The sequence below is a fragment of the Sphaeramia orbicularis genome, chromosome 12 (genome assembly GCF_902148855.1).
Source record: "Sphaeramia orbicularis chromosome 12, fSphaOr1.1, whole genome shotgun sequence".
Taxonomy (NCBI): domain Eukaryota; kingdom Metazoa; phylum Chordata; class Actinopteri; order Kurtiformes; family Apogonidae; genus Sphaeramia; species Sphaeramia orbicularis.
This window is the reverse complement of record NC_043968.1, coordinates 25348937-25407326: the sequence shown is the minus strand read 5'-3', so window position 1 is coordinate 25407326 and position 58390 is coordinate 25348937. Positions and strand designations below refer to the sequence as shown.

The following is a 58390-nucleotide window of genomic DNA, read 5'->3' as shown; positions in this document are numbered from 1 at the left end:
AGGGATATAATACACAGATATTGGAGATATATTGGATTGTATGTTTGCTGCTACTTGATGATAGCAGAGGATAGCAGATGAGAAATTTAGCTAATATTCACCAAGGTCTGAGGCCAGAGATAGACCGATAGAACTGGTGTTGACTCTGAGGATGCCCTTCACTAAGATATTTTAATTCAGTGTAAAAGAGGACAACCTTGTTGACAAAATCAGATGTCGCTTTCATTAGTTGGGAAACTTGGGAAATTTATGAACTCTGACAATATGAACTGGTACCTGCTACATAAAAAGGCATGAAACCACCAACACCACCCAGACAGACTAAATATTCCAAACACAGGTGCAATTGGTTGTCACTAGGGATGTAACTATTATCGGTATAACGACACACTGCGGTAAAATTGCAGATGGTTAGTATTACCGTTTAAATTCTAATTATCATGATAACCGTGTTTGATTACCGCACTTTTAGGGGAAAAAATGCCTATGTAAAGCTATGCTTTTATGTTAAATATTTGAGTATAGTTTTAATTCATTACAATTTTGATTGTATATACCTAATATTTGGAACCAATACTCACTTTTAAAGTCTTTGAAAAGGTTCATTAAGCATCTGTGTGTTATTTATGCAATAAAGTATATACATTTTTAAAATTAGATTTTACTCATATTTTTTTTTTGTGTCCTGGAATTTTATGTTGATATCGTAGGTTAAAGTGAAAAAAATAATAGGTAGATTATAGATGAAGTTGTGCTGAAAAAAAAAAGATACCAAACATGGGTATAGTAAACATTTCTGTATATAGTATATAAAGGCAAAATCAAAAGGACTGAAAAACGACCAAAATAGGCTCAGACCACTAAGGGTTAATATTTGAATGTTTCTGACAACAGAAAGTAGATTGTGCCGATTATTTTATTTGTTTGTTTGTTTTTCAAAATACAACTTGGTTAAATTATTTCAGTGTGTGTATAAGTACTTTTTGAACATTTTGAGCAAAATTTCAACAGTACCGCAATAATAATGATATCCGTGATAATTTTGGTCACAATAACCGTGATATGAAATTTTCATATCATTACATCCCTAGTTGTCACATTCATTCATTCATTTTCCAAAAAGCTTAATCCTTGAGTGGGTCATGGTGATACTGGAGCCTATCCCAGCTACCACTGTGCGAAGGCAGGGTACACCATGAATATGCCACCAGTTCATGGCAGAATTGATGTATAGAGATGAACAACTACTCACCTGAACAGTCACACCGACAGGCGATTTAAACTGACCAGTTAACCTACAGTATTAAGTGCATGTATTTGGGCAGTGGGAGGAAGCTGGAGAACCCAGAGAGAACCCTCGCTGACATGGGGAGAACATGCAAACTACACACAGAAAGGTACTTCTGCACTTTGAACTTACAGAACTAAAGCACTGATGTGATATGTTGCTAATGGCTATATATTGTCTTTTGTAAAACTCAAAACATGCTGGAGAAATTGTGATTTCAATGCCTCAATGAACCAGATACCAAGACACAAAGTGTACAACAAAATGTTTGTTTAGCAAATATGTTCCCAACCCACAAACCCTGACATCAGAAGGACTCCCTTTTTGATATTTACATTTATTATTAAAGTTGTAATATAAAAATATCCCTTCTGCATTAAAATATCTAAAAATGACTAGGCCTGCATTAAATACAGTATTTTGTCGCCTAGTGCCCTTACATTATATCAAATATTTCCTTGTGTGTTCGAATTCAGAGAAATCCAGTTTCATTCCACGTCATGGCCCCTGTCCCATGGTCACCTGTTATATGAGTCTTATTCATTTTTCTAATGACAAAATGAATGTAACATGAAAAACACTTGAACACAAATACCTCATCTGTAAACACATTTTCTGCACAAGTCACATCACATTTTCATTGGCAAGCATAGTGAAAACATCTCATTTGATCATTCACTCCTTTACCATATTGTCCACTACTCTGGTGCATTGCTCCTTTTACATTACTTTTATAGTTTTATATTTTAGCACTGCCTCAGAAGTTGCCTCCACAGTTAGCCCCAAATACCTCATGATTGCCCCATTTAACCAAGCAACTACTTACATTTAACACTGGCTTGTTATAGCACCAGACTGATGGTCACATTTCCCTTTTAATACATTTAACTGAACTGTGGGTAGGGGGTAGAGGATACAACCAGCATGTGTCATATCCAGCCACCACAGTCTTTAATCCTTTTGGAATGTAATGGACCCTCTGAGCCTCGGTGATGCTCAGCCGTTCTCCTTGACAATCACAGCTGTTCAGGTGGACACCTCAGTCAGGATCCTATGGTGTTCATGGGTACCAGTTCATCTGATGTGTGCAGTGGAATCTTTCTTGTCCTCCTATAAGAAAATGTTCAGTGATGAAAACATATGCTGGAATTAATGCAAAAAAAAGGAGCTTTTGAGTGCTAGAAACTGTTAACGTTTTACGCGTTGGCGTGTAATTAATGTCTAAAAATTCCAATTTGATCCTGTTAACAAGATTTTTCCAAGCTTACCGTCTGTAAAAGAAGCTGCCAATACCGATCAAAAGAATGATAATCACTCCAGCTACAACTGCGCTCATTACTGCCAATAACAGAGGAGACAAAGAGTCGACATCAAACTAGCATCCCTATGTGGTCCTGTTCAAATAATAACCAAACTGTGTCTGACACTTGGTGCATCTTCCGACTGCCGCCTACATCATTATATACGATAATAAACATTCCAGATGAAAGGTTGTATGTTAGTATGACCTGTAATTTCCATGCAGTTTAATACAGTAATAGTACTTACCATTGGTCACGACAGCACTGGTGCTGTGACTATGAGCTGCGGTGCTGTTATCTGTGTTTGACAGTATGGAGGGTTTGGTCGTTTGGTCCGCCCCTCTAGTCTCTGTCACATGTTGATTATTCGTTATTTAGTTTTGCAGTGGCATACTTTGGATTTCCAAATAGAGATCTATTAATGTTATATCATTACTAAAGCTTGAACATGCAAGATAACAATTTTATCACACCACCATAAGCTAACAAGAACAGACTTGAACCAGCCCGAAACATGTCATGACAACCAAGCATAATACAGTATGTAGACTGGATGATAAATAAAAATTCCTTACCCTGTGTGGGATCTGACAGGACCTGAAAACCAGGTGAAGTTTGTTCTACGCGGCCTGTTTCTGCAGCAAGTGAGGCTGAGATGGTGGCGCTCTGGGTCCTCTGTACTGTAGGAGGAGCTGCTGCATTTAAGAGAAGCCCACAGTTTTACTTGCCAACTATTTTTACAGCAAACACTACCTCTGTTATTAGACTGTCACTATCACTACTATCACTATCACTACTATCACTATCACTTTTGTTCTGTAAAACTAATGCAGCCCAAGCAGGAGCAGAACAGGTCAGCACAAAGCCACATTATCACCTGCTCAACTGCACGTTCAGATAAGATAATGTCCGCAAAAACAGAAATTTGGTTCACATATCTGCAAGATAAGACCAAGATATAACCAAAAACATAAAGACACATACAGAAGCACAATATAGAAGCCAGAAGGACAAAGTATATTGACATTGTATTTAATTAATGTTGGAAAAGAATCTTCTGCTAAAATGTAAAATATATCCAGATAAACTCACTTGTCTCTGTGCTGTTTGGTGGTTGTGTGGAGGTTCTCACCGGTTCAACTGAAACACAGAAAATTTCAATTTGTTTTTCATCTGCAACTTGACATTTCAAATGAGTCAGAGGTAGAAATATTGCATTATAAGAAAAATGTATGTCCATTATATGGAAAAGGGCACAAAAGAGTTTTTATATTTGTTCCTCCTGAAAACATCTTGGCCAATCACATGGCAGCAATTCACTGCTTTCATGTAGACATAGTTAAGATGATCTGCTGAAGCTCACGCCGAGCATCAGAATGAGGAGATAAGGTTATGTAAGTGACTTGAAATGTGCTGTGGTTGCTAGCACCAGACAGGCTTGTCTGAGTTTTTCATAAACTTTGCTGATCTACAGGGATTTTCACACACAACCAGGTGTAGGATTTGAATGAGAATGAAAGAGAATGGTCAGACAGAGAGAAAATATCCAGTTAGTGGCAGTTCTGTCAAGTTCACTGACAAGATGAAAAACCTTGTTGATATTGGAATCCAGCTCACCCCACATCCAAATCCCATATTTCTTCTCTGGTCCAGCCCCTCTCATTCCACTATGGACCAAAAATCCCCGAGCCTCCACTGCCCATGGATCATCACGTCTGTGAGTCTGACTGATGTGTGTCGGGTCCAGACTACAGTACTGATACAAATAATCCCCCCCCCCCAGGAAAAGTCAGAGCCCTATGGAAATAAGGTTGCCTTTTCAATCCCGATGATGACAGATAACAGAAAAATGCTGTTAAGTAACCGAAGGAGAAATGTGGGTCTATCAAAACACAGAAAACGGTTTTCAAATGAGGTAAACATACTGTGTAAGCCACAGCCTGCCCCCATACATGATACTTTTAAAACTCTTAAATTAGCTTTATTAAATGTTAGGTCTTTAGCAGGGAAAACATTTTTAGTCAATGTTTTTATTACTAAGCACAGCCTTGATTTTATGTTTTTAACTGAAACCTGGTTGGACCAAAAATAACAGTGCAACTATTCTTCTTGAGTCAACCCCTCCCAAATTCAGTTTTATCAGTGAGGCTAGGATAAACAGAAGAGGGGAAGTTGCAGTCTTATTCAAGGAATTATATCAGTGTAAGCAGCTATGTCTTGGAATTTTCCCTTCTTTGGAATGTGTGGCTGTACAGCTTAAGGCATCATCCAGGGTCATGCTTTTAAATATTTATCGCCCCCCCCAAATACTGTGCAGACTTTTATGATGATTTTAGTGAACTGCTGTCTATGATCTGAGTTGATTTTGACTGTATAATTATTGTTGGTGATTTTAACATCCAGGTTGACAACTTTCAGAACAAAGGGACTAAAGACCTGAGTAACACTCTGGACAATTTTGGGCTGACTCAGCATGTAACTGAGGCTACATACATTAAGGGGCACACACTGGACTTATTGATCTTGAAGGGTCTGGGCATCTCCAAGATTAGTGTGTGTGATGTGGTCTTGTCTGATCATTGCTGTGTTTTCTTTGCAAGTACAATTTCAGTTTACACAAACATCTCAAAGGTGGTGATCAGAAAACGTTGTATAACTGATAACACCAATAAGGTCTTTAACCAGGTCTTCTCTAATACCCGCCCTGTCAGGGGGTTCAGTCAATGAGCTTATCACTAGCTTCAGTGCTAAGATACTTAATATTATGGATTCCATTGCTCCCACTAAGGTGAAGGTTATCTCTGGAAGGAAAAAGGCTCCATGAAGAAATTCCACACTGGTAAAAATGAAAAAAAAAAAAAGAGTGTCGGAAAGCCGAGCGAAGATGGAGAAAAACAAATCTACAGGTTCATTATGACATCTATAAAAAGAAACTTCACTCTTACAATTTACAACGAAGGAATGCAAGGAAGTCGTATTTTTCTGACATTATCACCAAAAACAGTCATAGTGCTCGGGCATTATTTGCTACAGTCGACAGGCTAACAAACCATCCTGTGTCAGTAGCACCTGAACTTTATTCCACCAAGGCCTGCCATGACTTGCCAAATTCTTTACAGACAAAATCCAAAAATATTAGACAAGTAGTTGGTTCATCAGCAGCAGGTTCAGGATATATACTGTGTCCACTGAAAACCAGTTCAAACACCACAACGCAGTTTTATCCCATTCATAGTAAAGTTCTGGAGGACATCTCACGTCAACTGAACTCCTCCTCCTTCTGTTTGGACATCCTGCCCACAGATTTTCTTAAAAAGGTCTCAAAGACTTTGGAGTCAGATCTGTTGCAGATTGTGAACTCGTCTTTAGTGTCAGGTGTTTTCCCAGAGTTACTGAAAACAGCTGTAATTAAACCTCTGCTAAAAAAAGAGACAATCTAGACAAGACACAAATGAACTACAGACCCATCTCCAGTCTCCCATTTTTAAGTAAGATGATTGAAAAAGCTGTTTTTTATCAGCTAAATGACTTTTTAACACAACTGCTATGGTGTCTTCCAGTCAGGTTTTAGACAGCAACACAGCACTGAGACTGCTCTGACCAAAGTGATGAATGACATCTGTTTGAACACAGACAATGGAAACATGTCAGTGCTAGTTTTACTGGACCTCGGTGCTGCGTTTGATACAGTCAACCACATTATATTACTGAAACGACTGGAGAACTGGGTGGGTCTGACTGGCCCTGTACTAAACTGGTTCAAGACATATTTAGAGAACAGGAAGTACTTTGTGTCATTAGGTAACTTTACATCTGAGCAGACAAGAATTACATGTGGTGTTCCCCAAGGCTCCATTATGGTGCAGGTTATAAAGAACAACAATATTAGTTACCATAGCTATTCAGATGACACACAGATCTATATCACAATGTCACTTGGAGACCAAGGCCCTGTACAGGCTCTCGGTAAATGCATTAAGGAGATTGATGAGTGTGCCACAACTTTCATCAGATGAACAAAAACAGAACTGCAGGTAATTGTCTTTGGAGCCAAAGAGAAATGACTGCAGGTCACCACAGAGCTTCAGTCTATAGACCTAAAAACCACCAACCAGGCTAGAAATGTGGGTGTAGTGATGGACTCAGACCTAAATTTTGAAAAACACATCAAAGTAGTCACAAAATCAGCCTACTATCACCTTAAGAACATCTCAAGGATAAAAGATCTGATGTCTCAGCAGGACCTGGAAAAACTAGTCCATGCATTCATCTTCAGTCAACTTGATTATTGTAACAGTGTCTTTACAGGTCTACCTAAAAAATCCATTAGACAACTGCAGCTCATTCAGAACTCTGCTGCTAGAGTCCTTACTAAGACCAGAAAAGTGGACCACATCAGTCCAACTCTGAGGTCCTTCCACTGGCTGCCTGTCCGTCAGAGGATAGACTTTAAAGTTCTGTTGCTGGTCTATAAAGCTCTGAATGGTTTAGGACCAAAATACATCAGTGACCTCCTGACCCAGTATGAACCCACCAGACCCCTCAGGTCATCTGGATCCGGTCTTTTATCAGTTCCCAGAGTCAGAACCAGACACGGAGAAGCTGCGTTCAGCTTCTATGCTCCACATGTCTGGAACAAACTCCCAGAAAACCAGGTTAAAGACCCACTTGTTCTCAGCTGCATTTGAATAGAGTTTTTATTCATCAGTTCAGATCTGCACTGTTTCTTTTAAGATAAAAGTTTCTATCTGTTTTATCTGTTTATCTGTTTACCTATTTATCTGATTTTGTTTTGTTTTGTTTGTTTGTTTTTCTCATGCCTATACTTTTCATTGCTTCCATGCTGTAATGCTTTAATGTTTCATGTAAAGCACTTCCAATTGTCTTGTACATGAAATGTGCTATATAATTAAACCTGCCTTGCCTTCTGTCAGTGAAAATCCCACATGTATGCTAGAGGTCAGAGCGGAATGGCCAGACAGGTTTGAGTGGACGGACAGACAGGCAGCATTATCTCAAATAACCCATGATTACATCTAAGGCAGGGGTCACCAATCCTGGTCCTCGAGGGCTACTATCCTGCATGTTTTAGATGTTTCCCTCTTCCAGCACACCTGACGGTTGTTATCAGACTTCTGCAGAGCTTGATGATAGGCTTATCATTTGAATCAGGTGTGCTGGAAGAGGGATGCATCTAAAACATGCAGGATAGTAGCCCTCGAGGACCAGGATTAGTGACCCCTGATCTAAGGTATGAGGAGGAGACTGGTCACTTTATAAGGTGCTAGAGAAATGTACCTAATTAAGTGGCCAGTGTGTGTTTATAAATTGTAAAACCAAAGGTAATTCAGTGCTTTACGTAAACAAAAAATCCAGCAGGAAATAAACTGCTTAAAAAAAATACAAAAATACAATGCAAAAAATAAAGAAGCCAGAAAGACAAAACATAATGTAACTATTTAATTAATGTTGGAAAAGAATCTTATGCTAAAATGTAAAATATGTACAGATAAACTCACTTGTCTCTGTGCTGTTTGGTGGTTGTGTTGAGGTTCTCACCGGCTCAGCTGCATGTAAGAGAAACCCACAGTTTTACTCAGCATCAGTGTTTACAGCAAACACTACCTCTGTCATTAGGTCATTAGACTGTTGTTTCTACGGTCATCACTGTTCTGTAAAACTAATGCAACCCAAGCAGGAACGGAACAGGTCAGCACAAAGCCACAATATCACCTGCTCAACTGCACGTTTAGATAAGATAATGTCCACAAAAACAGAAATTTGGTTCACATATCTGTAAGATAAGCCCAAGATATAACAAAAACATAAAGACACATACAGAAGCACAATATAGAAGCCAGAAAGACAAAATACACTGACACTGTATTTAATTAATGTTGGAAAAGGATCTTATGCTAAAATGTAAAATAAGTACAGATAAACTCACTTGTCTCTGTGCTCTTTGGTGGTTGTGTAGAGGTTCTCACCGGTTCAGCTGAAACACAGAAAATTTCAATTTGTTTTTCATCTGCAACTTGACATTTCAAATGAGTCAGAAGTAGAATTATTGCATTATAAGAAAAACACATCTGGCAGGGCTTGTGAGATCACTGCTTATTCCAAAACCACAATACAATCAATCCAAACACCACTTAAGTTTCAACCAACATCTCTCAGCTTGTTTTGGACTTTGCATTGGACCACAGGAGACAGGAGTTCCTTACAAACCAAACCACAAATTGGCCCTCTTCTTCGACACGAAATGTTATTCCTGTGTGCTAACATAATTAAAAGAGCAAATACAATTGTGCAACACCTTAACAATATATATATATTTTTTTTTACTAAGCAGGTGAACATAATGTAATGACTCTTCATGTAATGATTTACATGAAATTATCAATTATAGAAGTGGAGTATCTTGTTATAGAAGTAGTATCTTGTACCCTGGCTAGAGGTGTTGAACAATGTACAGTCATGTGAAAAAAACATGAGGACAACCCAATAAATATTCAGGTCTTATTGAGGAATATTCACATATTGATGTCTAATCTTGTTATTTAGCTCTGGAAAAGTAAGTGATGTAATTGCAGGTAAACAATAAAAAATGACCGTGTTTTACTCATTAAACAAAACATAACAAATGCATATTCTAATTGAAGAAAAAGTTTACACCTTACCCCCTAATAGCTAGTGTTCCCCCCTTTGGCTGAAATAATTTCAGTAAGATGCTTCTTGGTGCCATCTACTAGTCTCTGACATTGGGATGGAGGAGATGTTTAAGGGGTTTCTTGCATGATACATGTACTTGTACCTGTTTCAAGTCCCCCGTCAGCATCTTCATGGGATGATGGGCTTTGACTCAGGACCCAGCATTCTTTAGTTTTTAGCCAGTCCTTGGTGGACTTACTGGTAGCCTATGTTTTGGGTCATTGTCATATTGCATGTTCCTCAAGTGCCCTCTGATACATGTTAGGATTCATGGTGGATTCTATGATCATGAACTGGTCAGGTCCTGCTACAACACTTCCACCTGGAATGCCGTATTTGTTTTTTTGTCAAACATGTCCTCTGTTCTGGTATCCAAATAATTACATTTGTAGATTAATCTGTCCAAAGAACATTGTTCCAGAAGTCCTTGTCTTTGTCTGTGTTCCCTCAGGAAAACTTCTGCCAGACCTTCATGTTGTTCTTAGAGGGCAAAGGTTTCCTCCTTGTACGTCTCCCTTGAAAGTGAAACTTATGGAGTCTCTTTCTGATTGTAGAGGCATGCACTTTCATATTAACAGTAGTAAGAACCTGCTGTAAGTCCTGTAATAACATGTTAGAGTTTTTTGTGGCTATTTTTTGCATCTTGCAGTCTGCACTTGGGGTGAAGTTGTTTTGAAAGCCAGATGTGGGCAAGTTGGCAGTTGTTTTGGATGTCCTCTACTTGTAGACTATTTTTCAGACAGTAAAATGGCTGATTTCATATTGCTTTGAGATCTTTTTAAATTCCTTACCAGACTCATAAGCTGTTACAATTTTCTTTCTGAAGGCCTCAGATAGCTCTGTTGACCTCACTGTGGTGTTCGCTTTCACTTCAGCAGTCAAGAGGACACCAAACTGTCAGAAGTTCACATATACAGGGATGTCCAACCCTGCTCCTCGAGAGCTACTATCCTGCATGTTTTAGATGTTTCCCTCTTCCAACACGCCTATCATCAAGCTCTGCAGAAGCCTGATAACGACCCGTCAGGTGTGCTGGAAGAGAGAAACATCTAAAACGGGGGTATTCAAATCCGGTCCTCGAGGGCCGATATCCCGCATGTTTTAGATATTTCCCTCTTCCAGCACACCTGGAAGCCATTACATCATTATCAGGCTTGATGATGAGCTGATCATTAATTGAACCAGGTGTGCTGGAAGAGGGAAATATGTAAAACATGCAGGATACCAGCCCCTGAGGACCAGATTTGAATACCCCTGATCTAAAATATGCAGGACAGTAACTCTCGAAGACCAGGGTTGGTGACCCCTGACATAGTACAAGCCTCCTTCAAAATGCTGAGAAATTGTTCTAACCATGTGCACCTGATGTGATACACCTGCATTTGATTTTAGCCATTTTAAGTGGAAATAAAGGTGGAAATGTCCTAATTTATTCTTCGCCAGAAACTGCATTTTTAAAATATATAATCATATGTAACAGAAATTCTTAGTCATGTCTTTGGCTTTATTTGTTTAGTTACATTACTTGAATCTCTCAGTATTGTTAAAATTGATATTAAATATCTATAAGTCCAAATTTGTAAAAAAAAAAAAAAAAAAAAAAAAAACAACTCACAAGCTTTCAAAAGCATGTTGCAATTTTTTCACGTGACTGTATTTTGCAATCATTCATGTGTTAGTGATTTTGTAAACTCCGGTCTAACTAGTTTCAGAGAGGGCCACTGTAAACTGTGTTCTCATCTTACGCTGCTGTTAAGTAACACTCCAGAGTGTTGTAAATAATCAATATACATGAATGAATTCTTTTTCTGCGTGGGAAAATTATTCTAGGGAGCTCTATGAACAAGCCTTTATATGAAAAATACAGTCAAGTCAAGTTTATTTGCATTTACTGACATGTTAGGTTCTTGCCCTCCTCACATAACCATCTGTGCACTTGTAATGAAAAGTGTTGTTAATTTGATAGTGCCTCTGTAATGGAGACTGAGTTAGAGGCTACTGAGGAATTTCAGGACATAAACAGTTGTTGTCTGAAAGAAGAAACGGAAGGAGTACACAGTGCAATTGCAATATGATTGCAGAGATGGCTACAAAAGAAATACAAACGATTAAGAGAGAAAAATATTTCTTGTTTCATCTTACACAAGCTTTTTCTACTGGTGTAGATTTCAGCAAGATCTTTATGAGAGCAGAAGTTGTAAACATATGTCCAACAGTTCTTCTATAATAAATATACCACCTTTAGTTGCTATTAGGATCAAGTTTGGTTTTCCATCTAGAAAGAAAGAAAATATAATTTGGTCACAGCTACCATTCTACTACCAGAAACTAGGATTCATACACTGTTATTGCTGCTTGTCATATCAGTACCGGACTCTTGTATGTTTTGTCTGTCTTGTGTGTCACTTCCTGTTTTATTTTGTTAATCCTCCTCTTGTGTCATGTCTGGTGTCTTCGCCTCCTCTCCCTGATTGTTTCACCTGTGTTGATTACCTGTCTCCGCCCTGATTTGTTCCACCTGTGTCTCATTGTCTTCCCTCCCTTCTGTGTATTTAAGCCCTGTGTTTTCCCCTGTCCTGTGCCAGTTTGTATTCCTTCCTTGTGTTGTGATTACCTACCAGCGATTCTCTGAACCTGTTTGTCTGCCTGTCTGTTCGTTCCTGACCCGGATTGTTCCTCGTTCTCTGAGCCTGCCTGATCCCCATTGATACCTCTGCCTGATTCTGCCTCACTGGTTTTTTCGACTTATTGCCTGGACTCTCGGTTAGTGCTTTAGCTTTTTCCCCATGTACCGTTGCCTGTTTTTTGGATTCCCTGTGTATGACCTGGTCTGTCCCCTGACATTTCTCTGTTTATTCCTAGTCGGGTTCCCCTCGTGTGCTCCCGACCTGGGCAGAGAGATCCCCTTGCTGGATTCGGACGCCGTGACGAATTCACACAGTCTAATCTACAAGGATTCTTTAAAGAAACCTTTTTGTGAACTGTTTATCCTGTCCGTGTTTAATAAACACTCATTTTCTTATTTCCTGTCTGTTGGTTGTGCATTTGGGTCCAAGTCTTGTGTCTCTGGTTCTAACACTGCTACATTAACCACAAAATATCTAAGGGCTGAAAAATAGAAACAGAAATTATTGAATAGGTCTTACTTTTTGCAACAAAGTGGAAATGCAATTAAAGGTATTCATATTCATACTGAGAAATGTTTTTTTTCCTTGAGAATTATTTATCACTAAGAGTGGATGTGGAACAAGCATGACACACTGATTAACTGAGACTGGGCGTGGTTGCCAAGATAATCATCTGATGTGACACAGACCTGCAGTTTGTGATTATGTGGAGAATAAATGACAAATACAAATAGGATGTGTTCTGTGAGCTTTGTACCCTGTGTGTAGTCTGATGGGACCTGCAGACCAGGTGAGGTTAGCTCCATGTTGTCTGTTTGTGCAGACACTGAAGCTGAGATGGTGGTGCTCTGGGTCATCTGTTCAGTGGAGGAAGGTGCTGCGTAGAAGGGAGGGAAGTGAAGACTTTTACTCAGCAACTCTTTTAATGCAAATATTACATCTGTCAATATATCATGAGAGTGCTGCCTTTACTGACATTTCTGTTATTTGTAAAGCTCAAAGCAAAGGAGGTACAAGTGCACACAGACCAACAGTTCATTTCAGGACTGCCAAACATGTCACATTACTGAAATGTAGGACAAAACACAGCTGTATCTCATTTCATACTGAACCACAGTATCAATCTTCCTGGAACACATGCAGGATACACAGATATACTCACTTTATTCAAACTCTAAGGGCCTGATTTACTAAAGGTTTGAGCGTGTAAAAACGTGCACAAACTTGACTGCGCGAGTAGATGCAAAAATTTATTTAGCATGCACAATGTGATTTACCAAACCTGAAACTGACTGCGATGGCTGATTTATGTCTATACCCATGTGAAAGGCAGGTTTTAACTCGCACAGCTCCGCACGAAACTGGCTGCAGTTGTTGTGGAGAGGAGGTGGCATAGGCACAACCAAAGGCCACGCAGAGAACCAGTCTGTTCTGATCACATCAACATTTAAGGAATGATGGAAGAAAAAAAAAATTGAGACATATGGCGCTTAGAGAAAACAAAAGGTCTTACTCTTTCCAACTGACATTTTTCGAGGAACACAAAAAAACAACACAGGTTAAAAACATATTTTTTTAATAATACAATGAAATATCCAGTTCTACATAAGTATCACACATAACTGAAAATGGCCATCATTTGATTTCCAATAAATATATAAATTATCTCATGACAAAAGCTTTACAAATACAATATTGCATATCTTTAATTTACACACAGAAAATGCTGCTTAAATAAAACGCTGCCTTGATGGCATACATTTTACATTATGTGACAAGTCATTCATAGTGGACGCTTTCAATATGAGGGTGAGTCAAATAGATTGAGAACTTTACCTGGTCAAACAACCTGTCTCTGCATGCATTCCTTCATTCAGGACTAGTATCTAAATTCTACAAAGAAACAAAAGTAATGAAACTGAAATTACACAGCTCTGCCCCACCTGTGGGGCATGTTTTTCGCCCTCTACTTACAAAAGACTGCTGCGTTTCCTGCTATCATGTTCTGTGGACAACACAGTGATGGATATATTCTGTCTGTCCATAACATAGATAGGTTTAACATCTGTTAGGATAATAAAATATGATTCCAGCTTCTCCACTGGGATGATGATATGCTGTTTGATGCTAAAATAAATATCCTTTGCTGAACTAAACAATCTAAACACAGTCATCAGCTTTACTGTGTGAAATTATAGTCACTATTGTCAGCATTTTTTAAACAAATTATAAATAAAATAAGCTCTATTGTAGACATGCCATTTCATTGGGCTCAGTAGCTTTAAGGCACATATATGCAGACATCTGTCATTGCACATGAAGTAGCTAAGGAGCAGAGGTGGGGAATCCCAGGTTCATCAAGTCAAAGTCCTGCCATGTATTGGTTTCAACCTGTTCACTAAACCAGCCTATTTTTATGAACACAAGTTCTCATCCAGGTAGATGGGATATTTAGTGGAATCACCTGTGTTAAGTGAAGAGGTTGGAACCAGTATATGGCAGGACTTTGACTTGACGAACCTGGAATTACCCATCTCTGCTAAGGAGGAAGAGACGGTCATGTATTAGTCACTCATTTGGTGGTTCACACCCTGTTGACATGACCAATGAGAGCAAATACACTACTTTACTTGATCATAAGCAAAATGTTATTCTATTCTTCATTCAGATGAATTCCTATGCCTTTAAATTAGTCATGTTATGCCAAAACCATGTTCCTTCTATTGGCTTTTTTCTGTTTCATTCCAATATCTGTTGGCACATACTGTGAGTTGATTGAAGCCACACAAAGGTAATTAATTAACACTAGTGGGCAGGTCATTAATAATATTCCGTATGTGAGCTGTGAAAATTTCTTTGATAACTGTCCGGAAATCTGTTCAGAAAAAGGCTGCAGAGGCTCAGTGGATTAGCAAGTACAAACAAGAACTGTCAAATCAAATCAGTCAATATGCAAGGAAACAGAGATGATGCCATGTTTCTGTCTAATTCTGTGTTAAAGTGACTCACTCTTCACTGCTTGGAAACTTTGGAAGGTGCTTTTTTTTGTTTTCTAAAAAAAGCTCCAAAAACTTTCATTTCTTGCTGCTCACTGTGCCAGCTGCTTATCATCTACTCTGTTTCTTCACATGAACCACAACTCATGGGTGACATTTCCTCTTCCATTTGGTAATCCGTCTGCGGCGGGATGTTTGTTCTTCTCCTGGTATGAAGAGAAAGGCGAGGTCAGTAGTGAGACAATAACTGTGAAGAGTTCAAAGGAAACTGAAACTCAAATATACAAAGTGCTTGTTCACCAAATGCAATATCCCACACAGCCTGTTTCACACCTGAATGTACTTATTCATCCAGCGATAGAAATTGCAATGTTGCATAATCCCAAAACTCCAGACAAAGATTTTAAGAGATAAATTAAATATTTACTATATTTATATTAAACATGAATAATTAAGAAGGACGTTTTCATCTGTTTCTTCAGTTTGAGCAGATTATCTTTGGGACACTTAATACAAGTAGGTTTAGTAGGTTTTAACAGCAGTGCATTTTATCCTGAAATAATCTTAAAAACACTAGACTTGGCAATAACTACAGGCCAATTTCCAAGTTGCTGTTTCTTTCAAAGGCAAAGCAATTAGTATTGTTGATGAACAACACCTTTTCAGTCAGGTTTTCACCAGCTGCACTGCACTGAAAGGGCTCTAACAATCTCCTGTTTCAGGCTCATTCTAGTGAAATTAGTGTCTTGCTGTTAGATTAGAGCGCAGCCTTTGATACAGTTAATTATACTTTCTTTATTGACAGGCTTTTTACTTGGGCAGGTATCTCTGAGAAGGCTCTAAAGTGGTTCAGATGTTTTTGGGGTTTTTTTTTAAGCAAATTTACCATTTTCTGCATCCAGTGGGTCCAGGTTGTCTTAACAGGAGATCTGACTAGTGGGGTGCCTCAGGGGTTGGTACTTGGCCCAGTCTTGTTTTCTCTTCATATGCTCCCTCTTGGTTTCCTATTTCACTGCTTTAACATTTCATTACATTTTTATGCTGATGAGCCTCTGTTGTACTTGTCCCTAAGGTGCAAAGTCTAAATGTATTAAATGATCTCTGCTACTGCCTTGTAGACATCAAAAATTGGATGCCGGTGAATCGCCTCATATTAAATGAGAGGAAAACTATGATTCTAATTTGTCTGACTAATAAAGTGTCAACTGAAGAACAGCCTGAATTGACCTCTTTAGCAGTCTATATTAAGTCCACTTGGGTCTTGGGGGACCTCGGTGTTCTATTCAACTGTATCCTGCCTGTATCCTGGTCTTTAAAATCCTTTGTGGGTTAGCCCTGCCCCATTACAGGAATTTGTACAAATACCCCAAAACAGATGAATCAGGGCTAGTTCCCGTGGTGACTATAATTCCATCCAGAGGACGCACCTTTGGACAAGCTGTGTTTTCACGCTGTCCCTCTCAAACTTGGAACACATTACCAATCATTATCCGCAACCCGCCCACACTCAGCTCATTCACTAAACGTCTAAAATCATGGTTATTGGACGATCAAACCTTCCTCCACAATGTCCTGTAAAGTCATCTGGCACTCTGAAATTGCGTGTGTATGTATGTATGTATGTATGTTGTGTACAGTGTAGCATAAATGTATAATGTGTTTTATTTGTCTGTTGAATGAGTACAGTGGACTATACTGTTTTATGTGATCTATGTTGTTTTTTGTAGGGACTAAAGATGGAAATTAGCCTTGGTTATAATCTTGCGTATTGGCACATATTGTGTTTATTAACCCTTTAAACTCTAAGCCTAAAATGGTCCACCTGGACTTTTTTCTTATTTTGACTAACTAAACGGTTAGAAAATATGCTGTGAGTGACTCCGTTTTTTACAGCGCACTTTTTTCCAGATCTTTCAAAATCTAGCAATCATTTACAATTTACCGCATGTTATGATACTGCTGAAATGGCTTCTTCTCCAGCTTCTAGTACAGGTATGAGTGAAATTACTGTAATGACCTGACAGAACCTATAAAAGTGCAATGTCTCAAGTTTCAGAAACCATTGGAATTTTTCCAATTGCACAAATAGTGAAAGAGTTACAGCCATCCAAACTGAATATGCGCAGGGTGTGTCAGTAACGATGAGTCAGGTTTTAAAGAGTTAATATGCACTGTCCCTTTGAAAAAAATAGACTTCAAACTTCAAACTCTTGGCTGAAATTCAACAAACCTATCACAAATGGTGTGCGGTCATGTTTTTTTTCTCCATTTATAAAACATTAAATCAAAATTTAGGCACGTTTTCTTTTAAATATGCTAAGTCTCTGATATATTTGTAATCATCTGGAACACATCATTCCTGCTCTAGTGGCACTGCACTGACTTTTGTCAAATATTAGATTAATTTCAAGATTTTATTAACAACTTAATGGGAAAGCCACAGATTTTATTGCTGAGTTTCTAGTACCGTACACTAGAAATACGTACCATATGTCTAGTAACCATTCAAAGGCTGGATCTTGGAATACAAACTCTAAAATTGGACTGTGCCTTTTAAGTTTGCTCCCCAAAACTATGGAACTCATTAACCATAGATATCTGCCTTTTTGAATCAATCAACCTTTAAACCATGTTATCCAGGGGAGTTTTTATGTATTTTATAACGGTTTCTGACATGTTTTATGTATTAGCATTGGATATTTTTTCTGGTGTTTATGCAATATTTATGTGTGTTTTGTATTTCTTACACTGTTAATTTGTTGCTGCATTTATGTTGTGAATTACTTCTACTTTTTATACTGTGTATTGTTTCATCTTGTAAAGCACTTAATCTATATTGGCTCCAACAGGACAACACCTTGTTTTCTCCTGAGAAATACACATATATCTCCACATCTTTGTATTTTACTATCAACATGTGTAAATATGCACTCCAGGAAAATGTGCACAAATGTTTATGAAAATGATGGATGTATTTATGTCAGCAGGTGTACGGGACATGATCTGATGCAACATGAGAATATATCTGAATGATCTGACATGGACTGAAACAGGACAAAACCCAAACTAACTCAACCCTCTTATCATGATGGGATAACATTGTGACTCATTGACCCACTTCTTTATCGTTGTATTTTAAGTTTTGATACCGCCCTGTCTGTGCTTGTTGACGTCTCTTGTTTCGTATGTCTTTACTTTTTTGTTTTATTGTCTGTTTGTTAAAAAATGTAAAATCTGTTAAAAATAAAGTATATATTAAAAAAAACACTTAATCCAGTGGATCCCAGCCTTTTATGGCTTGTGACCCCATTTTAACATCACAAATTTCTGGCGATTCCAGACATTCCAAACTGAGACACTTTTTTCTTGGAGATGTCTTAGCGGGGCAAGGCGGGTGAAGAGATATTTCCATTTTCTGTTCGGTCTGGTTTCAACTGTCAGGTTGAAGTGTAGTAATGCGTGCGGTTAGGTGATCAGGTCAATCTAAATATGCCCTCCCAGATGTTATATCCAGCATTTTATTTGAACTTGATTTTTATTAGGAAAAGTGTGTGGTGTTTTAATTATAATGAAATATATACTGAATCATTAAAAATATTTTTAATCAGTAATTTATTTACATTTTTTTTATCAATTACTAGAAATTTCAGGCGACCGCATATGATTTCCAAGTGACCCCACATGGGGTCCCGACCCCAAGGTTGAAAAACAGACTTAATCATAGCACAACTTCAAAACTTTGTGTTGAAAAATGCTATATGATAAAATATTACTAACATAGTTACCAGTATATTTTAATCTGTGGATATACAGGGTGGGGAAGCAAAATTTACAATGAACATTTAGTTGTTTTTTCTCAGCAGGCACTATGTCAATTGTTTTGAAACCAAACATATATTGATGTCATAATCATACCTAACACTATTATCCATACCTTTTCAGAAACTTTTGCCCATATGAGTAATCAGGAAAGCAAACGTCAAAGAGTGTGTGATTTGCTGAATGCACTCGTCACACCAAAGGAGATTTCAAAAATAGTTGGAGTGTCCATAAAGACTGTTTATAATGTAAAGAAGAGAATGACTATAAGCAAAACTATTACGAGAAAGTCTGGAAGATACTATTAAAGAAGAATGGGAGAAGTTGTCACCCCAGTATTTGAGGAACACTTGCGCAAGTTTCAGGAAGCGTGTGAAGGCAGTTATTGAGAAAGAAGGAGGACACATAGAATAAAAACATTTTCTATTATGTAAATTTTCTTGTGGCAAATAAATTCTCATGACTTTCAATAAACTAATTGGTCATACACTGTCTTTCAATCCCTGCCTCAAAATATTGTAAATTTTGCTTCCCCACCCTGTAAATCTAAAAATTCTCAAGAGTAAAATAATTTCTTTAGTTGTTTTTAAGCTTACCGTCTGTAACACCAAAGGCTGATCCCGATCAAAGCACAGACAATAACCACCGAGGCACAAATAACTACTGTTTTTGTTACGTCAAGTCCTGCCAATGAGAGAGAAATGGTCAACATAATACTTATTCCACATGCTCCGCTGATAATAAGTTGATTTTTTATAGTGATATGGTGATAAGAAGTCTAAGGAGAATTTCTCTAGCAATAAACTAATAAAACATCTAGGCACTTTACAAAAAAAAAGAGAAACTTGTGTAATGCAACAGACGATACTATAAATGTCTGAAATATTATATCAGTAGCTGTCATCATTAGTCTATCTTTGAACTCATAAAGGATCTGTTCCTTTTTCAATGGTCCAACTTACTGTTCAAATCTTAACAAATATCACTGGTTAAGATCTTTTCTAGTGGGAAATTTATTAGAAAAACAGACTCACCAGTGTTACGAGAGTCAGAAAATTCACTATCTGTCCCGTTGTTTACAGGTTCAGTGGTGGTTGAAGTAGGTGTCTGCTTGGTATCGCCGGTCTTCCACACAGAATCTTCTTTTCCAGCAATGACAGAAAGACTAGGTGAGATTTTCCACTTCATCATTTGTGAACAGTTCTGTACTGGCAAAGAAATTCCTCTGATTTTTTTTCAATATTCATTTAGCACCGTTGTTTTTAAGAAAATCTGTAAAACTAATTTCTGAGCTCTTTGGACTTGTGGATTTGTAGCCTCAGAGTGCACACAATGGGAACTGCAGCATCATGGTTTACATCCAACTTGGATTTTATTTATTGCTCCTTCCACCCATCAGCCATAATATTATGACCACTGACAGGCAAAGTTATATTAGTTTGAATTACCTCATTACAGTGGGACCTGTCAGTGGGTGAGATATATTAGGCAGCAAATGAAGATTTAGCCCTCAATACTGATGTGTTTAAAAGCAAAATGGACAAGAGTAGGAATCTGAGCAACTTTGACAAGAGCGAAACAGGGATTGTTGAATCACTGGTCAGAGTATCTACAGATCTTCTTGTTTTTTTTTTGTTTTTTTTTTCCCATTGTAAAGTGGTTAATACTTACCAAAAATGGGCTGAAGAACAACAACCAGATCTTAATCAATCAGGCATCTACAAGAAGTCGAGATGTGAGGCCTCCATGAATCTGAGTTGTTTGTCCAACATCTCCAAGAGATGCTCATTTGGCTTGAGATTGGAATGACCTCCCTTAGTCCATTTTTGCTCGGGACTAACCCAGGGGTGTCAAATTTATTTTAGTTCAGGGGCACAAACAGCCCAATATGATTTCAAGTGGGCCAAACCAGTAACATAATAACATAACCAATACATAATGCCAGCCCTAAACCTTTCTCTATGTTTTACTGTGGAAAAAGTAAATTTGCATTATGAAAATGTTTACATTTACAAATTATACAACCATGAACAACCTGAAATTTCTTAAGAAAAATAGGACCAATGGCCCTGTAGTTTACCGGCCAAATTAAAAGCTTTGGGAAATGTATCCAGCTGCCATTTATTATCACCCAGTTATGTGTATTTATTATATTACAGAAATAGCCCATGTTTTGGTCATATTCCAATCAGATCTGTAAAAAAAATCAAATTCCAACTTGATATCATTAATACTTACTGATTTATTGGATCAAGCCACTTCCTATGTCTTATAATGGGAAAATTTTTCAAAGTCGCACCAAATCCAGAATCAGATCCGGATTGAAATAATTTCAATACCTTGTGTTGACATCATCATAAAGAAGCTGTATACCAAGTTTGAAGTCAATCAGAACTGTAGTTTGGGAGAAGATGATTGAAATTTTTTCCCCATAAGAGCCCATGTTAAATTTTCCGTACGTTCCTGGATCCAGAAGATCCTGATCAGCATGTGGCCATTATGTTTTGGTCATCTCCCCATCAGGGCTGTACTGTAGACATTTCAACTTGATATCATTTATATTTACTGAGTTATTGCATCGATCCACTTCCTATCTCTTATAATGGGGAAATTTTTCAAAGTGGCACCAAATCCAGAATCAGATCCAGATCCAAATAATTTCACTAACTTTTGTTGACATCATCATAAAGAAGCTGTATACCAAGTTTGAAATCAATCGAAATTGTAATTTCGGAGAAGAAGACGATTGAAATTTTTGTAATGGACGACAGATGACAGACGACGACAGACGACGCCGACGGACGCCGCATGACGACAATAGCTTATGGCCTGTCGGCAGGTAAGCTAAAAATAACTGCAAGTTTAATAATATTTTGCCACAGCTTATCATTTACACATGTACATTACAATTTACAGATGTCAGTGGATCTACAAAGGCACAAAACATTTAGCAACAAGCAGAATATTGTCAAAATTGCACTTATTTTTTATTAATAAATCTCAGGTTAGTCATATTTGTTCAGATTATTCACATTTTTGTGAAAGAATAGTTTGTAAATGTAAACATTTTTATGTAATTTTACTTTTTCACACTAAAACAAAGTGAAAATCTGGAGTTGTTATTATTAATAGGTTAATATTACTATTTTGCTGGTCACCCCATTTGGGGTCAAGGTTATAATAGTTTTGGGTTTTTCATTATAGTTTAGTTTGATTTACTTTGACTTTTTTCTCTCTAATTCAGTTAGTTTTAATTAGTTTTTAGAGCAGGTTTGCTAGTTTTTATTAGTTTCCCTTTTTTTCCCAAATGTTTAGTTTTAGTTTTTTCATATCTTTTATCTTCCTCTCCTTCGTATTCAAAGAAATTTCATCCAGGACTCTGCTGCTTTCTCCCAACTTTAGTCCCCATGTTGCCAGGCAGAGTGGAGATGAGAAAATGACTCTAAACCACAAGTGACGAAAAGTGACGGACCGTGAACTGCTAAAATTGCTTGAGCAAAATAAATTGATTTCATATCAATCCAACATTGACAAAGATGAAAACGAAGGTAAATTTATTCATAATTTTTACACATTTTAATTAGTTTTGTAAGCACACAAAACAGTTTCAGTTATTTATCATTTTTTTCTTTACTTATAGTTTTTATTTACTTCAGTTAACGAAATATTTTTTCAATTGTAGTTTGCGTCATTTCATTAACGATAATAACCTTGCTTGGGATCGAACTGGGCTGTATGTGGCCCCTGAACTAAAATGATACTAACACCCTTGATTGTTAAATGGGCCATATTTTGCTAAACCCACTTTTATTAGTCTTTGGTACATTTATCTGTGTATTTGGGGAACCTAATAGTTCCAAAAGTTTGAATTTGAACAGCCAATTACCTAAAATGTTCAGCTGTTGGTTGAACTGGACAGAGCAGCATAGCCAGTGTAATTTTGGAATTTTACAAATTCATCCCCCAGACTGAATTGGACCGTTTGGCAAGGCATATGTTTGGCACGCCTGTACTAACCACTGCAGACCAGGAACGCCCACCAAGACCTGCAGCTGTGAAGATGTTCTGACCCAGTCATTACCATTACAAAAGGGCCCTTGTTAGAGTCCCTCAGTTCCTTACACTGCTCATTTTGCTGCATCCAACACATCAGCTTCAATGACTAAATGCTCACTCGCTTCCTAATATTTCCAACCCAGTGAAAGATACCATTGTAATGAAATAATCACGATTACTACCACTTTTCCTTTCAGTGGTCAGAATGTTCTGGCTAACCGGTGTATCTCTATATAGACATCATGACAGAGGGAAATAGCGTTCTTGTAATTTTGTTGTGGTTTGTGAAAAACAAAAAGATATCGACTGGTAGTCCCAGTACAATAGTGGTTTGAGCAAATTTCTCACTTCCTGACTTTAACAAGAAACAGATACTCTGTGATCAATCAATACAGAAACACTGTAAGAAGACAAATGTGTCAGTGAACAATGTCAACCACATACATTAAACATCATAATTCAGAGTTTTCAAGTTTCCAGATATAAATGTGACTCAAAATTGGGTTTCTAAGCATTTTTATGAGCCTCGACCACTACCATCTGGTGAAAAATGTACATGGAACCTGATCATATGGGTTTAAAATGTAACTTTAGCCCTTGCACCACTGTGTTGTCTTTATGTGTCCTATCTGTGTGGATGGGATGCTGTATGCTCTTTGTTTATCATGTCTGACACAATCCAGGTATTGGTGCTAATTGGTACGAGATCATTGAATCTCTTGCATTGACGGTGCCTTCAGTATTGTTCAACATTACTACATGTACAATTACTACATCTTCTGTATGAAATATATGTATGAAATAAATATATTTCTGTACAAAAACCGTATTGCATTTAGGAAAGATTCCTTCTCTTCAGCTGTGGTTTCTTCCCTTTTTTCTCCACTAAAATTGCTTTTGTTTTTACCCAAACTTTTGGTTCAAACTCAATTTAAGAAAAAAAAATTACATTATGGCAAAATCTGTGATATTGACCTCTATAAATGAAACCAACTTGACCATCTCAACCCTAAAATATCAATGCAATCTCTGCCACTACACTATCATTTTCCTTAATGTCACTGCTATTTCCTAAATCTGTTTCATGCATGTTCTTTTCCCTTTGTGTGATACAGAAGTACAGCATATGAGCTTCTTTTTTTAAGTTAACTGCAGACAAAGATGATTATGTGTCATGTTATGACAATATTCTACAGAAACATGTTTCAATAACTTCAAGTTTGTTTAATATAATGAATAGTTACATCTGCTGTCACTATACCAGCTTAATGGAAACAGCTCTGTTAATGTAAACAGATACAGCTGTGCCTTGTCTGTTAGGAGTCACTGTGAAAATGGTTTATACTAAACTTGAAAGTATTGGCTGACATGAAGTTACATGCAATACACAGAAAAAAACAAGTTCATTTTATCCATCAGTTCAGTTTAAAGTAAAGAAATTACAGCAGTGTTTTGAAAAGCAAACCCTCTGAAAGAGACACACAATTAATCCCTCCCTGGAGGGGCCTCAGAAGACATTTTTTCAGTCTCTCATATGATAAACATGGCACCGATGACACTTTGGACTGCCCCAGTGTTTGAATCAGGCAAAGTAACTCACAGAAACCTTTATCTAAACATTCTGGACATTTTGTCAGTGTTAAAGGAACAATTTTTGAATTACATTAAAATTTCTCTTTCTGAGTACAACAGCCACTAATGCTTCTACTAGTTACACCACTGTTTCTACTGTTGATGTCAACACTACCTTTTAACCTGTCATACTGCTGCTGCTTCTAAACAAAGCACATGCTACTGCCACCACTAACAGCTAGTACTAGATAAAATGACCATCAGCAGACAAATATTGCATTTGTATGAATATTAATATGATTTTATCAGTTTATTAGTATTTTATTTTTGCAATTCATGCAAATGCATATCTCATGGACTGTGGTGGTCTGGTTGGTGTCAAAGGAAACACCTGTCTGATTCTCTGAGGACCATCATTGATCACAAATATTGTATATGTATTGTACTTATTGTTCTCATATCAGAAATTTGAGATGAAATGAAGTTTTTAAGTGTATATATGCACATACATTGCTCACAACTGTTCACAAGGAGCTGCAAATCCTTATTTGTGACATTTCTGACATGTCATGGTCTCACATGTTACACAACCTGCTGTAATGCAAGATAAACAATGCCCATCATGCAGATAGACTTACCTGTTTCTGGGGTATTCGATGGGGTTGTGATTCTCTGTGGGTCCGCTGAAACACAATACATGAGAAACTGAGTGGTTCATTTACAATTGCACAGACTTTTCTAGAGAAAAACTACTCTAGTGAAACCTTGTTGGCATTGCAGGCTTGGTCATAAAAGTCACAACCTGCTGTACGTGTCTGCAAACCTGACAGAACATCAAACAATGGATCTTAACGTATGCATTTGATATTTTTGTTATTTCTTTGAAAATGAGAGCTTCTGCTCTGGAAAAACAAAAAATCACAAAGATGCTGCAAAACAATGTCTGTCAACACAATCAATGTATTCTTGATCTGGAAGATGACCTACAACTGAAAACACATTTTCATCTCTACAGTCGCAGAAAAAATTATTAGACCATCAAAAGTATTCAAAAACAATGGTTATGCAATCAAATAGTAACTCCTGTGTGTATCATGTGACAAAAACCGACAGAAAAGAAAACACAGAATGTCTAAAAGCACTGTTTTTGCATGTACAATGCCATAGTTATTGGTATAAGAACTTAAAGGATTTTGGTTATTATCAAGAAAACATGAAAAATGGCTAGATATCAGCTCTGAAAGTAAACTCTTACGAGCTATTTTTGTTGTTATCATCATATTTGTCCAAACAAATGTAACTTTAGTTGTACCAGGCATTAAAATGAACAAGAACTTGAAGAAAACAAGGGGTGGTCTAATAATTTGCCAATCTGCCATATCTGATGAGTGTCCAACCTCAGTCTGATAACAGAATTAACAATATTTTTTTAAACAGATATATGTTTCTTTGAGTGTGGTGGATGTGATATATGTTGGTGAGGGTCTGCACTCTCCGCCTCTGTTATTGGATGAATTACTCAATCACTCAATATTAAACTACATCAACTAAATAAGTCCTGTCTGGTGTTAAGAATGACACCTCAAGGAAATGAAATAAATAAGTGAAGGGAAGCATCACCTCCCTAAAATACAAATTTACTGTATATTTAATGACTATCTCTTGGGCAGCACTCAAGAGGCAATTAAGGGTAACAGACTTGGCCACAAAAGAGTTTCTGAGAAGAACTGTTTTCAGTTGATGTTCTCAAGTCTCATTTGAGCTCCAGAGGTCATGGCTTACTTCTGCTTGTAACCAGACATTTGTCCTCTTGCTTCTTATTGACTTGAATCTTTACGTAGTTGTTAAACTCATGATATATATAACAAAATATTCAGTTTGCGTAACATGTGACAACCGGGACTATTGTCAAAGGGCAAGCTGTACACAGGGTTGTAAATATGATGACAGTCCTATAAATAATCAGAGATTTTGGCTTGGATACAGTTGCGTAGAAGTATACATTTTATGTGTGAAAAGCAACTGCTGAACTTTAAGTGTGTATACACAATGGTTTTACAAACCATACCATATTCCTCATGCCAGCTGGAGTGCACACTTATTATATTCTTATGCAATGTATTTTTTGTTCACATTCCTGGTTGACATGTTAAATCCATCTTTTATAGTGTGTCTTAAACAGTCCCCCTACCTACCATGTGGGAAACTTGTCTCAAGCGCTATGGTTAATCTACTTTGTCAGTGTTTTCCAATTCTGTTTAAGGGTGTTCATCATTTCTCTGTGAGCTCTTCAAATGAAAAGACATAAAATAAACAAGTCTTACGTATACAGGCTAGTTTGGGTGTGGTCCATGCAACGCTGCCTTGATCTTCTTTACATTTGACTAGATTTGAGGTTCCCGCCTTCCTCACATATCCATCAATACACTTGTAGCGGAAAGTGTTGGAAATATTGTAGCAGCCCCTCGTTGGAGGTTCAGTTAGTTCCAAATGAGGAATTTCTGGACATGGACAATTGTTTTTGTCTGCAGGAAAACACATATGAGAAAATCAGTTTCTGAAAGAAAGGTAAAATGGTTTATTGATATTAGAAAACATAAAACATGCATGTAATAAGACTTGAGTGATATTCAAGAGCATCAGCACATCAAGTGTCTTCTGAGGAATTTCATAAATGAGCCCGCAGCTACATGTAATATCTCTTAAAATAATGTCTCTTAATTTATGTCATGTATTTGAACATGATCCTTGACAAATTAATACAATTAAAAAAAAACTGTAACAAAATCCTAAAACCTCTGGGAAACCCCAAACCAAATGTTAAGGACACATTAGAGTAAAACATCATCAAACTAAAATTCAAATAAATAACTTTATTGTTGGGATTTATGGGAAATAATCATGGTTTGCCAGTTGATAAGTGTTGCAGTGATATATGCTGAAAACAGTGGTACACATCTCAATGTTTCTTAGTTATGCGTTTTAAATTAGGGTGTGAACAGAATGAAAGGTTTTAGATGAAATGAAAGATTGACAACAGACAATGTCATGTCCTGTCCCAGGTTTATTGCACAACTAAATAGCCTAATTAATATATCCCTAATATATCCCTATTCCTAAACTTAAACAACTAATGTATTTTTAAGCTCTGGTTGTTTCATTGTCACTTTCTTCGGCTGTTCATGTGTTTTTCATGTACACCTGTAAATCACACCCTTAAAATAGACAGATCGCATATGTTGTATAATCACAACTGCAAACACATAAAAAAGCTATTTATACATGATCCAGTCAATAATAATAATAGGACTTTTTCCTTGTTTGCTGCTACTTTCAGTGCCCAGGTACGATAACAGATTTATTGCACAATAAATGATCATTTTTGCTAAATTTGTTTCTTACCGCCATAGGAACAGCGCACAGTCCAGAGCAGACAGACCATAATAAAGGATGGTTTCACGCACCACCGGACTGGGAGTGACCCTGAATCCATCTGCCAGCTCTGTCAGGAGTTAAAGCATGTTCGCAGACCAAATCCACACCCGTTAAGACCATTCTCACTCCGCGATCTTCTTCTAATTTGCGGTTTCGCTTTCACTAACTCTCTCCTGCCGTAAGTGGATTGGCTGGACTCAGTCATCCGACCATTAGGCGGCGCTGGAACGTAAAGTGTTCGCAAAGGTCGCGCTTAGTTTTGTTGTTGTGTCGCCGCCTTCCGCTACATACAGCCTGGAGCTAATGTGCTGCGTGAACATTTTTATTTTAAAGCTATCATCACTGAGTTAATGTCAATATATTCATAACACCGGTAAGATGAATACAAGCTAATATACTCCACATGTATTTAATATTATTCCTGTATGTGTGAGTGGCTAATGGAGTAGATATGGTAGCATTGGCTAACGTTACGTTTGCTAGTAGCTTTTTTCTTTTGACCTGTTTGCCTGTATTTAAACTAAAATTATCTGGATAAGTTGTGACATTTATCGAATAAATCACAGAGGCACGTAATATTCGTTAGACAACTTTTGATACTGATAGTTGCTGAGTTATATACTGCATTTATACCCATGAATCGGATGCGTTTGTTTGATGATGCGTCTAAACCCGGTGTTTCTTCCTCGTTTCTTGAGGTACTGGAAGCACTGACAAGCAGCTATGTCGCTGTATGATGACCTCGGTGTGGGAGCCAGTGACACTAAGACCGAAGGCTGGTCCAAAAACTTCAAGCTGCTTCAGTCCCAGCTGAAGGTGAAGAAAGCGGCTCTGACGCAGGCCAAGGTAGATACAAATACTTATTTCCCTGCTCCCCCATAATTCAAAGCAATCCACCATATCATTAATTAATAATCAAGTCTTGTACTTTACTGGATGATCTTTGTTCATAGGATTGATTAAATGTGTTAAAAGCATGAAAAAAAAAGGAGCATAGGCTGATTATAGGGCATTTGCACAATGTATTGAATGCCATACAATTACAAACTGCTAGGCATGTTTGCATATACAGTATTTAGTGGTTCTGATTTTTTTTTTTTTCTTGGCAGACTCAGCGAATGAAACAGACCACCGTCTTGGCTCCTGTCATTGATCTGAAGAGAGGTGGCTCCAGTGACGACAGACAGATTGCAGATACTGCTCCACATGCTGCTGCTGGGCTCAAGGTTTGCAATGTTCAGTGATCAAGAGAGTTTATCAAATTCAAGTGCAAATTGTTTAGATTATTACAAATTGGTTAGATTATTAGAAAGAGCTACAACTGTTTTGTTGGCTGCATCACACTATAAGACATTAAAATCAATGTTAAATTGTGACGAAGACTGGACATCTCTGTTATCACTATTGCAAAATTATAGCTAGATGTACTGAGACCATCTCTCTCTGACTCCTATTTTATACCTGTTTTATTCTTTAGGACACAGTGCCCAGTGGTTTCTCATCAGGGGATGTGTTAATTCCACTAGCAGACGAGTATGATCCAATGTTCCCAAATGACTATGAGAAGGTAGTGAAGCGACACAGAGAAGAACGACAACGGCAGAGGGAGCAAGAGCGGCAGAAGGAGATTGAGGAGAGAGAAAAGTACAGTTGTGCTTTTTTATTCTTGCACACAGCAAATGTGTGTTGAACTTGAAGTTTAGTCAATTCACCTGGGAATAATATAATATGGTTTTATTAAATTGGTCCTATTGCATCATGTATAATTGTCTTCTAATATTTGCCTGTAAGGGCAATGATATTAATCTCTGATTGTTGATGTTGCAGCACTTATTGGCTAATCAGGGTGATAACTCCAAAACTTTGTTGCTTAATTATAGACATTACTGGGATCCTATGAAAATGGAATCTCTTTGTGTTGCAGGAAGAGGAAAGACAGACATGACGGTGGCGCTCCAAGTGGTTTCTCTCGTTTCCCAGCAGCAGAGGGTGAATCAGATGATGAGGAAGAATATGAGAAAGAGCGAAGGAAACGAAGTAAGTATTTTACACCACTCAGGGAAATATTTGACTTTTCAAATTTTTCTGGTGTCTAACACTGAAGCAGTGAAAACAAATTTTGCAAAAATTCACTAAAATACAGATGTTAAATCTATATAGTATTATCACAACAAATTGTGAACTGTCTAACATGACACATTTTATGTTCAGGTATGGGTGGAGCAGCCATTGCCCCTCCTTCATCACTTGTGGACAGAGATGGTACGTCTTTAGTCTGATCTCTTTATGAAACTATGTAGGGTTAAAACAAACAGGACAAATGCAATGTTAGCTGATGGAAAAGGGTACAAGGACATCTATTTGAAAACACTCACTGATTTTTGTGAAAATAAAAACAATAGTCAGATACAGCACACACAAAAGTCTCAGGTGCATGATAATTCCATGAGACATGAATTTAGGATTGAGTTAGACTGAAGTGTTTAGCTGAAGTGAAGGCAGTGTGCCACTGTGTGTCAGTATTTCTTGTGCTTTTCTGTAATAGGCTCTGCTTCATTCTCATATGAAGATGAGGGTCGGCCTGCCAGGGGTTCAAAGGCTGCCATTCCTCCACCTATTTATGACGACTCAGACCGACCACGTTCACCACCCGGACCAACCAGCTCCTTCTTGGCAAATATGGGGTTGGTCATAGAAACCATGTCAGATTTGAGAGAAAACTCAGGTCTGACACAGAATCTTCAGTTTAATTTACTGTGTAGCATCATTTCTCAACAACTGCATTTGTCCAGAGGCCAGACTTTCAAAGATTGTAGTCTTCTGAAATTAAGTTTTCTTCTTTTCTTCTTCTGTGCTTTGTCATAATAGGTGGCAAAAATTTCCATCAGATTGCCTAATGATAAAATATTAGATGCAGCTTTTAGTACAAGCAGGCAGATTGCACATTATTTAGAGTTGGTAAATCATTCCATTTGTCCATTAGTTTGTAGGTTAATTTCAATAAAGGAAGAAAAAATTATACATATCCTGAATTCTGGAATACATTTTCCCCTCTTACATGTTATGAATTTATTAATTCTGTGGGATGGTTGTGGCCTGAAAACCTCCACTGTCATTTGACAGTATTGCATCTGTCTTTTGAATCCCAAACTAATTTTATCTTTGTCTTTTTTTCACAGAGGTACAGTGGCCCATAAGATCATGCAGAAGTATGGTTTCAAAGAAGGTCAAGGCCTGGGGAAGCATGAGCAGGGACTCAGCACAGCGCTGTCTGTCGAGAAAACCAGCAAGAGAGGTGGAAAGATCATTGTAGGAGATGCTGCAGAAAAACGTAAGACACAACTTTGTTTTTATTTTTCCTGTTGTAGATGTGCTCCTGCTTGCAGTCAGTGCAACTACTTAAGTCACTGCTTTTCTTTGTCTGCTTTTTTCACTTTTTGATGATGTTTACTTTTCAGCCATTGTAAAGGTTCTCTGTGTAAAATTCATACATGCTTATGTGCTTGGATGAAGTTTGCGTTGAAGTCTGTCTCTCCTGGCTGTTTATAACATATATTGTGGATGTAGGTAATTGAGACCATCATTAGCATAGTAATCAAGTTAGCTACCGTCGAAAAATAAGCATCTCCACGCACAAACCTCCAACAAATTTCATACAAGTACATGAGCTCTTGCATATAAATCTTCCATAGTGTATCTTAAACCCTTGCTTATATCATGCTTGTATTCTTCCAAAGTTTGTTGAGCATTTGTTTTTAGAATTGTTTTGGTTTCTGTTTTTCCAAGTCTTTCAAGTGTATTTTTGCTCTGCCTCTGTTGTGTCATTTCTGCATCAGTTACATGTTTAACTGTGACCTTGGTTGCATGTCTGTGTACTCTTTCATCGTGTGTATGTGTGTCTGGTTATGGGCGTGGGTGTATGCGTATGTGTGACTGAGCAGCAGGGTCCAGCCAGTCAGCTGAGACTTCAGGCGGAGGTTCTGCAGGTTGGCCTTCACTTGCATTTTCTATCACCATTATTCTGAGCATGTGTGTGTTTGTTTGCATGGCTTGTATCCATGCGACTTATTGCTTCACAGTGAAATTTTCAGTTTCAATTATTGAAGTTTTGTGTGGTGATACTCCATTTCTTGCATGTTTTACCACAAAACTAATTGTCAGAATTGATCTTCTCTAGCTGTCATTTTGTTGCACCTGCTTAGATCTGATCTCGGTTTGTGATTTTGAACCAACATACCTGTATTCTTCAGTGACTACAGCTTGTGTTTCCTGTCTAATGCATGCTGTCTGCGGTCAGCACACAATGAGCAACATGTCTACTTTATTGTTCTCATTTCCCCTTTTTCCTTTCTGTAAGCCCTTCAGCTTTTTCTTCTAAGTCTTAGATAGAAAAACACTTAATAACACAATAGTATATGTTTTATATGGATGAAAAGATAATTGCAGTTTCACTTCTCCACTAGATTTAATGTGCCCTCAGCAGTAATAAACTGTGAGAATATGATGAATAGGTGCTCTGAACCTAGAGGACTAATGTCTAACAGTACATCATCAGCTAGAAACTAAATAGTTACAAAATGTTTCTATTTACTGTATATTGAAACAGTTTAATACATTTGTGATACTTTAAAGATGTGAGATGAGAAGTGTTTTTAGGTGTGTTTCCATTTGGCCACTAGATGTCACAGTTGGTTCCAGATACCTTTAGCTAATTATCAAGTTGACCCGTAATCAGGTCTGAGCCTTACAAAATGATGAAAACAGACTCACTCAGTAGTTTCCTCTCTGGTCTGAAGTAGAGACCATGATCTCAAAGACAACCTCCTTAAAGACACTTTGTACCACCACATCACCTTTTAGAGATGTCTGATTTACCTCAGTGTCAAAATTGAACCTGACACGGAGCAGCTGAAAGTCAACATGTAATAAACAAATTATGTATATATGTGTATTTGAGCATTCTTATGTGGAATTAGTACAGCTGCTTCTCCACTAGTTTTTCTGGAATATCACTGTGCAAGATTGACCTCTCTACAGTGATTTCTCAGTAGCACGCATTACACAATATAAGGTGCAGTTTAAAATATGCTGTAAACAATCAGACGTGACAAAAAAGTGCACTGTTCAGTGACCACAAAATGGAATTTTTTATATAATCTTTTGAAAAAAATGTGCCGAATTGTTTGATTTATCGCACGTATTGAATCAACTCTGTCTTGAACAATACAGTACGATAAATTCTCTTGGTGCATACTTTTGGTTGCTCCATCCAGTTCACCAGCAGCCAGTGAATGTCACCAGTTGTTGCTTTTATTTTTTATTATTATTTTTTTTAAATAGAACAAAACATGATCTGTGACTTACATATATATTTTTTTATCTGAGCAGCTGATCCTTCCAAGAAGTCGGAGACAAATCCACTTACAGAGATCCTCAAAAACCCAACCAAGGTGGTGCTGTTGAGGGTATGTTCTTCATGCAAACTCTTAAATGCTTCTTTTTCAATTGCGTCACAAAGACAACGCTAGTGTTGTCGGAATTTATCAAAATGTATACATGATTTAATCCCAATTAATGCATAAAACAGAACTCATTATCCTCTATAGAAATAAGCAACTAGGCCTTATGAATGCCTGTTTATTTCGTAGAACATGGTGGGCCGTGGAGAGGTGGATGAAGACCTAGAAGGGGAGACAAAAGAAGAGTGCGAGAAGTACGGCAAAGTAGTTAAATGTGTCATATTTGAGGTGAGACAAGTGAATCACAGGTTCAACTAGACTAATTAATTTATCTCGTAAAGCAGCACAGTTACATAAACTGCCTTGATGTCACAGATTGCAGATGTGCCAGATGATGAAGCAGTCAGGATATTCTTGGAGTTTGAGAGGGTGGAGTCGGCTATCAAAGGTCAGTATTTCCCTACTATTTTGAAGTGCCCTTTTTCACCCAAATCATATTTTCTGTAACTCTCTAACAAGCCACAAATGGTATTTAGAGCACATTATATCTGTTAACTTTACTAAGTTTGTTTTTGTTTTGCTTATGTGCAAGCTGTAACACAATTAATGTTATTGGCTTCTGCAAAGCATTTAATGTCATTATGACACATTATAAAAGCACAACACGTCACAGTGATTATACCAAGGACAGGAGAAATGCAAAATACATTTTTAGGCTGCTATCAGGAGGAATCATGTATGACACATTTATTCACACTGTAGGTCTGTATTTGTTTTTCAGACATAGTTTTTTTGCAGAGTGTTTTCTTTCTCAGTCTTTCGTATTTTCTCGCACATTTAATAAAACAATTGCACACATTATTTGAAAAAGCTCAAATACAAGTAAATTTCTTGATTGCTTACTTAAAAATGTAATAACCATGGACCCATCAATATAGTAATTATATTTCAACTACTTATTCGCTGAATTTACTGAAAATGTTCTTTATCTTGATATGTTTTGTTTCATACTGATATAAAATAACCATATCACAAAGTCCCATTTTACAATTTAACATGCATTTCTCAGCAGTATTTTTTTTCTTGTAGACTTTATGCAGTTGCATCACTTTCTTCATAGCATTGTATAACTGCTCTAATAATATGGGTGAAAGTGTGTCCCATTCTAAATGGGTTGGCCCAGATCAGAAACAAGGTGAGACTTGAGTCCCTGTGGTGTTACATCATTCGTGGCCCAGCAACCCAGTCGTCTCCCACCGGCACTGGCAGAACCACACTTACATCACAAATCTCAGAAAGAGGGACAAGCACTCAAAGAAAATACAGAATCATGAGGAAGTATTTTGCTCTAAGTCTTCCTTTCCTTGGGAGGTCAGAGGTCATGTTGACATAGTAACAGACTGGAAAGGACCAATGTGTATTTATCTGTCTTAATAATCAGCACCTAGCTGCCATCACAGCTCAAATATGGTTATACATTTTCCTTTGTAACCTTATACATTTGAGATGATACTTGTTTGGCCTCTGTTGGTCAGTCCACCACCTCTGTCCAGAGTTAAACATCGTAAAGCTATACTGTATGATCTGGCATTTTTACACTTTTCTACATTTTCACACTTTCCTCCGTCTACAGAGTGAGAATGGTGAAAAAGGCCTGATCTATCACTGCAGACAGCAGTCACCCTCTGTCTGCTGAATACAAAATACAGCCATCAGGACGCAGATACAGTCTGCCCAGGTGCAGGACAAACAGACTGAAGAACTCATTCATTCCTGTTTCCATTGGCCTTTTTAATAGTATTACATAACACTCAGTCCCTCTATGTATTTTTCATTAGTGTGTGTGTGGATTGTTGTATTTATGGTTGTTTTACTGCTGGCTGTGAAAGGAATTGCCCTTCAGGGATAATAAAGTATAATTTGACTTTGACCTTGACCATCTATGTGGTAAGGTCTACCAAGTTTGTTCAAACAATTGAGAAATAGGGATTTTTGAAATTTTCATGAATTTTAGAATTTTTAAAAATTCCCATTGGTTTATAATGGGACACATTTCAAAGTGCTTGAACTTGAAAGTAGTTAAAGATATTGATATAATTACTATTGGCAAGAGATAGGAAGTCACATATGGGCTTTCATTTGGTGCCATGACCTGTGACCTTGAAAGGCCAAACAAATGCCAATTAATGTCTTAAAAGTATGCCGTTGGACCACAGGACTCTTAGGCCTATTTTTTCAACTGTTACCAGGTTCAAAGTTCTACACAGCCTGGGGTTCTACAATGTTAAAGAAAGTTAAAAACCTCCAGACTATTGTATGGGTCAAGTCTTAAAAAGAAAGGGTTTGTCTTGTCCACACATCCATCAAGTTTCATGAAAATCAGTGCTGTGTTTTTTTTCATAATCTTGGACACACAGACAGGAACACAAACAGATGATCTCATAATCATTCTGGCAGAGGGGATATCTGTTATACCTGTGGACCCTCTGGCACAATGTGTTATTTCCAGCTCGACTTGTTGTGATCTCATGTAACAAAGGTCTATATGATCATTTATCATCTCTAGAGGAACATTTCTGATGACTTTTGATTCCATGAGTTTGCACATCTTTGTTAAAACTCTCAGAAATGGCTCAATGTCTTGATAATAAATGTAGCACAAACATTCTTGGTCTACTGATGGTGAATTGAAGTTTTCTGGATAAGATGACTGTCCATCAACTTCCACTATCAGCTCCAAGTCATCCTATACATTATTAAAGGATAATAAGCTAGCATTCAGCTAAAAGCGTCTGGTTGTACTTCAGTACACGACTGCTGGTGTAGTCACAACTTCTGTAGAGTTTCTCATCGTAAAGTGCAAGTCACACATACATAGAAACATAGAAATCTGACAGGATCTGACAACAGCTGCTGTCACATTAGACTCAGAGTTTAAACATTGTAATGGAGCACACACCGTTTTGTGCATCTAATGTTGCCGCACAGGGGTGAATATGAAGACACTTGAATGAAAAGCAAAACCAGAGTGCATGAAATGTGCTGATGTGGGCGAATATGCAGTAAGTGCCCTTCAAGTTAAATGGATTGGACACAGAATATGAGTTTGTTTATTGATAAGGTTAACACTTGTCCTTTCCAGAGGAAGGTTATCTTGGTTTGTGTGTGTAGGTGTGAGAACAGTGTTGACGTCTCTGTTTCCTCAGAGAAAAGCCAACAGCAAACCATCATTGAGAAACAACATTGATGCATGGTCCAAAATGTTTTCTATTCCTTGCTTCTGTAGGTAGCACTTAAACTGTCAGTTAGTCATCTGCTTTTGTTCTACACATGTATAATTAGAGTAAATGCACCCATGAAAACTGAATGTTTACAAACACTACATGGTGATGTGCAAATAAATTTTTGAGATTTTATAAAACAGACTATTAAACAACAGAAGTGTCCGTGTTGAGACATCATTTGGTACAATAAATCTGCAGTGGTTTTCTGTCTGTAGATCCAGTCACTGTTTAAACTTTGTGTTTCTCTTCTGTGCAGCTGTGGTGGATCTGAATGGACGTTACTTTGGTGGGCGAGTCGTTAAGGCGTGTTTCTACAATCTAGACAAGTTCCGGGTTTTGGACCTTGGTGAGCAGGTTTGAGGTCTCCCTGGCCAGTTGAGGAAACTTCGGCAGACACTATGGACATGCATCATCTCTTGTACATAAACCTTTTTTTTTTTTTTTTTTTAATAGTTCCTGAACAGCAGTGAAGTGTCTTTATGTAGTGATGAGCCCACAGTTTTTTCCTGTGATAAAAGTACCTTTATGACAAAGTAAAATGTATAAACTGTATGTTGCTTTGCTTTTTCTTTACACACTTCTTGGAAATACATTGAAAATACTTTTTACTATCAAAGTGTGAACACATTTTTTCAAAGTAATGTCTTTATTTAAAAAAATACATCATGTAAAACTGATTATGGAAATATTAACTTCCTTGAAAGTGACCTAATTCAGTGGTCACTTGATGCTCATAGTCTCACAACTAGTGAAATGGAGGTCACCTGAGTAAAAACACCTGTGTGTAGAAGGTCTGGTCACTGGTTGATTAGTATTCATGACTATAATTACACCATGACGACAAAAGAACACTTGAGCTCTAAGAAAAAAAGTTATTGGAAGCTCTTGATGTAAGAATAGATATAAAAAAATTTCAAAAGTCCATTATTAAGAAATGGAGGGAATATGACAAAAAATAACATTCGCACAAACTGGGAGGAAGGTGAATACTGAGGAAGACCACTAAGACCCCTATGACTCCTTGGAAGGCATTAAAAGCTTTAGCAGTTGAGATGGAGGGACTCTGCAGACAAAACCATTTCCCAGGTTCTTAACCAGACAAAGCTTTAGAGGATGATGGAAGAGAAGACATTGTTGAAGAAATCTTAACTGGCGTTCATCCAAAGGCACATAGAAAAGACTCCAAGGTCAACTAGAAGAAGTTTCTTTGGTCTGTTGAGATCAAAATGGAGTCTTTGGGACATCAGACTAGCAAAATACTGCTCATCACCACAAACATACCATCTCCTTTGTGAAGGATGGTGGTGTCAGCATCATGCAATGGAGACACTTCTTGACAGCAGGCCCAGGAAGGGCTGTAAGGGTAGAGATTAAAATGAGTGCAGCGAAATCCTGTAGTTCAATAGGATTCAATCTGCAAAAGAAACATGAGTTGGGCAAAGATTTGTTTTCCAGCAAGACAGGAACCAATACAGTGAAGCAATGAAAACTGCACAGACATGGTAAATAAAGACAACAACAAGATGACTGTTCTGGAGTGGACCAGTCTGCAATCAATGGAGAATTTGTGGCTGGATGTGAAAAACCCGATTGCCCTGTAATCTAACAGCATGGGCAGTTTTGCAAAGAATGGAGAAAAACATTGCAGTTTTCAGAAGATCAAGCATGACTGAGATTATGGCCAAAGGTTCATCTACTAAATAGTGACTTGAAGGGGGTTGATATTTATGTAGTCACTTGTATGTTATATGTTTCTAAATAACTGGTGTTACTTTGAAATTTGTTTTTTATTTGACCTTAAAGAGTATTTAGTTAAATTCTTGTTAAAAAAAGCCAAATTACATCATGATTAAAATTTAGGAAGCGATAAAAAGAGGAAACATCCAAGGGGGTGAATACATTTGACAGGCACTGTATATACACATTATCCAAGAAGCCTAATTTCCACTGAATATTGTCTGACATAACTCTGGATCCACTGAGGTGTTACCACCTCCCTGGAGCCCAGTTTTCTTAACTTAGCCCTGGTAGATGATGGGAAGGGGACTAGGACAGTGAACACAGCCTCAGCCTCATTCAGAACTTATGTAAGTGAGTCAGAGAGCCCAGAAGGTCCACGGAAAAACGTCAGGAGAGGTCCCACCGGAGAAGGTTTAATTCAGATCCAGGAAACAGGATGGAATAAGAAACAGAAATAAGAAGAGACCCATTTCCAAGATTTCATTTCTTCATACTGAAACTGGTAGAAGCTAAGGAATGAAAACGGAAGTTTGATCACATGCAGGAGGATGTGGATATCCATTTCAGTGTGAAGTGCTGATCTCATGTTTCATTATTTGTCCCAGTTTTGTTTTGATTCTCTCAAATCAAGCTCACACTTAGGAGTACTTGTAATGCAAAATGCTAGAAATGCAATTCGATTGACCACTGGGCCAAAATATTCTCTGATGAAATTCTATACGTTGTCTCTAGGGTGAAAAATACATTTTACATAACCCATACATAGACAACACAGAATGTAGGTTGGTGGCAAGGTCAAGGAAACTAGTTTTGGCTACAGTCAAGTCTGTATTAGCAGCAGGTGTAGTTGTGTAGACAGTATGTGTTAAGTAACCATGTGTGACACTAATGGGCAGAGCATGTTCTAAGCGTGCACAGACTAGAAGAATATCATGACTGACCATCTCTGGATGATGGCAGGGTGACCTGTTAAACCCCGACCTAAATACTTGTGGTTATGATCTCAGATGAGGGCGAAAGGTCAGCATGTGTGTAGCATAAAGTGAACGAGGGTCAGCTTCCATATGAACGTGCATGTGGGTTGGCCTGGCTGACTAGTTGCAAGACCAAAACTGGAGATATTTGGAAAACCTAGACTTAAGAACAGATTGACATCAAGGAGGAGTCAATAATTCAGAAATGGAGTCAGTTGATTGTAATGAGAAATAGATCCTATGTAGAAGATACTACACTTTGTTTTGTCTCTTTATCAGCTGTTTAAATTGGTATTTCATGCCCATTAAAACCTTATTTAACCAGAAAAAAGCTCATAAAGATTCAAAATCTCTTTTTCAAGAGTGCCCTGGCCAAGACAGCAGAAGTTACACAAAATAGAAATCATAGCCATACATAAGATAAGATATACTTTATTGTCATCGTGGGGAAATTTTTCTTGGACTCCATTCAGCTGCAGTTTACAAGTGGACAGAATAAGAAGAGCCAACAGAATAAAATGGAGAAGTACCAGATGAATAGATTTGCATGTAATATATACATATATACATATTCTAAAATAAGTTATTGCACAGATGTGTATCACACATACAGGTAAGATATTATTGCAGCATGTAGCTTATTACTCTGATAAATGTTACTGTCTGTTTAGCAGTCTGAAGGATGTTGGATTGAATGAGTTTTTGTAGTGGTTCAGCCTGGTTCTGGGGACCCTGAATCTCCTGCTGGAAGGTAGTAGCATCCACACTAAAAAAATAGTTAAGAATGTGTGTATATATATATATATATATATATATATATATATATATATATATATATAAAACACAATAAAAGTCAGTACTATAACCTTACATAAAATGCAAAATAAGAACACACATATAAATCATTGCCATTATTTTAAAAGTACAACAACAATGTTCCTTAAAAGCACCTCAAAGCACAACCCGATTCAATCAATTAGAAAAACACATCCAGATTTATCCTTTTCCCATTCATTTAACCCATAAAGACCCAAACAACCACCAATGACCAGAAGCATCTACTGATCTAAAATGTTTAATATCTGTTTATCCACTAATTCTATCAATACATGTAAATAATTGGTTTGAAATACAGTTTTTCATCTTTTCATGGTCATCAGATATGACCCATTTGGATATTCAGAGGCTCTGTAGTGAATATGGAAACACTGTCATCTTCTAGTTCGAGTTGGATCAATGACAGTGGATGGAGACTCTTGGTTTACTTTCAATTAATGATAGGTTTTGTTGAAAAAGTCGCATTTTCTTCATTTTTCTCTGTTTCTGATATTATGGCAATCAACTTTAATCAGCGCTTTTATGAATATCTACATGACTAAAGAATTAAACACGGGAAAGTATCTGATTTTCATTGAAAAAATGCAAAATACAGAGGATAATATTATAATAAATGGTGATAAATCACTGGAGAAAGAATGAATAGAAAGAAAGGTTCATCTGGGAACTTCTATAAAGGTAGCACTGGGCCTTTATGGGTTAAAATGACTTTGAATGTATTAATGAGACTATTTCCTTTAGTTTTATCTCCTTCTGTAGGTTGTTCCAGGCAGTGGGAGCGGAACATTTTAAAGTTTTCTTTCCCAGTTCTGTTCTGACTTTTGGAACTCCTATAGATAACAGATCCAGGGACCAGAGACTGTAATGATTTAAGTCATTCCAAAAGATGTAGACCAGTAGATATGATGGAAGTAGACCTAAAACATATTTATAGATAAAAGAATACCAGTGTTTCAGTCTGTGTGTAAAAAGATCTGTCCATCCACCTCGAGCGTGTAAGAGACAATGATGAGTCTGAGCTCTGAAGCCTGTAATAAGCCTCAGTGCACCATGAAGACTTTAAAAGGTTAATGAAGTGTCCCCTTATAAATGCTATATTAACCCATACAGACCCAAATGACCAGTGGCAACCAAAAACATCTACCGATCTAAACTGTTTAATACCTATCGATCCACTAATCCTATCAATACATGTAAATAACTGGTGTAAAATGCAGTTATTCATCTTTTCATGGTCATCAGATATGACCCATTTGGATGGTGTTACAGAAATTTTACTCTGCTGCTGGTGAATAATGAAATAGAGACTTCTCCTGGCCAACAAGATTTTATTTCTTTGCAAAGAAAGGTCAGTTCTGCACAGGAGCGGCGAATGTGAAAAAAAGACAAAGAGCTTCTCACAAGTTCCACCTTTTATAGGGTGAATCCCATTTGAAAGTGACACCTCCAGTCTCTTCAAAAGGCCTTTTGATGGAGTGATGAGCCCCAGGTTTTAACAGTCACCTTTTGTTCCCTTCCAAGTAAATTTACACACACAGTAGGAGTGTTTGGGTAAAGGTATGGAAAAGTTAGCAGGTGGAAGGTATTCAGGAAAGTTAGCATGCAGTGTGTGTGTGTGTGGGGGGGTATTTGGGAAAGGATACGGTAACAGAGAAGGGAGTTGGATAAAGAAGTTAAAATTCCATTACAATGTTCAGAGGTTCCGTAGTGAACGTGGAAACACCGTCATCTTCTACAACATTGATTCATCAGTAAAACCCATGGAGTTGGATCAGTGACAGTCAATGGACACACTTGGTTTATGTTCAGTTAATGATAGATTTGGCTGAAAAAGTCACTTTTTCATCAGTTTTCTCTGTTTCTAATAAAATAATCCTCAGCTTTAATATGAACTTTTTATTTATTTATTTTTATTTATTTATTTTTTACAATTTTTATTTCTCATTTTTATCAGTACAATACAATCTCCTCAAATTGAAGAGCAGGAAAATAACAGAAAAACAAACAAGTGAAAAGAACAGCCTGTGTTGGTGTCAGAATATTTAAGGTCCCTTAATAGATACATTTGTCTCTGAATGTCAGCCATTTTCCCCAGTTTTTCAAAAAGAGATTTTCTTTTAACTTCTGTTTATATGTAAGATGTTCCATTGCAAGTATATCATCTATGATTGAAAGCCATTTTTTATAAGACGGAGCAGCAGTCTCAAGCCAATTCTTTGTTACAGCCTTCTTCCTGGCCACCAGGAGGATCTTGACAAGATATCTGTCTCCTTTATGCAACGTTTCTTCCAAATGCCCGATGTAAAGAACAAGACAAGAATTTGGGATTGCGTATCCCAACACATCACAGAGAGCTGAGTGAACCTTCCCCAGAAGGGTTGGATATTTGAGCATTTCCAAAACATGTGTGTGAGCTTTAATCTGAACTTTAATGAACATCTACATAATCATAGAATTAAATATAGGAAAATACCTGATTTACACTGAAAAAATGCAAAATAAAGAAGATAATATTGCAATAAATGGTGATAAATCAGTTAAGAAAGGTTAAATAGAGAAAAAAAAATTAATTTGGGAACTGATAGAAAAGTAGCGCTAGGTCTTTAATGGTTAATTACCTTCAACTCAACAAACTTCATCCCGTTTGTATGTTATAAAATTGTGAAATCTTCAGACGAGTCATCAGGCAGTCATCCAGGTAAAATACAGCTAGAGTGCTGCTTTAAACTGAGACAAAACAATAATCTTATCCTAAAAAATTCCGTCTATCTGACACTTTTTTAAGGCAAAGTTTGCAGTGGGCTTCACTATCAGGACAAACAATAGAAACAAACCAAGTGAAGTTTCACAACCAGAGTTTTCTTCACTGTGCATGTAATTTCTTGGTGTTGTTGCCAAATTCCAAAACTGACCGTGTATAAGTTCAAGTTTCTAGTTCGCACATTTTTATAGGTAAGAAATCAATTGAAGGAACTTTCAGTGCATCATATGATTATTGCATCTGTCTTCACTCTAGAGCTGGGTTTTGTATAATGTAGAATAAAAAAAAAATAAATAAATAAAAAATCAGGTTTTGGAAAAGGCTGGATTACAACATAGGAATTTCCACTCACTGTAAAAACAAGAACAACTGCAGTCATCGAAGTAGTTTGAGGACATATTTCATAGCGCAGTCACACATAGTTATAGCAAATAACAAATAACAGTGTATAAAAGCATAGACTGAAAATAAGTTGAGGTCTTAATGAAGTCAATGTGAGCATCATGTGCTATATCATAGTAAGTAAGGAGTAAGAAAAACAGATTTGTTCCATTGGAGTTATGGACAAACAGGCTTTAAGGTTGGGATTTGTGTGTGGGTGAAAATAGTCCAGGCATACACAGTGTACCCTTTTGTTTATGTTTGTGTGTTTATGTGCTCATCTCCTCTGCTGCAGCCTGGTGTCATAGGGTTCAGACTCAAGTTGCAAAGCAGTACGAACACCCTGAGCATTTATATTTAGTCTGTGCCCACATGCACTTAAAACCCCCTCTGACCCTAACCCTGCCAATCAAAACATCTCTACCATACGTCTATGATATCCTGAATGTTAGAATATAGGTATGTGTACAAAGGGTTAAAGGTGTTACATCTGCTGTGACCTAAGGGGAAGAGCCCAGAATGATGAAGCCAAGTGGGTGATGTGAGTCTCTGCACGTTTTCAGCCCCATATGATTGAGACAGAAAGTAAAGTCTGGATGAAATCTAACTAGGAGGAGTCTAAATAGATGGAAAAACTAGGCAAATTTGAACCAATCAAGAGTTTCTTGAAAAATAAATAATAAAATAATAAAGATGTAAGACTGATTTTACAATTAATTCTACCTGTTCTGCAATATAATGAAAACAAGAATTATCCTGTTTACAATTATATGTTTAGGATATTAAAAAAAAATGCTTAACCCTTTCATGTATGAATTATGACAGCCTTAATCCTGAGTGTTTTTATTCCTCTTAAAACATTAAAAAAAACTATACTATATATAGGTCTTATATAGGTATAAATAGGTCTTATGTATTTCATTGTTGTGTTTTTTTTTTTTTTGTAGTTTTGTTTTTTTTTCTCTCTCTCTTCTGCCCAGTTTACTCAGTTCTGGTTACCATTATAATTGTCTCCATGGTTGTTTCTGTTTGTATTGTTGATACTTTCTTGTGAGGGTCGTCACCACCTTCTTCTCTCTTGTTCTCTCCCCTTCTTCTACCCCCCCCCGCCCCCCATGTCAGGTCCAGCATCGAAATGTGGTTCAACAAAACTCATAATAAACACAGTAGAATATCAAAGGGCGCTTCATATACTTTATGAAGTTACCCTTGGCAAAGCAAATTTGTTCAGCACCGGGAGGAACCAGACTACCATTCTGCTGTTAGGACACTGGACAAGACAAGTAGGAAAAAAAAAAAAAAAAAAGTAGTGTGAGATACTCCCTGGTAAAATGTCCAAATAAAAGAGGATACACAAGCAAAGGTGTCAGAAAAATGGGCAATGATGACTGGGAGTACAGTTGGTGTCGGCTGCTGCCTTATCGGTACAGACAGCTGCCTGTCAGCCAGCTGAGCCCATAAAAAAAAGAAAAAAAAAAACTATACAATTAATAATAATAATAATAACAATAATAATAACTTTATTTGTATAGCACCTTTAAAAACAAAGTTTACAAAGTGCTTTGACAGAGGTCACAACAGCAGGATACACGAAGCAAGTAAAAACACTAAAACAGAAGCAACACAATTAGAGAGATGTATGAACAAGTTAATAATCAAACAGGATCAAATTTTAAAATTAAAATTAAAAATTAAGGTTAAAAAGGGGACAGACATCACATAAAAGCAAGTCTATAAAAATGTGTTTTAAGAAGTGATTTAAAAGATGTTACTGAAAAATTGAATATTTTTCATGGGGTTGCAAAAATGTCCATTCAGCTGGACATTATGCATTTAATTTTTGAAGCAAAGAAACTTGTATTTACTGATATACTGTTTGAAATCTATGAAATAAAAACTTCTTCAATGCTGCTAATCTGATGTTTTCTCACATTTTAACATATACTTACACTAGTCATTACTCACTCCATGGAGATAATATGCAAAAAAAACAAACAAAAAAACTAACAAACAAACAAACAAAAAAAACCCTGTAAATTACAGTCTAATAGCAATAACAAGAAGCTGATTTACACTCAAACATGTTAGTGCAGATCAGGTTTATCAAGAACAGTAAAGTGACAATAATGGTCTGAATGTCAGTGTCTGGGATGGTGCAGAAGTGTCCACTGTGTTGGTTGATATGGAACTAAAACAAAACACATGAATATACAAGAGAACAGCTGGAGAATCACTGTCCACTGTAGTGACCACTATGCATGAAAGGGTTAATATAATAAATAGTTTTGCTACTAATGCTGTTTCTATCAATAATCACTATGGTAAACAACAGGAGGTTATTTTTATGTGAATCATAGTTGACACGTCTGGGGTTATTAGATAAACTGGGTTTTCCACAGAGGGGCGCTGTGTCTGGTGGTGCGTGTCCAGTCCACAGTGTGTGTATGTGTGCATGACGTGTGCATGTGTGGACAGTGTGTCTGTGTGTGTTTGGTGTTTCGTCATCGTAGTCACGTTGTTTCCAGGCCGGGCGGGGTTAAATAGCGGATATGTGCCTCAGACCGGCAGATTAAATCGGCTCAAAGCGGACCGTAGACACACCGAACATCCGAAGGCTCCAGTCGGACACATCACCGGCTCTTTTTGTGGTTTTCATCCGGATTTAAGCGTCTTTCCTTCTACTGCCTGTGCGGCTCTTCAGTCCCTAAGGAATGCCCAGAGAGCTGACCCAGAACAGGATCCAAAAGATCTGGGTTCCCACCAGAGATGACAAACCGGCACCAAGGAGAGGTAAGACAGGCTTACTTTTATTTTATTTTATTTTATTTTATTTTATTTTATTTTACTGTGTATTTGAGTCCTGTTGTAGTCTCCATGGACCTGTTCCTCTCACATTAGTTTTCCTGGTTGTCGATATTAATATTAACCACTGATGGGTGGTCTGCATCAGCACTCACGGCACGTCACGTTTCCTTCAACCGGAGCATGACGAAGCTCAGGTCACCGTGGTTACCATAGTACCCCACAATCTGCGTGATGCAGCTGAAGCGCACCGCTCTGTGATTGGTCCGTCTGTCCTGCGTGTGCATGGAGCCACACCGCTGTGGTCTCTATTCTGTCCCCTTTGACACAGGGGGGACACGACAGACACGACACGTTACAGGACCATATCCCCGCTTTTAGTCTGAATGTTTTATTTCCTCACCCGTGCATAGATCAAACCAGTAATTTGACAGTTTATTTATATTAAATCGTCAAACATTTCTTCTCATTGGGACAATTTTTAATAAAATAGGAGAATTAAGTGCAAGCTGTATAAATGTTTAATTGTATGACCAAAAAAAAAAAAAAAAAAATGGAATCCCTAGCCTAAAGGAAATCTGAGTGGTTACTTCTCACACTGCCAGTACCAGGAGATTTTTTTTTTACCACCTAAACCATGGGTGCTAAACTCATTTTAGTTCAGGGGTCATATACAGCCCAATTTGATCTCAAGTGGGTCAGATTAGTAAAACAGTAAAATAAAATATTTTGAAAATAAAATAACATAATAACCTAGAGATACTGACAACTCCAAATTTTTCTTTCTCCTAGTGCAAAAAATGAAAATTACATTATGAAAATGTAAGTATGAAAATAGCAATAACCTGACCAACCATGAACAACCTTAAAAATATGACAATATTATGCCTCAGCTTATCATTTACACATGTACAGTCCAACTTAAAGACAGCAGATCTACAAAGACACAGAATATTGAAGTACAGGCATCTGGAATGGAAATATAAAATATTTAACTTAATGATCCAAAACAAAACTTTTGTACCTTGCAAATTCATCCTGTGGGCAAGATTGGGCCCATTTTTGTCGTGGGCCCATGTCTGGCCCACGGCCCATGTCTGGCCCACGGCCCATGTGTTTGACATCCCCTGTGTACACTGTTAATAAACAACTTAATTTGCATCACTCATCTCAGAGGCAGCATTTACAAAGATAAGGCAAAATATGTACACAGAGACTTTCAAGTAGATACAAGAGATAGTGGTAAAAGATGGCATGTGGTTTGTTCTATATGGAGGTGATGGGAACACAGAGGACAGGAGAGGAGGAACGCTGGTCCAAGGAAGACTGTGATCCACTTGTAAGTGGCTCTTGTGTTATAGAAAAAAGATTAGAACATTGTGATAGAGATATAATTTAGAGCTCTTCAGAAGTTATCAGGCAATGAATGGTACTCACTACTGCTGCTGCTGCCTGTTAAACAACCTACAGAAATATACTCCTGTTCAAGGGAAGTACTGACCACTTTTTACATGTACAGTCATACTGAAATCCTGGTGCATTCACACACTGTGGGACACCTGTGCAACAAGGAGCAACCTCCAGGAACATATCGTATGATATGAAAAGCCTCTTGGCAATCTTAGCAGTGGGGTTACAGTTTATCTGGCCAATGAAAACTGACCCTCCTGGCTCATGAAAGCCTGATCAGCACACTTAGAAGTGGGTCAAAGGTGCAGTGAGGTGGAAGTAATGGCTGTGTCTGGCTGCAGTGAACAGCCTTGTGCTCTGTGGGAGTGGGTCAGTGTGGGAGATTATAGGTCTGAAGGAGGTTTGGTTTTAAAAAGAGTTTGGCAGACCACAGCTGCTGGTCTGGTTTGCGCCCTCCTTTTGGCAGGTTCCCAGTTCATCTCAGGTTGCAGGGTCCAAGAAGAGCCAGCTCAACAGAATGTTACTTCTGTTAAATCTGCCTCCACATTCATTTTATGCATGCTTTTTAACAAGTGATTGTAAGAACAACATTTCAGGAAACATTTGTGCATTAAAAGCATCCCAAGTAACATATATCAGTTAGTCATATCTTGTTTCCCCCCTGCTGTTCTTGTCTGCAGCGGCTGGCGCTCCTCACCTCGCCAACCCCCCCACCGTCATCGTGATGGTTGGCCTGCCAGCTCGAGGAAAGACATACATGTCCAAGAAACTTACCCGCTACCTCAACTGGATTGGCATTCCAACCAAAGGTATTAACTGACATTAAAACCTGTCCAGTTTATTGAGCTTACTGATGACATTACATGATGTCTCTCATTGGTGTTTTGCTTGTCAGGGTTAGCTCATGTTTCGAGCTGCAGGACATCGTATTAATGCTCAATGCTTTATTTTTCCATGTGTGTTTCAGTCTTCAATGTAGGAGAGTACCGTCGGGAGGCGGTCAAGAACTACAGCTCCTATGACTTCTTCAAGTCTGATAATGAGTGTGCTGTGAAAATCAGGCAGTAAGTCTCGCCTATAAGATAAAGTTTCTTGCATTTTGTGCATTGAAACTAAATTAATACCTCCACTGTTTACTTTCTTTAGGCAATGTGCCTTAGCAGCTTTGAGGGATGTCAAGTCTTATTTAAAGGAAGAAGGAGGCCAAGTAGCAGTGAGTTTCATGCACTTTATGTTGTTATAAAGTGATGCATCACAAATGAAAATTCCCTTCGTCTTACAAAACAATTGTATTTATCCACCAGGTCTTTGATGCCACAAACACAACAAGGGAAAGGCGAGACATGATCCTCAAGTTTGGCCATGAGAATGACTTCAAAGTAAGCTTTAGTATGGTGACCAGAGGGAGCACTGTGTGTATTAAGCACAGTTTTGTTCAATGCAATCACCACTGACGTCCTTTTTGTTCACAGGTCTTTTTCATTGAGTCTGTGTGTGATGATCCTAATGTCATTGCATCAAACATCATGGTGAGTCAACAATAAAATGTCATTATGCATCCTAGTACTGTCTAACATGTTTATAATCTGTATGACTCTCTGCCATCAGGCGTGTTTTTTGCCGTCTGACAATTTTCCTCCATGTGCAGGAAGTGAAGGTGTCATGTCCTGACTATAAGGACTGCAACAAGACTGATGCCATGTTGGATTTCCAGAGAAGAATTGAATGTTACAAAGCCACCTATCAACCTCTGGACCCTGATAACCTGGACAGGTGAATCATCAAAATTCATTCTGCAAGGCCGGGAAATTAGGAGGGGCAGAAGTTCAGCTGTCTCATCATCATCATCATCACTACAAAGCTTTATCTTTCTTGTTTAATCTCTTCCTTCAGGGACCTGTCATTGATCAGAGTAATAGATGTTGGTCGTCGCTTCCTTGTCAACCGAATCCAGGATCACATCCAGAGTAAGATTGTGTACTATTTGATGAACATCCATGTTCAGCCCAGAACCATCTACCTGTGTCGGCATGGAGAGAGCACTGACAACCTGGAGGGTCGGCTAGGTGGTGACGCTGGCCTCTCACCACGGGGCAGACAGGTACATGGATATTACTGTCTCTAAACAAGAAGCACTTCAGCTTAATTTGGCAATATACATGTTAAATGTGGATTGATTTGTGGTCTAGTTTTCAGCTGCCCTGGCTCGGTTTGTGGAGGAGCAGAAGCTGAAAAATCTGAAAATCTGGACCAGTCAGTTGTGTCGCAGCATCCAGACTGTTGAGCACTTGGGAATCCCGTATGAGCAGTGGAAGGCCCTCAATGAGATTGATGCTGTGAGTGTCACTGTGCCTCACCCTGACAGATAATATACCATAAATAGGTTGGAGATTTACCTGAATTTTTGCACATCTCATATGTCTGTTTTAGGGGATTTGTGAGGAGATGACATATGATGAAGTGAAGGAAAAGTTCCCAGAGGAGTTTGCTTTGAGAGATGAAGATAAATATTACTACCGCTACCCTGCCGGAGAGGTAAACCCCATCTGTGCATATACTGGCACTGCAATGTATCTGAGCTGCACACTGAATATTAAAAATTACAAATTAGATTAAAAAAAAAAAAAAACTCCCTCCACCATCATCATTGCAGTCCTACCAGGATTTGGTCCAACGAGTGGAGCCAGTCATCATGGAGCTGGAGAGGCAGGAGAACGTCCTGGTTATCTGCCACCAAGCTGTCATGCGATGCCTACTGGCTTACTTTTTGGATAAGAGTGCAGGTGAGCCATAAACATCACATAAACCCCTTGGTTCAGTGAATGCAGTTTTAGTGCGATGATATTCTTATGTGCTTCAGCTCATGTAACATCTACTCATGGTTTCAGATGAGATGCCCTACCTGAAGTGTCCCCTCCACACTGTGCTGAAGCTCACCCCGGTAGCCTATGGGTGTAAAGTGGAGTCTATTTCTCTGAATGTGGAAGCTGTGAACACACACAGAGACAGACCAGAGGTAATGATCTATTAAATCATGTTGTAGTAAACATTCTTCTAGAGCCTGCTTATTTTTCCATTAGCTTAACCATTCACACCTTTCAGATCTTTAATAATGTAGTGTTATTTCCCACCCCTTCAGGAGGTGAAGAGGGGTCCTGGTACCTTGATCAGGAGGAATAGTGTGACTCCTCTGACCAGTCCTGAGTCAAACATCAAGAAACTTCGCATTGATGACCTGGATGAGGCTCCCATCCATGAGTTACCTCCCACTGTAGCCTCGATGGGCCTCTGCAGCCCATCACACCTCCCTCTTGCCTTGTCTGGACAGGTGAGTTCCACAGCATTCGTTGAAATAAGCAGATATGTCACACTGACTTAGTATATTTTTATGGTAAAGGGGTTTATATTTCTGCGCAAAATTCTTCTCCTCTCCTCTCAGAAGTAGGGTTTACTTACATCTCAGACACTCCTCTCATATCCTTTTTCCTTTCCGACAGCCTCTTCATAAACCTCATTAACTCTGATTGTTTACTCACGTATTTCCCTTCCTTTTTTCCCACTTCTGCTTCAACTCCTCCTCTTCATCTTCATCTCCACCTTACAGCACTGGCTGGGTAAAGTTTGTCTGTAAGTATTGGCTCACTTCAATATCTTTAACTGTCCTATCTCAGCTGTCCACATTTCCTGTATTCAGTTTTATCTACTGCTTTTCTTTTCCTCCTCTCTCATAGACCTACCTAACCACACAAAATTAAATTTTTCTTACTGATAATTATATTAGCCTGATAAACTTTCTCATGTAAAGAAAGAGCAATGCACATTTTGCTTCTTTTATTTCTTGCAAATCACATCTAAAGCATATAGCTTGTTTTAGGTCTATGAATCTAATTTATATATTTAATGTAATTAATGCAACATATTAAACTCATACATTGACTTCAGGGTGTTTTGGTGTTAGGATGTGGTTTTACAGTAAGTTCATTCATGGGTTCCTGTTGAAAAGCAGCAGCACTGTTTCCTGACAGTGGGGGAAAAGAAAAAAAAGCCTGTATTTGTGTTTTACTAAGTTTACATTCCTGTAATTCCTGTCTGCTGTCGTCATCGCTTGAGCGTCACTTCTTCTGCTTGTTGTTACTATAGTCCGCCGAGTCATGCTGACTATCCTGTTCTTGTCTGTGTTTGGTTTATTTTTGGCTGGTCTTGTCCCGCTTAAAGACGAACCATCCTCCACTATCTGAAAGTGTTTTCTGTATTAGTCTTTCAAAGGTAAATACAATGTAGAGACTTTGCATTGGCTTTGTAGTTTTCCAGCAGCAACGTCTGACCTCTGCGGGAAAGACACAAATAATATGTAAATCTGCTCTGCTAATCAGCCTAGATCATTTTACTGCAGTCCTACAACAGCGCTGAAGACATAGTTTCACTAAGACAGAAAATAGACAAAGCCATTTAGCATGTAGAGCTAATATGCTAATGTACTACGCTAAAAGCTGTGTGCTAATACGCTGTTATCAATAACATGTACATCTGGTTATTTTGATAAAAAGTGGAAAATATTTGCAAAGTTAACCATATGAAAACATCTGCTTAATCATTTTACTGCAGTCCTAAAACAGCACTTAAGACATAGCTTTACCAAGCCAGAAAATATACATATTGAGCTAATATGCTAATGTAACATGCTAATAGTTGTCTGCCAATAAGCTGTTAATAATAAAATAGCGGGTTAGCTTGCTAAAATATTAGCAATGTTTACAAACTGAACTAACCAAATCAATTAAATAATCATTTTCTGTCAGTGTTGTCAATTTTGTTGAAATTTGCAGTTAAGTTGAGGTATTCTTGACTGCTGTTGCTACTTCAAAAAAACAAAAACAAACAAAAAAAAACCAAAAGTCTAATTTTTTTTCAATATTAGCTTTCATTGTGGCTGTTATAGCCTGCAAAAATGTATTTATGTTCTATTAAGAATCAGACATACAAGTGATAAATATAAATTTGTTTTACTTTGACAGTCCAAAACTTTTAAAAGTTTAGCCGTTGACTTCAGATGGACCTCTAACATGGGTGCTTAAAGCTGAAATAAGTCCAAAACAAAAGCCTTTATTAGAAGTAAGATCAAATCACATCTATTATTATTAGGGTTATTAGTTAATAGTATGTTTCTTCAATAGCCTTTTGTGTAGTCAACCAAACAATACTCAAGTGAGTTCTGAAAGGACATGCACCCTAAACAAACTCCATTGACTGCATCATGCAAAATAGCGTGCATGCGCTAGTTTTGCTGGCCCAGCGGAAAGGCATGGATAACATTTAAGAGTGTGTAAGGATCTTGTCGGCTTCATTCATAATCACTTGAGGATTAAGTTGACGCAGACTCGCAGTCAACCACAGCGACTTGTTCCCACACACATGAACTCAGTACGAGTTTGCACCCTCTCTAAAAATATCATAGAGAGAATCAGGGCCTGAGAACAAACAGGTGATGTAACTTGTGGTTTTAGGGATTACAGTACACGACCAAGCATCGTTTGGCTGCTCAATATTTTTGCAACAGCGCTGTCATTTGTGTTGCTGCTCATCTCTAGGCAAATATATGTGATGTTGCAAATTTTAGGGTTGTGCAAAACAAGAATGTTTGATAACTGTTTTTTTTTTTTTTTTTATTTTTTTTTTTTTTTTTTTTTTTTTTGTAGAAGCTGAGGAGAGACTCATCTGGCCGACGTGACTTCCTGCAGCCGTGTCAGTGACATTGCATCTGTCCACTGGCTCAAGAGACAGGAAACTGGAGCACTTACAAAGACACAGTAACAGTGACACAACAACAAATGTAAAACTGCATAGCTGTTTTTCCAAAAGTAAAATTTCTCACACTATGTTAAGGATCAAATTGTGTATCCAATGACACGTTACTGTAGTTTGAACCATGAAGGAACTGGGATAATTAATGTATGTCCCAACACATTGTATGACAATATTCTCCTTTCTTACTATTCTCAGAAATGTCTTTCACTTTAAGACTCTGATAAATTTGTCGTTTCCACATTTCACTCCACAGTATCTAGTGTGTCATCACTTCTGACTGAAAGAGGCAAACTGTGTCTCTACAGTTCCTCCTGTCACTTCTCACAGTTCAGATGGTTCTTGTGCAACACTTTCTACTGAATAATTATTTTGGGAGAGAATTGTCACACCCAGAGAAAACACATCCTTTATTCAACCATATACTTATGGTTGCAATTTTAATAAACAAAGGATATAGCATTTAGTTTACATTGTAAACTCTTTGGCACTTCTTTGGAAGCACTGATCATGTTTTTTTGTCATGTACGTCTTTTTCTAAAATGTGCTTAAAGGCTGAGCATCATGCTGTAATGATCTTTGCTACAAAATAAGTGATTATTTTGCACATTGGGGATATATTGTTTGTTTTTGAGTCATTTTTTCTTTGGTGTCTCATTTTGTTTCATTTAAGTCACAGTAACAGACTTCTTTTTTTCGCCGTTTAGTGCCTGTAGTGCTTGATTTGCAAGCCTGACGCTGTTTCTACCATTGCTTGTCTGCATTTTGTTGCTCAAGGAGAGGCACCACATCTCATTTAATACTGTAAATCCACCTATCATTTCAGTATTTAACGTTTCCCAGTTAAAATATTTATTTCAGTGTGTTTCATTTTATCTCTACAGCATGTTCTCTACAGATTATTTACCTTAATTTCCTTTTGCTGTCACAGACTGCTACGCACAAATAAGCACCTATATTTTTGTTATGAGAATGCGTGTTTATAATAATATCACTGTAAATTTTAGTGTACATACAGTAACTGGAAATGATTGTGATGTTAGGAGAGTGAATTCTGTATGTGTTTTTCTACCACTGTGTCAGGACTGAATGGAAACCCTAATCTGTTGAGAAAAGCTGCTGCTTACCTCTCACAACGAAATGGTTGTTAACATATTTGCTTGAGATACTTGAAAAATGTTTTCTTTTGTAAAAACAAATTGTTTTATTATATTATATTCTTAATTTATTTTTATGTAGTTTTGGATGACTGCTTGGAGCGAAATGCACCTTGTTATAACAGTATGTTGTATATTTGATTTTGCATCTGCTGGACCAATAAAAGCACTCCTGGAAAATGTACAGTGTTTGTTGTTTCTGTATCTGTATTTTCATTGGACCGTATCCAGTATATCTAGTTAATATTCCATCCACTCTTTATGTGTCCATTTATGGAAATCATGCAGTGCACACTGTGTGCTCTGGCACTCCTGAAAACACTCATTCACTCACAAGATTTATGAGTCACTCTTATCTGAAGAAACATGACCCTGTGTGTCCAGGATGTTTGCAAGTGACATCACTATATAACAACAATGGTTCAGGTAATTATTAGCAAAGGCAAGTGACAATAAAGTCATGTTCTGCTGTAGTTTTACATTTATTCAGATTTAATAATTTGAACAACAGGCCTTTGTAATTCCATGATTTGGATCTAGAGGTTGACATAAAACTATTACAATAAAACGCACCATAAAAAAATAATGATGGCTTGACTTTTAATTAACCCTTTCATGCATACTGGTCACTACAGTGGACAGCTAATCTACAGCTGTTCTCTTATATATTCATGGATTTTTTAATTTTTTTTTTTTTTTTTTTTTACACATATCTTTATTAAAATTTTAAGACACGACATATCTTTTCTGACATGAATTGGTAACATTATGTAGATCTCTCCTGAGCAAAAACTCCCAGAATCACAAGCCCTCCCCTTTTTTTTCTCACAATTTATCAGTAAATACATGTTTCTATGCGTCAAAAATTAAACATGTGGTGTCCAGCTGAGTGGACATTTTTGCAACTTCATGAAAAATAGGTACATAAGATTTTTTTTTTTTTTTTTTCATTATAATTTTTTTAGTGTATTTTTTATTTTTTAATTTTTAAAATAATTTTAATTTTATTTATTTTTTAAAATTTATTTTCAGAAGAAAAATCGCATTGTTTTTTGTCATGCCTAAAGAGGAATAAAAACACCCAGGAAAAAATTTTGATTAAGGTTTTCATAATTCGTGCATGAAAGGGTTAAATATTCTAGTGTTTTTTTTCAAAGGTGGAAAGTGGTTAGATGAAAGGAAATTAAGTATAAATAGATGATGACTGATGTCCACTACTTGGAGAAAAATACTGGGACACATCACTGCTACAGTTTGTAAAACTTGCTATTCCTACTGATTTGGGAGGGACAATATGCAGAAAGCAAAAGAACACAGCATTCCAAGAAAAATACTTGCTACTCACAGCAAGATACAGTATGGTGGAGGTTCCATCATGCTGTGGGACTGTGTGGCCAGTACTGGGAATCTTATTAAAGTTGAGGGTCAGATGGATTCCACTCAATATCAGCAGATTCTTGAGAATAATGTCCAAGAATAAGTCACAAAGTTGAAGTTACACCGGGGCTGGATATTTCAACAAGACAACGATCCAAAATAACACACAAAATCTACTCAGTCTTTCATGCAGAGGAACTAATAGAAGGTTGTGGAATGGCCATCCCAGTCCCCTGACCTGAATATCATTGAAAATCTGTGGGATGATTTGAAGCGGGCTGTCCACGCTCAGCAACCATCAAATCTAACTGAACTGGAGATGTTTTATAAGAAGGAATGGTCCAAAATACCTTCATCCAGAATCCAGACACTCACTAGAGGCTATAGGATGTGCCTAGAAGCTGTTTTTTGCAAAAGGAGGCTCTGCTTAATATTGATGTGATTTTTCTGTTGGGGGGCCCAAATTTATGCACCTGTCTAATTTTGTTTTGATGCATATTGCACATTTTGTTCATCCAATAAAGCTAATTTTACCACTGAAATATTAGTGTCCATCAGTTATTTGATAGATCGAAATGAAATTGCTGATCCAAACACTCGATAATTTATAAATGAAAATAATAGAAATTGTCTGGGGTATCCAAACTTTTTCATACCACTGTATACACACAGTACTTAGCGTTAGCATTAGCACATAGCACATACACATTAGTAGCAGTGAGCTGCCGGTGATGATCAGGAACCAACTCTAGATCCTCATCAGTACCGTGGTTAGGGGCACCGACAGATGATGATGTGAACAAAATTAACAAGAAAGAAGAATGTTTATTGCAATGGTGTTATCACTTTAAAATTAGGTTATAATATATGACATTTAATTATTGTGTTTATCCTGCCCTCTATTATCAATGAAAGTATTGAACTCAATGTAGCCCAATGGTCCATTTAGTGAAAAACATAAAACATTTGAAGTGATGGTGCATTTTATTAACACTTCCATCACTTGACCACATGAGCACTGTTCATTGTTTATTGTTTAAAATTAGTCAGGCACCACCTAAAGTTGAAGAAACAACATAATGAACATTTCACACTTTGCTAATGCTATATACTTGCTATATACTTGTAACCTTTTTCGATCGTGACCCCATTTTAACATCATAAATTTCTGGCGATCCCAGACATTCAAAACTGAGATCTTTTTTTTTGTTTGTTTGCTAAAATTAATTTGTTTATGATCATTTAATAGTTTGCTACACTATGTTGCAAATAAACATTAACTTTAGACCACATTTAGTCTATATAATGTATATTATTATGGACGGAGGCAGAAAAGCCAGGTGTAGATTACTGCACAAAGTGAGAATTTTATTTTCCTTGGTCAGGATATGTACAGTCAGTCCAGCTTGGATTTACAAGGCTGACAATTAATACTGAACAAACAAGAACTCAAACTATGAATTATGAAAGAGCTGCAGCATCTGAAACCGAGCACAATGAACATTTGAAAGATAAATAGTACCACAGTGCTTCAGTTTCAGCTTCACAGTTTCTCATGTCTTTTATGTATTGGGATTGTCTCTCAACTCACCATATATTTTTTATTAGTAAGTTTTTTTTGTTGTTGTTTTGTTCTGTTTTTTAATCAATTACTAGAAATTTCAGGCGACCCCATTTGAATTCCACGCGACCCTACATGGGGTCCCGACCCCAAGGTTGAAAAACACTGGAGTAAAGGTTGCTGGATAAAACCCAGATGTTGTTAAAATGCAAAAGAATATATAAAGTATTTTGTGGCATAAATGACTTGAGACATCATCAATGTATCAAAATGATCCTGAAGCATTCTTTAGGTAATTTTTTACCATCTATAATCAATAATAGTCTTTTTTTTTTTTTCTCCACTAAGAGCTCATGGAAAAAGATGTTCTTCAGTTCTGTTTCCAAATCATAATGACCAGTTGCTATGTGAAAAATGTCTTTCAATTAGTTACCAAAACAGTGCTGTGTCAACATTAGCACACTGTATATTTTGGTAACTATAATTAGTCCAGCCTTCAGTTACGCATAATTTTCTCATCCTTTCTATGTCCCAATCATTCACACACTCCGCATTTGCCGACTCAGTGTGGTATTTCCTCAAGCCTGAATCATAGGTACACTGAGTATCTTGGCTCAGAGTGGGGATCCTGTGGGCAGAGTGGCTATGTGACTGCTGTCAGGTTCACCATCTAATACCCCGCCTCAACATTACTCACATTCACACGCATAAATACACACTGGTCTATGTGACTCCTGGAAAGTTCACATCCACAGAGCTCTACCATTGTAACCAAAACAACCAAAACCTGCTTTACATTTGAACTTTGAATATTGTTGTGGTTCATATTGAGACACTTTTCATATGCAAACACTGCATTGTGACTAGGCAGTGTTTTGTAATCCTAGTATTTTATTGAATATTTTTCATTTCATCATCCTTCTGATTCATTCTCAAAGATAAACTTCATGACAAGTGTGTTATAACTTTCATTACAGGTTGCTGAACTGTCTAAATATGTGTTGTGTTGGCAATTACCGCCTAAAGTGATTTGGTGTTTG

At 37.5% G+C, this 58390-nt stretch overlaps 3 protein-coding genes across 13 annotated transcripts; 2 read left to right on the top strand and 1 right to left on the bottom strand.

Annotated features, from left to right (window-relative positions):
* Positions 1 to 1605: 1605 nt before the first annotated feature.
* On the bottom strand, positions 1606 to 28014 carry il15ra (interleukin 15 receptor subunit alpha). 6 transcript variants are annotated; one of them, XM_030149028.1, is made up of 11 exons: positions 27773 to 28014; positions 26695 to 26895; positions 25009 to 25053; positions 12685 to 12804; positions 8537 to 8584; positions 8109 to 8156; positions 3682 to 3729; positions 3165 to 3281; positions 2837 to 2938; positions 2557 to 2626; positions 1606 to 2398 (listed from the first exon to the last, which is right to left on the bottom strand). In XM_030149028.1, exons 1-11 carry the CDS (start codon positions 27861 to 27863, stop codon positions 2332 to 2334), a joined length of 957 nt encoding a protein of 318 aa, XP_030004888.1. In that variant the 5' UTR covers positions 27864 to 28014; the 3' UTR covers positions 1606 to 2331. The 6 variants fall into 6 exon arrangements, with proteins under 6 accessions (XP_030004888.1, XP_030004887.1, XP_030004891.1 ...); XM_030149027.1 differs by having other exon boundaries at positions 3165 to 3284; positions 27773 to 28010; XM_030149031.1 differs by lacking the exon at positions 2557 to 2626 and having other exon boundaries at positions 3165 to 3284.
* Positions 28015 to 28065: 51 nt separating this feature from the next.
* rbm17 (RNA binding motif protein 17) lies at positions 28066 to 37157 on the top strand. Of its 4 annotated transcripts, none has more exons than XM_030149023.1 (14): positions 28067 to 28178; positions 28504 to 28651; positions 28915 to 29031; positions 29283 to 29449; positions 29730 to 29842; positions 30017 to 30067; positions 30351 to 30489; positions 30985 to 31136; positions 31747 to 31791; positions 33194 to 33270; positions 33454 to 33552; positions 33640 to 33712; positions 36805 to 36894; positions 37002 to 37156. In XM_030149023.1, the coding sequence occupies exons 2-14, from the start codon at positions 28529 to 28531 to the stop codon at positions 37016 to 37018; spliced, it is 1263 nt and encodes a 420-aa protein (XP_030004883.1). In that variant the 5' UTR covers positions 28067 to 28178; positions 28504 to 28528; the 3' UTR covers positions 37019 to 37156. The 4 variants fall into 4 exon arrangements, with proteins under 4 accessions (XP_030004886.1, XP_030004883.1, XP_030004885.1 ...); XM_030149024.1 differs by having other exon boundaries at positions 28079 to 28178; positions 28514 to 28651; XM_030149026.1 differs by lacking the exon at positions 31747 to 31791 and having other exon boundaries at positions 28066 to 28178.
* An 8644-nt stretch (positions 37158 to 45801) lies between these two features.
* On the top strand, positions 45802 to 54596 carry pfkfb3 (6-phosphofructo-2-kinase/fructose-2,6-biphosphatase 3). 3 transcript variants are annotated; one of them, XM_030148763.1, is made up of 16 exons: positions 45802 to 46031; positions 48134 to 48262; positions 48421 to 48517; positions 48600 to 48666; positions 48758 to 48832; positions 48926 to 48982; positions 49102 to 49226; positions 49347 to 49554; positions 49643 to 49789; positions 49884 to 49988; positions 50107 to 50236; positions 50342 to 50469; positions 50593 to 50781; positions 51058 to 51080; positions 51669 to 51719; positions 53150 to 54596. In XM_030148763.1, exons 1-16 carry the CDS (start codon positions 45953 to 45955, stop codon positions 53154 to 53156), a joined length of 1617 nt encoding a protein of 538 aa, XP_030004623.1. In that variant the 5' UTR covers positions 45802 to 45952; the 3' UTR covers positions 53157 to 54596. The 3 variants fall into 3 exon arrangements, with proteins under 3 accessions (XP_030004623.1, XP_030004625.1, XP_030004624.1); XM_030148765.1 differs by lacking the exon at positions 51669 to 51719; XM_030148764.1 differs by lacking the exons at positions 51058 to 51080; positions 51669 to 51719.
* The last annotated feature ends 3794 nt before the right edge of the window (positions 54597 to 58390 follow it).

Bases quoted from the DNA above. Each gene is read 5' to 3' on its own strand.
- rbm17 (XM_030149023.1), top strand. From the start codon at position 28,529: ATGTCGCTGTATGATGACCTCGGTGTGGGAGCCAGTGACACTAAGACC. The intron at 29,450-29,729 runs GTACAGTTGTGC...TTTGTGTTGCAG, and splicing joins GAGATTGAGGAGAGAGAAAA to GAAGAGGAAAGACAGACATG. The intron at 30,068-30,350 runs GTACGTCTTTAG...TTTCTGTAATAG, and splicing joins ATCACTTGTGGACAGAGATG to GCTCTGCTTCATTCTCATAT.
- il15ra (XM_030149027.1), bottom strand. From the start codon at position 27,863: ATGGATTCAGGGTCACTCCCAGTCCGGTGGTGCGTGAAACCATCCTTT. The intron at 2,627-2,836 runs GTAAGTACTATT...TGTTATTGGCAG, and splicing joins CAGTGCTGTCGTGACCAATG to TAATGAGCGCAGTTGTAGCT. The intron at 2,399-2,556 runs GTAAGCTTGGAA...ATTTTCTTATAG, and splicing joins GGCAGCTTCTTTTACAGACG to GAGGACAAGAAAGATTCCAC.
- pfkfb3 (XM_030148763.1), top strand. From the start codon at position 45,953: ATGCCCAGAGAGCTGACCCAGAACAGGATCCAAAAGATCTGGGTTCCC. The intron at 48,667-48,757 runs GTGAGTTTCATG...TTTATCCACCAG, and splicing joins AAGAAGGAGGCCAAGTAGCA to GTCTTTGATGCCACAAACAC. The intron at 50,237-50,341 runs GTGAGCCATAAA...TCATGGTTTCAG, and splicing joins CTTTTTGGATAAGAGTGCAG to ATGAGATGCCCTACCTGAAG.